The sequence below is a fragment of the Haematobia irritans genome, chromosome 3 (genome assembly GCF_050003625.1).
Source record: "Haematobia irritans isolate KBUSLIRL chromosome 3, ASM5000362v1, whole genome shotgun sequence".
Classification (NCBI taxonomy): Eukaryota; Metazoa; Arthropoda; class Insecta; order Diptera; family Muscidae; genus Haematobia; species Haematobia irritans.
The window spans coordinates 13,339,457-13,400,732 of NC_134399.1; the positions used below are offsets into that span (position 1 = coordinate 13,339,457).

General features: G+C 32.8%; 5 protein-coding genes across 8 annotated transcripts; 2 read left to right on the top strand and 3 right to left on the bottom strand.

Annotated features, from left to right (window-relative positions):
- Positions 1-5,241: 5,241 nt before the first annotated feature.
- On the top strand, positions 5,242-9,963 carry LOC142229812 (uncharacterized). Of its 2 annotated transcripts, XM_075300393.1 has the most exons (3): positions 5,242-6,194; positions 6,261-6,696; positions 9,564-9,963. In XM_075300393.1, exons 1-3 carry the CDS (start codon positions 5,484-5,486, stop codon positions 9,758-9,760), a joined length of 1,344 nt encoding a protein of 447 aa, XP_075156508.1. In that variant the 5' UTR covers positions 5,242-5,483; the 3' UTR covers positions 9,761-9,963. The 2 variants fall into 2 exon arrangements, with proteins under 2 accessions (XP_075156508.1, XP_075156507.1); XM_075300392.1 differs by having other exon boundaries at positions 5,243-6,696.
- Positions 9,964-13,957: 3,994 nt separating this feature from the next.
- On the bottom strand, positions 13,958-21,228 carry FucT6 (alpha-(1,6)-fucosyltransferase 8). Of its 2 annotated transcripts, none has more exons than XM_075299600.1 (4): positions 20,458-21,228; positions 17,668-18,062; positions 16,722-17,606; positions 13,958-15,110 (listed from the first exon to the last, which is right to left on the bottom strand). In XM_075299600.1, exons 2-4 carry the CDS (start codon positions 17,898-17,900, stop codon positions 14,471-14,473), a joined length of 1,758 nt encoding a protein of 585 aa, XP_075155715.1. In that variant the 5' UTR covers positions 17,901-18,062; positions 20,458-21,228; the 3' UTR covers positions 13,958-14,470. The 2 variants fall into 2 exon arrangements, with proteins under 2 accessions (XP_075155715.1, XP_075155716.1); XM_075299601.1 differs by having other exon boundaries at positions 17,668-18,077.
- A 1,038-nt stretch (positions 21,229-22,266) lies between these two features.
- Amun (protein amun) lies at positions 22,267-25,493 on the bottom strand. The gene is made up of 3 exons (XM_075298791.1): positions 25,322-25,493; positions 23,819-25,238; positions 22,267-23,102 (listed from the first exon to the last, which is right to left on the bottom strand). Exons 2-3 carry the CDS (start codon positions 24,600-24,602, stop codon positions 22,504-22,506), a joined length of 1,383 nt encoding a protein of 460 aa, XP_075154906.1. The 5' UTR covers positions 24,603-25,238; positions 25,322-25,493; the 3' UTR covers positions 22,267-22,503.
- A 1,949-nt stretch (positions 25,494-27,442) lies between these two features.
- Naa20A (N-alpha-acetyltransferase 20 A) lies at positions 27,443-29,823 on the bottom strand. 2 transcript variants are annotated; one of them, XM_075300191.1, is made up of 7 exons: positions 29,754-29,823; positions 29,638-29,702; positions 29,462-29,577; positions 29,215-29,344; positions 28,159-28,295; positions 28,014-28,075; positions 27,443-27,599 (listed from the first exon to the last, which is right to left on the bottom strand). In XM_075300191.1, the coding sequence occupies exons 2-7, from the start codon at positions 29,688-29,690 to the stop codon at positions 27,549-27,551; spliced, it is 549 nt and encodes a 182-aa protein (XP_075156306.1). In that variant the 5' UTR covers positions 29,691-29,702; positions 29,754-29,823; the 3' UTR covers positions 27,443-27,548. The 2 variants fall into 2 exon arrangements, 1 of the variants encoding a protein (XP_075156306.1); XR_012720444.1 differs by having other exon boundaries at positions 27,684-28,075; positions 29,638-29,802.
- A 2,172-nt stretch (positions 29,824-31,995) lies between these two features.
- Positions 31,996-50,660, top strand: e(y)3 (PHD finger protein enhancer of yellow 3). Its single transcript, XM_075302482.1, has 11 exons — positions 31,996-32,587; positions 38,144-42,284; positions 42,352-42,563; positions 45,629-45,720; positions 45,785-45,931; positions 46,001-46,447; positions 46,510-46,782; positions 46,852-47,140; positions 47,197-47,350; positions 47,421-47,609; positions 47,950-50,660. The coding sequence occupies exons 2-11, from the start codon at positions 38,288-38,290 to the stop codon at positions 48,510-48,512; spliced, it is 6,363 nt and encodes a 2,120-aa protein (XP_075158597.1). The 5' UTR covers positions 31,996-32,587; positions 38,144-38,287; the 3' UTR covers positions 48,513-50,660.
- Positions 50,661-61,276: the final 10,616 nt, after the last annotated feature.

The following is a 61,276-nucleotide window of genomic DNA, read 5'->3' on the forward strand; positions in this document are numbered from 1 at the left end:
TTCAAATATGGCTAAAGTTGAGACTAGACTTTTTGAAATTCTGGAAAAAATCGAAAAGCCTTGCAAATTTCGAAAATTTGGGAAAACCGATCATTTGGTTCTGATTTTCTAAGATATGTATATCGCGCAGCGAATATTAAGAGCGTTTGGATGCTGTGTACAATGACTCGTCTTCTTCGAAAAATCGGTTTACCGAATTTTAAGGATGTCCTGGTGCCCGAAAACTGTACTGTACTAAATTATGGTCATAAGAAAGCTGATGGCGAGATAGGCAACGCGTTTCTGCACAGAAGTGTTTGAAGCAGAAAATGAGGCCTCCGAATTGCGCCGCTGACCTGTTTTTAACAGTCGACGCCGCCGACAATTACGTCGGCTTATCTCGACTCAAATTTAGCCGCCAATTAATAAAAAATATTTTTATGTATCTTTTAATAATTTTTTGAACTTTTACAATCACTCAATATCAAGTTGCTATAGTAATTTAGCAAAAATATCGCTCAGCAGATATAAATGACCAGAGAATGAGGGCGCCGAGTCGCGCCGCCGACCAGTTCTCTCCAGTCGACGCGGTCGCCGAATATGTCCTCTCGACTCAAATTTAGCCGCCAATTAAAAAAAAATTGATTTAAATCAGAAAAATGCATTTTTTTGTCAAAATTTTGATTTTTCCACCCACAATCGATCAGTATCAAATTGCTATGATAATTTTGCAAAACTTTAGCTCAGAAAATATTAAATAAATGTAAATTTGATTGTATGATTGGTTGTACAATTAATCTCATTGAAATTCGGATAACATCAAATTGATTTTATAATGGATAATTGTGCGCCGCCGAACTGAAAATTTTATATCGGCTTAGACTTCACGCCGCCGCCGGAGGAAAAAATTAGTGTCAGCCGCCGCCAACAAAAATGGGTCGGCTTCATTCTCTGCTCAGCATATATAAATAACATGCCATACCAAAAATTTTAGATTTTGTACTGTTTGGTAGATTGGTAGAATTCTTGATGTTTTGGTAGATTTTACAAAACATTAACACAACTAAGATGTATGTTACTTCAATTTTCTGTAGAAATAAAATTTTGACAAAATTTGTTATAGAAATAAAATGTGACAAAATTTTCTATTGAAATAAAATTTTGACAAAATTTTCTATAGATATAAAATGTTGACAAAATTTTCTATAGAAATACAATTTTGATGAAATTTTCTATAAAAATAAAATTTTGATAACATTTTCTATAAAAATAAAATTTTCAGAAAATTTTCTATATAAATAAAATTTTGACAAAATATTCCATAGAAATAAAATTTTGACATTTTCTATAGAAATAAAATTTTAACAAAATTTTCAACAGAAATAACATTTTGAAAAAAGTTTCTATAGAAATAAAATTTTGACAAAATTTTCTATAGAAATAAAATTTTTTTCATTCGTTTTGTTCTTTAAGCATTGTTGTTGTTTTTTTTTTTTTATTTCAGCTTAATGCGCTTTACAGACTATCAGTTATTCCGGACGACAGTGCTCGTGTCGAACATATCCCATATATTGTGCACATTATAAGATAAGTCCGAAGGCATAATCGATACTGCTGCATGCTTATGGGATCGATAACACATTTACCGATTATTTAGTCATCGCCGACAAGTCGTATCGATCCGACACACTGTAAGATTCTTAACAAACACCGACATTCCGTCCGGAATAACTGATAGTCTGTAAAGCGCATAAAACCATGCATTGACTAAACTACAAGTGTAGCTTAACCAACAGAGGAAAAGAATGTTTGTCAAATTTATTTGGGGAAAGCCCTATAGACTGCAAGATGATTGGATGGACGCACGTTTCGGAATTACCACATTCATCATCAGCATCCTCTACTTGCAGCAAAACTATCAACTAATTATCAGAATAAATTCAGACAGTTCAATAAACCCAAGGTGAACCACACTTGAACCTTCCGAAAAAAGGTTTAAATGATAGCCGGTTTATGCCGAAATAAATTCATACAAACAAAATTTTCTATAGAAATAAAATTTTGACAACATTTTCTATAAAATAGGGAGCCAACCGTGGTGCAATGGTTAGAATGCCCGCCTTGCATACACAAGGTCGTGGGTTCGATTCCAGCTTCGACCGAACACCAAAAAAGTTTTTCAGCGGTGGATTATCCCACCTCAGTAATGCTGGTGACATTTCTGAGGGTATCAAAGCTTCTCTAAGTGGTTTCACTGCAATGTGGAACGCCGTTCGGTCTCGGCTATAAAAAAGAGGTCCCTTGTCATTGAGCTTAACATGGAATCGGGCAGGACTCAGTGATAAGAGAGAAGTTCGCCAATGTGGTATCACAATGGACTGAATAGTCTAAGTGAGCCTGATACATGAGGCTGCCACTTAACCTAATCTAACCTACCCTTCTATAAAAATAAAATTTTAACAAAATTTTCTATATAAATAAAATTTTGATAAAATTTTCTATAGAAATTAAATTTTGACAAAATTTTCCATAGAAATAAAATTTGAGAAAAATTTCTATGGAAATAAAATGTTGACAAAATTTTCGATAGAAATAAAATGTTGACAAAATTTTCTATAGAAATAACATTTTGACAAAATTTTCTATAGATATAAAATTTGGACAAAATTTTCTATAGATATAAAATTTTGACAAAATTTTCTATAGATATAAAATTTTGATAAAATTTTCTATTAAAATAAAATTTTGATAAAATTTTCTATAAAAATAAAATTTTCAGAAAATTTTCTATATAAATAAAATTTTGACAAAATTTTCTATATAAATAAAAATGTTACAAAATATTCTATAGAAATAAAATTTTGACAAAATCTTCTATAGAAATAAAATTTTGACAAAATCTTCTATAGAAATAAAATTTTGACAAAATTTTCTACTGAATAAAATTTTGACAAAATTTTCTATTGAAATAAAATTTCGACAAAAATTTTCTATTGAATAAAATTTTGACAAAATTTTCTATTGAAATAAAATTTTGACAAAATTTTCTATAGAATAAAATTTTGACCAAATTGTCTATTGAATAAAAATTTGACAAAATTTTCTATAGAAATAAAAATTTGACAAAATTTTCTATACAAATAAAATGTTGACAAAATTTTCTATATAAATAAAATGTTGACAAAATTTTCTATATAAATAAAATTTTGACAAAATTTTCTATAGAAATAAAATTTTGACAAAATTTTCTATATAAATGAAATTTTGATAAAATTTTCTATATAAATGAAATTTTGATAAAATTTTCTATAAAAATAAAATTTTGATAAAATTTTCTATAAAAATAAAATTTTGAGAAAATTTTCTATAGAAATAAAATTTTGACAAAATTTTCTAAGGAAATAAAATTTTGACAAAATTTCTATAGAAATAAAATTTTGACAAAATTTTCTATAGAAATAAAATATAGAAAAAAAAACATTTTCTAAAAAATAAAATTTTTACAAAATTTTCTATAGAAAAAAAAAATGTTCACAAAATCTTCTATAAAAATAAAATTTTGACAAAATTTTCTTTAAATTCAATATTTTTCACAATTTTAATTTTCGTGTAAGGCCATTGTGAGTAAGTTCTCCCTTTTTGTAACATAGAAGCAGTAACTTTCCATTGTTGGTACAAGCTAAAATCGTTAAAACATTTAAAATTGGACACATTTACAATTCAAGAACCAATTATACACCTAACAAATTGTCGATAATAGGAGGGATCATTCATTCTTCCGAAGAAAAAACATGTTTTTCATACTAACCACAAACACTTCAAAATATTATTTTTGTTTTTAAATTTTGGTAGATTGTGGTAAAATTTTCTTAAAATTGTTGGTAGATTATTTTTGCAGAAGTGGCAACCGTGGTCCTAGCCCATATCGCCCCTTCATTTGCACCTCTAAAGGAAATTTCGTTTGCGTGCCAATAACACAGTTTTGCCATGTATTGCCAATAACACAGTTTGCCATGTTTGATGTATATATTTTTTTTTAATGAAGAATTGTTTCTTTTTTTCCTCTCCACGTTGTACAGGAAAATTGACTATGTGATGGCATTAATTGATACTCTTCCTACGCCAAAGTTCCAAGAAAATCAAGATAGTGATACTTACGGTGTTTTCCTACTACATGCTCTGTTTCGTGCCAACTGTGATTTGGCCATAATAATTGGCACAGCTAAAAAACTAGAAGACACAGGGAAGAATACAAGAGCCTTACACATAGCTGCCGAAATAGCTTTACGACGTGCACCGCATATGGCCTTGCCAATTTTCGAGGAATTGGTTAATAGAGGCCAAATTTCTTATGGGAGCTAAAGGTAAACAATCGATCACGACTCCTCACGGAATTTGCGAATTTGCATTTCTTATGGGTAGCGGAAATTTTGTTAGAGGTGCATACCGGCCTTTACTCACAACCAATTTCCCATATTCGAAAAGATCATTGAAAAGTCCAAAACAGCTGTTTGGGATACACATTCTAGTCCAACGGAAGCATTTGATTCGTATGTGAGAAATTGGTCATTATTCCGGAGTGTCTACGCACCTTTATGATCAGAAAAAAACGGCGATTTTAGCTGCCGCTATCACATACGGTCCGTGGTGGCACCCTAACGTTTACTATTGCTTCCATTTCCCTCCGTCTATATGTGAAGATATTGACGTTCTCTGATTTCGTTTTATTTCTGAGCCATTCCACATATTCCGCCTGCATGGCTTTGCTGGGGTCCTGTAATCGTTATATGATCTCGGTGCCTGGGTCTAACACGTCCGCCTCCAGCCCTGTCCTCTCACTGCTCTTCTATCCATCGGTATAACAATTATTTCTTCTTGAGGTGCCATTCTGCCAGGACCGTCATTCTGGTGTCAGGATACGACAGTCGTTGTATCCTGTTATGGCATACAACCATGGATTATTAAAAGATACTCAGACAAACATCACATGATAGACTCATAACTTTGATATACCCCATGCTGTCCCCCCATCAAACCCTTTTTATGTGTTACAAACAAAATGACAAAATTAGTATACCCCTCAAATCGTATGCTAGCGGGTATAGAAAAATAAGACCGAATTATAAAGTTCGTTGCTTAAAATTTTTAAAAATTTGAATAAAACAGAAATGCACAAGAGCTGCAGGTTTCAAGCCATAAGCTTAATATGCGTGGGAGATCCATAAGTTGCAAAATACCGCATATTGATTGTGAACAAAACAGAGTCCAATAGACGCATGGGCAAGTGTTGTAGTGACGCTTGTCCGATTGAAGAGGCATGACTTTTGGGGACACTTGTTTTTTGTTTTTGTTGGCATTTGAAAGACATCCGCTTATAAATACATGATAGAGTAAGGAAGTCTATTTCATTAAGTAAAAAACAATTGGCCAATCGACATTGGACTTGAGAGGAACTTTGAGGAGCTGACGGTATTACCCACAGATAGCCAAAGGATTAAGTGAAAATGAAAGTGTTTGCTTTAGTTTTGGTGACGGCATTAACTTTAGGTGCATGTAATGCAGTGAAATTGAGAAAAATCGAAAAGAATGCCTCGCTACAAGAGGAACAATCTTCGAATACCAACGAAGATGAGCCAATAAATAAATCCGAAAGGAATGGCGACAAAGAAGTGCATAAACGAGGAGTTTTCCATTATGGAACTTTGGCGGGCCAGTCAGTATGGCCCAAAGCATATGCAGCCCATTATGGTTATGGTGGTCTACATGTGCCTGCCTTATCCACATTTGCTCCAGCCTCTGGTTTATCTGCAGCACACTTAGCTGTACCTGGACCTTTAAGATATAATACCGGATTTCATTATAAGACTTTGGCGAGTCCACTTGCATCATTTGGTGCCACAAGTTCAGCTGCTACTCCATATATTATTAGACCAGGCGGAGCAATTGTCCAATCCTACAATATCAACTATCCTCATCATAGATCACCTGTGACATTTAAAACCTATGCTGCTGCACCTCCAGCGCCAGTGCATGTCTATCAAAATGTATTGCCTGCAGTACAATCTTTTGAAACTGTCCAACCAGCAGCTCCTGTACAACCAGTTCCAGTACAACCAACAGTCCCTGTCCACGTCCCAGCACCGGTTCAACCTGTTCCAGTTCAGCCAGTTCCAGTTCAACCAGTTCCAGTCCAACATGTTCCCTCTGTTGTGCAAGTACAACATGTAAAACCATTTATCAACTATGAGCCCACAGCTCAACAATTGCCATCTTATTTCCAGACAACATTTGTACAACAATCCCCTCCCCAAGTTATCCCTCAGGTGCCCGCTCCAGCTCCACCTGTATTCCCAATCTCCGCTTTCAATCCCCCCAGTGTACCGGCTGTCACTCCGACAATTCCAAACAATTTCTTCCCTGTTAATATTCAACCTCCTGTTGTTCAGAATCCTACAACTTTTGTAACACAACAAGTTCCCACATTCGTTCAAGTTCCCAATACACCCAATCAAGGTCGTCCTGAATTTGGAAGCGCTGATGCCGCCCCCCAAATTCCTCAACCAACACCGGAACCTCATTTTGAACCCGAATTACCTCAACAACAGCCTACACAACAACCATGGAAGCCTGTTTTGTATCTACCTCCCAATGTAGAAAATGAAGCTAATCGGCCATCAAATACTCTCTTGCCTCCTTATGGAAATTCACCAAACGAGGGTAAATATGCTCCAAATATTTTTAATTTGTCGAAATTTTATTTGACAAAATTGTATTTCTATAGAAAATTTTCTCAAAATTTTATTTCTATAGAAAATTTTGTCAAATTTTTTTTTCTATAAAAAATTTTTGCAAAATTTTATTTCTAAAGAAAATTTTTGCAAAATTTTATTTCTATAGAATACTTTTGCAAAATTTTATTTCTATAGAAAATTTTCTCAAAAATTTCGTCAAATATTTATTTCTATAGAGAATTTTGTCAAAATTTTATTTCTATAGAACATTTTTGCTAATTTCATTTCTATAAAAAATTTTATTTCTAAAGTAAATTTTTGCAAAATTTTATTTCTATAGAATATTTTCTCAAAAATTTCGTCAAATATTTATTTCTATAGAAAATTTTGTCAAATTTTTATTTCTATAGATAATTTTGTCAAAATTTTATTTCTATAGAACATTTTTGCTAAATTTTATATCTATAAAAAATTTTTGCAAAATTTTATTTCTAAAGAAATTTTTTGCAAAATTTTATTTCTATAAAAAATTTTTACAAAATTTTATTTTTATAGAAAATTTTGTCAAATATTAATTTCTATAGGAAATGTTGTCAAAATTTTATTTCTATAGAAAATTTTCTCAAAAATTTCGTCAAGTATTTATTTCTATAGAAAATTTTGTCAAATTTTTATTTCTATAGATAATTTTGTCAAAATTTTGTTTCTATAGAACATTTTTGCTAAATTTTATTTCTATAAAAAATTTTTGCATAATTTTATTTCTAAAGAAAATTTTTGCAAAATTTTATTTCTATAGAAAATTTTTGCAAAATTTTATTTCTATAGAAAATTTTTGCAAAATTTTATTTCTATAGAAAATTTTGTCAAATATTAATTTCTATAGAAAATGTTGTTAAAATTTTATTTCTATAGAAAATTTTCTCAAAAATTTCCTCAAATAATTACTTCTGTAGAAAATTTTGTCAAATTTTTATTTCTATAGATAATTTTGTCAAAATTTTATTTCCATAGAAAATTTTGTCAAAATTTTATTTCTGTAGAAAAATGTTTGTCAAAATTTTCTTTCTTTAGAAAATTTTTTAAAATTTTTATTTCTATAGAAAATTTTGTCAAAATGTTATTTCTATAGAAAATTTTGTCAAAATTTTATTTCTACAGAAAATTTTATTTATAGAAAATTTTGTCAAAATTTTATTTCTATAGAAAATTTTCTCAAAATTTTATTTCTGTAGAAAAATGTTTGTCAAAATTTTATTTCTATACTAAATTCAAATCAAATTTTTATTTCTATAGAAACTTTTGTCTACATTTTATTTCTACAGAACATTTTATTTCTATGGAAAATTTTGTGAAAATTTTATTTCTATAGAAAATTTTGTCAAAATTTAACTTCTATAGAAAATTTTGTCAAAATTTTATTTCTGTAGAAAAATGTTTGTCAAAATTTTATTACTATACTAAATTTTGTCAAAATTTTATTTATTTAGAAAATTTCTTCAAAATTTTATTTCTATAGAAACTTTTGTCAACATTTTATTTCTACAGAACATTTTATTTCTAGGGAAAATTTTGTCAAAATTTTATTTCTTTAGAAAATTTTGTCAAAATTTAACTTCTATAGAAAATTTTTTAAAATTTTTAATTCTATAGAACATTTTTGCAAAATTTTAATTCTATAGAACATTTTTTTTATTGCTATAGAAAATTTTGTCAAAATTTTATTTCTATAGAAAATTTTTTCAAAATTTTATTTCTATAGAAAATTTTGTCAAATTTTTTGTAATTTCTATAGAACATTTTGCAAAATTTTATTTCAATAGAAAATTTTGTCAAAATATTATTTCTATAGAAAACTTTTGTCAAAATTGTATTTCTATAGAAAATTTTGTCAAAATTTTATTTCTAGAGAAAACTTTGTAAAAATTGTATTTCTACCGTTGTGCAACGGTTAGCACGCCTGCCTTGCATACACAAGGTCGTGGGTTCGATTCCTGCTTCGACCGAACACCAAACAATTTTTCAGCGGTGGATTATCCCACCTCAATAATGCTGGTGACATTTCTGAGCGTTTCAAAGCTTCTCTAAGTGGTTTCACTGCAATGTGGAACGCCGTTCGGACTCAACTATAAAAAGGAGGTCCTTGTAATTGAGCTTAACGTGTAATCGGGCAGCACTCAGTGATAAGAGAGAAGTTCACCAATGTGGTATCACTATCGACGGAATAGTCTAAGTGAGCCTGATACTTCTGGCTGCCACCTAACCTAACCTATAGAAAATTTTGCCAAAAATTTATTTTTATAGAAAATTTTGTCAAAATTTTACTTCTATAGAAAATTTTGTCAACATTTGATTTCTATAGAAAATTTCGCCAAAATTTTATTTCTATAGAAAATTTCGTCAAAATTTTATTTCTATAGAAAATTAATGTACCTCTTATGTTAGTTGGAGAGAGATTGGAATCGATTAGAAATGGTGTTATGAATTATTCGGACAGGCATGATTTGTCTTACAACTTTAGGGGGATTAATTTTTTATTTTTTAATTATTGAAGTCATTAGGATTCAAAATGTATTAGAGATTCCCTCGTTTGAAAATACAGTGAAATCTCTCAAACTTGGACATTCTGAAAACTGGGCACCTCTCAAAAATGGACAATTCCATTGAGACGTTAAAAGTAGCCTATTATAAATGGACACCTCCCAAATGTGAACAAAATGTTGGCAACTTTGAGTGTCCACTTTTGAGAAGTTTCACTGTTGTTGTAAAAACTTTTTTCCAACAAAAACTTGTAGACCAGTAAACGAAAACAAATAATTACATACTCACCAATAATTTAAATTTATTTTCCAGGTTATTTGCCCCCAGCACCATCTTCAAATCAAAAACAGATAAATGATGAATTCACCGCCAATCGTCACTACTACGATAATCTTTCCGATGCCGAAATCCAGCATATTTTCCATCAAGCCAATCTAGCGGCTCACAGCGAACGTAGCCACGCCCATGATCATGCCCATACCGTCCACACCTATCATTCACCTTATTAATTTGCTTTAGAGTACAGAGAGTTTCATTATATTGAAACTATCAATGGGATCCAAAGTATTTTTAAACTAAATGCAATGAGAAACGTCACGAGTAGTGAATCCTCAGGTAGAATTCTGGTCGCGTGATAGTGTATTCCAAACTTTTAGTATTAAGTTTTCTTCTTATGTAAATAATTTATAATAATATTTATTTTCATTACGCATAGAAATAAATAACCTAAATTACAAATTAAAAAAAAACGTTTTGAATGTCATTAATAAATTTTACTAGAACAGCAAAAAGTCTGTTGAAAAGGGGAACAGAACCATGTGAATGTTGCAGTCCGTATTACAGATACAATGGTTTCATTAACAAACGCATTGTGAATCACGGTTGGCACCATTGGTAGAATTCTACAAAAATTGTAAATTTTTTTACTGTTTGGTAGAATTTTCTATAGAAATAAAATTTTGACAAATTTTTCTATAGAAATAAAATTTTGACAAAATTTCCTATAGAAATAAAATTTGACAAAATTTTGTTGACAAAATTTTCTATAGAAATAAAATTTTGTCAAAATTTTCTATAGAAATAAAATTTTGTCAAAATTTTCTATAGAAATAAAATTTTGTCAAACTTTTCTATAGAAATAAAATTTTGTCAAACTTTTCTGTAGAAATAAAATTTTCACAAAATTTTCTATAGAAATAAAATTTTCACAAAATTTTCTATAACATAGAAATAAAACTTTCAAAAAATTTTCTATAGTAATAAAAGTTGACAAAATTTTCTATAGAAATAAAATCTTGTCAAAATTTTCTATAGAAATAAAATTTTCACAAAATTTTCTAAAGAAATAAAATGTTGACAAAATGTTCTATAGAAATAAAATTTTGACAAAATTTTCTACAGAAATAAATTTTTTACAAAGTTTTCTATAGAAATAAAATTTTGAAAAATTTTCTATAGTAATAAAATTTTGACAAAATTTTCTATAGAAATAAAATGTTGAAAAAATTTTCTATAGAAATAAAATTTTGACAAAATTTTCCATAGAAATAAAATTTTGACAAAATTTTCCATAGAAATAAATTTTTGACAAAATTTTCCATAGAAATAAAATTTTGACAAAATTTCCCATAGAAATAAAATTTTGACAAAATTTTCTATAGAAATAAAATTTTTACAAAGTTTTCTATAGAAATGAAATTTTGACAAAATTTTCTATAGTAATAAAATTTTGACAAAATTTTCTACAGAAATAAAATTTTTACAAAGTTTTCTATAGAAATAATATTTTGACAAAATTTTCTATAGAAATAAAATTTTAACAAAATTTTCTATAAAAATTAAATTTTGAAAAAATTTTCTATACAAATAAAATTTTGACAAAATTTTCTATAGTAATAAATTTTTGATAAAATTTTCTATAAAAATAAAATTTTCAGAAAATGTTCTATAAAATAAGAGAGAAGTTCACCAATGTAGCATCACAATGGACTGAATAGTCTAAGTGAGCCTGATACATTGGGCTGCCACCTAACCTAACCTAACCTTCTATAAAAATAAAATTTTGACAAAATTGTCTATAGAAATAAAATTTTGACAAAATAAAAGAAATAAAATGTTGACAAAATTGTCTATAAAAATAAAATTTTGTCAAAATAAAATTTTCACAAAATTTAATTTTTTTGTTTATGGAAATAAAAAAATTTTATGGAAATAAAATTTTGACAAAATTTTCTATAGAAATAAAATTTTGCCAAAATTTTTTTGACAACATTTTCTATAGAAATAACATTTTGACAAAATAAATATAGAAATAAAATTTTGAGAAAATTACGCAATGAAAAAATATTTATGTTGATGAAAAATATTATAAAATAGTTAAATAGTTTTAACCTTTACATTATATTTCGAATAAAAAGCTATACGTTTTAAATATGCAATTGTTTATTTGTGGCTACTTACATATAAATAAATAATATTAAAATACTGTACTTAAAGCTAAATACATGTACAAACTTATGAAATTTTCATATTGCTGCTTAAAATTCGAAGGTATTAATTGCTATCATTTGAGATTTTATATTTTGTCTCTTAACAAATAAATCTGTCCACTAAAAAATGTTTATCAAATATTTCGTGCTACCAAATGGTTGTTCAACTAAAATACTATTGTTTTTTGTTTTATTTTTTGTTTGTAAAGAATTCGAAAAATAAAGATCCATTAAATAAGGTTTGAAATATGACATAGTAAAAGCTAAATTTAGATGCTTATACACTGACATTGTCCTTGATATATACATAAAAATCAGCTATACATTGAAAGAGGTATTTTTTTGGCAATATTTAAAATAGAGTAAGCCAATAATGGAATCAAATTTCCCATTACAATCACAAACAATTCCGATATTCAAATAAATACTAATGAGATTTAAAATTATTTTTTCTTTATGTTTGCCTTTTTGTGATGGCGAAGAGCTTATATGATTTTATATTAATTAGAAAGAGATTCAATTTACTGAATGGTACATAATTCTGAAAATCATCAATCGACCAGCTAGTTCGGACTAGTGAATATTATTTGATCTTTAAACTGATGTACGATCCAACTGTTTTAAACTTCAACTTCGAATTAGTGAAATTATTGAGTTAAACTACTTCTGGACACTGGTGTAACTAAAGAAATAAAACTTTGACAAAATTCTCTATAGAAATAAAATTTTGACAAAATTTTCTATAGAAATAAAATTTTGACAAAATATTCTATAGAAATAAAATTTTGACAAAATTTTCTATAGAAATAAAATTTTGACAAAATTTTCTATAGAAATAAAATTTTGACAAAATTTTCTATAGAAATAAAATTTTGACAAAATTTTCTATAGAAATAAAATTTTGACAAAATTTTCTATAGAAATAAAATTTTGACAAAATTTTCTATAGAAATAAAATTTTGACAAAATTTTCTATAGAAATAAAATTTTGACAAAATTTTCTATAGAAATAAAATTTTGACAACATTTTCTATAGAAATAATATTTAGACAAAATTTTCTATAGAAATAAAATTTCGACAAAATTTTCTATAGAAATAAAATTTTGACAAAATTTTGACAAAATTTTCTAAAAAAATCAAATTTTGACAAAATTTTCTATAGAAATAAAATTTTGACAAAGTTTTCTATAGAAATAAAATTTTGACAAAATTTTCTATAGAAATATAATTTTGACAAAATTTTCCATAGAAATAAAATTTTGACAAAATTTTCCATAGAAATAAAATTTTGCCAAAATTTTCTATAGAAATAAAATTTTGAGAAAATTTTCTATAGAAATAAAATTTTGACAAAATTTTCTATAGAAATAAAATTTTGACAAAATTTTCTATAGAAATAAAATTTTTAAGAGCAGTGCTTTCTATGAGTGTAAGGGTTCTTCAAATCAAACTTTTGATATTTGACATTAATTAATTGACTATTGATACGTAGACTAGTCGGCTTTAGAGTCAAATTACTTCTGGACACTGGTGTAACTATAAAAATAAAATTTTGACCAAATTTTATACAGAAATAAAATTTTGACAACATTTTCTATAGAAATAAAATGTTGACAAAATTTTGCATAGAAATAAAATTTTGACAAAATTTTCTATAGAAATAAAATTTTGACAAAATTTTCTATAGAAATAAAATTTTGACAAAATTTTCTGTAGAAATAAAATTTTGACAAAATTTTGTATAGAAATAATATTTTGACAAAATTTTCTATAGAAATAAAATTTTGACAACATTTTCTATGGAAATAAAATTTTGACAAAATTTTCTATAGAAATAAAATTTTGACAACATTTTCTATAGAAATAAAATTGAGTGTAAGAGTTCTTCAAATAAAACTTTTCATATTAATTAATTGACTATTGATACGTAAATAGAGTAGTCGTTAGTTAGACCTACAAGATCGTAAGGATAAACTCATCAAAAATCGATTAAAATTTAAAAAAAATACGTAGACTTTACAAAGAATGCAATAGAAAAATTAATTCGGATTTTTTTAAAGCTTTCAAAAAACCTGACACTGTTTGATTCCTTTCACAATCCCTAGAAGGATTAACCATAGCAAAAACCGTTTGCAATATAAAATCCTCAACAAATAATCGATCACAAATTATTTTTTATGATTTAGATGAATAATCAGTTTCGTCATACCATTCACTAACTTAGTATAGGAATCAGGCTAGAATTTCTAGCATTAATAAAAGTTTTATTAATAAATTATTTCACATCGTATAGGAAAAGTTTGAAGAACAACACAATTTAACTGCATTAGTTCATGACATTACATGAATGAAGGGTATAGGTAAATAGGTATGACACATAAATTACATTAAATCTATTGGTAATACTATCCATATTCATAAAAAAAGCATACCAAAAAAATGCACAAATCTTATAAGATGGCCTGCAGTTAAAAACAAAAATTGTGCTATTATTGCATCTAGATTTATCCCTACTATTTTCATAAATTCATTTTGTGCTAAATTTTAGCATACACCTGGATATTTTCGTAATATTATGTGGTAATCCCGAAAACAGTTATATGAATTTTTTGGAAGAATTATTCAAATGCGCATCCACATAAAATAAGAACACATAATTTACAAAATGAAAAAAAACCGAACAAACAATAAACGAAACCCTGATTTTCATATTTTGTAATTCTTTATATTTACACGTTGGGATACGTTGGCAATTTGGCAGTTTCCACTTTATCAACAACTTTAAACGAAGGAAACAGCCCCACTTGATTGGTTCGGGTATTTTTACCTTTGGAAAATCCATCCCAATGATTACCAGCAACACCCACCAAATCTCCCGGTTTGAGATGCAATTCATCGTGTCCTCTAGCTTTGTGTGGTATAATAACTTGTCGATTATGCTGATTTTGTCCGCCGTAGTAGTAAATATCGTCCAGCGATTTAAAACGATGCCCAGCATCTGGATGTAATGTTTGCATTATCTCATAAGCCACACGGCAAACTTGTGAGCTAAATGTGCATACTAAATAATCCGAAATGGATAGTAAATGTATATCCAAAATAATACCATTAAGACCAGTATCTGTATATCTTGTTGATACGGCCGCCATACGTGCTACCTCAGCATCTCCTATGATTTCATATTGGGGATATTTTTTTCTTGCTTCATCGATAACTCGCGCATCATCAGAAGCTAAGAAAATGCGTCGGGCCATCGTTGTGCCATTGATTTCTTGTGTTAAATAATAGTCCTCAACATAGGTCATATACTCATCTATGCTGTGAAAAGCTGCCTCTGTTCCAACCTTATCTGTACGGCGTACATGAACACTTAAATTAGAAAGTACAGGAAAAATATTAAATATGAAATATTCAAATAGAAATATAATAGAAAACAACTAATCAGAATACCTGCAGTGAGGCTGCATATAAGTTAAGTCTAAAGGCTATAAATATTAGATGAAAACTAAAAACAAATCTGTGCCAATTCGGAAAAAGCGCTTAGACCCGTAACAAATGGCTTCTATTGTTCGTAAATTATCAGTGTACTAAAAGAAGCTATTTTCCCCCAATCGATGGCGTTATTTATTTGTGTCCCTAGTTGTATAAATCTCATGGTGATGGAAAAATGACATTTCGTTCTAAAAGCGTCAGTTTTGATTATTTGAAATCAAAATATAGAAATAATTGAGCATGCATCAAAGGCTACCAAAGAGAAAATACGCTGTATGATATTTTACAGTTTTCTTCGATAAAGGTGGGTACTAAAATCGAGTTTAGCCGCTAAAATCATAAATAAATCTGCAAAAACAAGATAAAATTATATCTGTTTGTTGCAAATTTTATTATAAATTGATGGGGGAATGATCCAAAGCAACAATTGAAAATGCTTATTTTCCATAAAACGAATTATTAAACAAAACTAACCGCAAAAAAATATTATTTAGCGCGATAATGCCAACTTAATAACGGCCTTAAGGGCGAAAAAGCAGCTAAAATGAGAATAGCTTTTATGGTAGTGATACAGTTACAGCGAATAATGCGCAATTTTGGTTTCGTCGATTCCTTTCAGGTAATTTCGATATTAAAGATGCACTGGAATATTAAAGAATGCACTGGTAATTTTCAGTGTTTCAATTGCCCAAAAACCCCGTTTGGAACTATTCGAACAAGGCTGAATACGAAAAGAAGGTCGATGAATGGGAGCCAAATGTATGAACGCAAAACCGATCCGAATTTTCACCTGCAAATCGCTACTAATCGTGACTGAACATGAAAATTGGATAGCTAAATCGAGACTTGATATCAATGCTATAACGAACAATTTTGCTTCAAGAGAAGTTTCTGAAAATCGAATACTTTTATGAGGGAGGTACAATGAAATTATAATGGCAACAATGAAAAGCCAAAAATGTCGATATATTTTTACCATACCAGCATATTTGAAAATACCGCCGACAAGTAAAATTTTTTTGACGACTTTATTGTTGGAATAATTTTTAAATTCTTTCCGATACCGGATGTGATATACTTCCCTCATATCATTTCAACATATCATTGCAAGCCAAAAATGTCGATTTATTTTTACCACAACAACATATTCGAATATACCGCCAACAAGTAAAATGTTTACGGCTTTTTATATTAAGGGAATAATTTTTAATTTCTTTCCGATACCGGATGTGATATACTTCCCTCATATCATTTCAACATAATGATGTCTAACATATTTGATTTTTTTTTGGCATTTTAAATTGACATTGTAATAGGTTTGTAGGCTTTGAAATAAATGAATGTGAAATGAAATTAAAAATAAAGAAAAAACTAGTTTTTGAGAACTAGTTTTTCTTTGTGCGGAAAGACCCATATGTTTTACATAAAAAGAAATAGTTGATAAATTCTCTAAAATAATATAATATATAAATAATATTAAAAACTTACCCCACTATAGGTTTTTTCCATCCCAATTTCTCCATGCTCGTCTCTAAAAATGCTTTTGTACCTTTTTGTGGTCTCAGTAGATATTTCAAAAATTGTCCCACCCACCATACAATGGGCTCACTGTGTAGACGCTTCAACCTTGGTGCCAAATCTTCTGGTATGGCTAGAGGTAGATATGGAGGTCGTGACATTAACGAATCTATTATTGGTAAAACCACAACTTGAGAATCTGGTCTGCCAGGCCAATTATTAGCACGTGCTCCTCCAATATCAAGACAAGAATCCGATACAGGTTGAAAAACTTCTTCCCATCCACCTTTATGATAACGCCAACCTTTCGACTTTAATATCAGGGTTCTTTCTGTAGCATATGCTACAATAAAGCAATAAACAGCATGATGCAATTGACATCCATAGCCACATCCTTTATTTAGTTTACACACTAACTTTTTCGCTTGGGAACATTCTGGAGGGTTTTGTAAATGATGTATACGTCTTTGAACCAAATCACTTAATTCTGTAGACTCTTTTTGGCGCCAAGCTTCATAGCCGTCCAACTGGCGTAAGCGTTCCATATCACTCAAAAGAGATCTTTTATGTTCAGCACCTAATATTAAAACGCTATTTATGTTATCCGTCATGGAAGTTGTTCCACGATCAATATTTTTCTTAATTTTTCCCAATTCATTGCTGAAAAAATTCCACAGTTCAGCAATATTGGTTTGTATACGTCTTCTTAGTAACTCATATTCTAGTATAGGTTCATTCGATGGATTGCCATAGGGCATAGGAGATTGTGGTTTAAGATCCAATCCCATTTGATTGTGAAAACTATTCTCCAACTTTTTTATCAGTTTTTGGGCAGCTTGATTGTCTACATTGTCCCTGAAAAATAACATTTTTTTTCAATATATTTATTTAAAAAATCATACTATGGTTTTCTTACTTTAATATTGTATCAATAATATCTTGCAACTCTTGATTACGCTGTCGTGACTCTTCCAAAAGTTGTAGGGCTTGATTAATACGTTTGGATGTACTGTCAGGTTCTTCTGTGTTGGGAGTATTTAACTTTGTCACAAAAATATAAACGAGAATGGCCCATGCCAAGCAAAATATGATAAGTGCTCGAACCCATGTATTCGAGGAAGAACCAACAAATTGACGTAAAAATGACATTTGTGATTTCTTTGCATAAAAGTCTCTTCGTATATTTAGGTGGCGGGTGAACTATGGAACGTCTCTTCTAAATGTTGTTATCCAAACAAGAATGTATTTGTTTTTTTTTTTTTTTTGGTTACTTCAAATTTTTTGCATTAGTTAAGCTCCAGTATAATGTGTCTGAAATCAAAATATCTAGATAAAAATTATTTTTTTAGATGTTTATACCCTACACTATTATGTGGTCGGGATACAATGATTTTGGTCTGGAAAAAATTTTGTAGCCCGACAGAGTCCCCAAGTAAGTCAAAAACCTTTCCTAAACAAAAACGAATTAATGGCAAAAATATTATCTGATCAATTTAAACATATTTTTTCTACCAAATAGTCTGCCAACATTTTAAGAAAATTTTACTAAAAAACTAGCAAATAAAAATTTTATTTTGCAACTCTTGATTTCCATAGAAAACTTTGTCAAAATTTTATTTCTATATGAAATTTTGTCAAAATTTTATTTCTATATGAAATTTTGTCAAAATTTTATTTCTATAGAAAATTTTGTCAAAATTTTATTTCAATAGAAAATTTTATTTTTATAGAAAATTTTGTTAAAATTTTATTTCTATAGATAATTTTGTCAAAATTTTATTTCAATAGAAAATTTTATTTCCATAGAAAATTTTGTCAAAATTTTATTTCTAGAGAAAAGTTTATGTCTATGAAAAATTTTGTCAAAATTTTATTTCTATAGAAAATTTTGTCAAATTTTTATTTCTATAGAAAATTTTGTCAAAATTTTATTTCTATAGAAAATTTTGTCAAAATTTTATTTCTATAGAAAATTTTGTCAAAATTTTATTTCAATAGAAAATTTTGTCAAAATTTTATTTCTATAGAAAATTTTATGTCTATGAAAAATTTTGTCAAAATTTTATTTCTATAGAAAATTTTGTCAACATTTTATTTCTATAGAAAAGAAAAATTTTACTCCTATAGAAAATTTTTGTCAAAATTTTACTCCTATAGAAAATTTTGTCAAAATTATATTTCTATTTCTGATTGATTATCGTTGACCTTTTTATTTTATTTTCAAGCAATACTTATCATAGTTTCATGTTAGCCTGATACCGAAACAGGCAATTAACGTCCAAATGAATTATATCTAATTTTACAATTATGATTCGAGCTTTAGGAACAGATTTAGATTAAGGAACATGATTAATAGAGTCATTGAAAAGAAAACGCCAGGTACAAATCTATACACGCCTGGACTGTACATGTTTCGATTCGGGCGAGTGAATCTTTCCACAGCCTTTAGTATAGATCTGGCTGGGAGAGATAACTCAATTTTGGGCTCTTTATGCTAACTCCTTATGGAGAAAACATATTTTTATTTCGTTTTGTTACACAGTAAAGCAACAACACGAAATTTGTTTTTAGAAAGCTAATTTGTTTGAATTCACTTAAGTGGTGAACAGTCGAACAATGCTTTTTTTGTTTCTACAGTCAACAACAACAACATGTGACAACTTACAGAAACTGGTTTCAAGGAGACAACAACAATTCTAACGCGTACATTAGTACTGTTTTCCTAGTTTTACGACGGGCTCTTAGTTGCTTATTATATTTCATGTTAGCCTGGTACCGAAACAGGCGATTAGTACTCATGCCAACAAAGTTTTGTTTATAAACGCTTAGCTTTTTTGTTTTTACAGCAGGGATAGTGTAGAGTATCATATAGTCGCGACTGCTTTAACTTTTGCTATTTGGGGCCAACAAATCTGGGGGAGAAAAAAATTGTAACATTAATAGTTTTCCTCTTTTGAATAGTCTAACATTCCATGTTGATGTGAGCAATGTTTTAAGATGGTTTAACTGATAACAATTAAAAATTCAACTTTTCATTGGAACGTAACGGACTGTTAGAATTCCACCCTCTCACTACTACCTCTTGCATGGCTCGGTTGTTCGTTCATTAGTGAGTATAATTGTATACTAAATATTTTACACATTACAATTATGAAGAGCACATACATATGAAGAAGAGTCCATATATATTTTTAAGAATTCGTTTAAATTATTTAACATTAATGTATATAATTAGTTCTCTAACTACTGGAAATACGCCCACACATATTTGAAATATGATGAAATTGGGAGAAGTAAACCGTTGAAGATTGGAAACCTCATCTGCTTGTAGAAACACAAGGAAACGGATGGAGATAAAAATACTTGTCGAAAGACCCATCCTCTGCCATGTTTATATATACGAGAGGATAATTAATATTTACAAAACTTAATTAACATTTATAAAGCTCTAACCCGGCAACAAAATCAATTTGCTAGCTTATACACTAATAACATCATCACTATTGGCCCACTTAATGAACGACATTCACAATCATCAGCTGTTCCAGCAAATATCACCAACTCACACGTCAATTTTAAGTTAGAAGAAGCAATAGGTTAATAGGTTTATGAAAATCCAAAATCTTATATCCCCTATGTTTAATATATACAAAATTATTTTGATTCGATCGTAACATACAAGATTCAAAGAAGAAAAAATGCTCACCTCATTTATTTCCACACGTAGAAAATGTAGGCATGTCCAAAATTGAAGCTTAACTTGCAAAGAGAAAGCTAAATTATTTCTTTAAGTTTTACACCACATATTATGTTAATATTATCCTTTTCTTTGCAAAATGATTATTCTTTATTTATACGTCTACGTCAAACAAATAAACACATTGTTCTATAAATTCTTGACCTTTTTAGTTTCCCCTCCTCCTGTCACACAATGGCATAAAATCAGAACAACTTATTTTTTATTAGTTTCTTCTAATTGTTTTTATTAAACAAACATTTTCACCAATAACATTTCTCCATATTCACTGTTTATGCTTCTACTTATTTTTTCATGTCAAATTTAGATCAAAAGCCGGACTACAAAACTCTTAACGCCTTCACAAAAAAATGCAGTTCATCAAAAGCCGGACTACAAAACTCTTAACGCCTTCACAAAAAAATGCAGTTCATCAAAAGCCGGACTACAAAACTCTTAACGCCTTCACAAAAAAATGCAGTTCATCAAAAGCCGGACTACAAAACTCTTAACGCCTTCACAAAAAAATGTAGTTCATCAAAAGCCTGCCATCTATGTGTCCGATTGAGAACTTTTTAATGTCCTTCGTGTCCTAAGGTTCTTGGAGTATTTTTATTGTCCTGAATGAAACATTGGGCTTGTTTTTGGTGTCACACTGCCTAAATACGAATGTGGAAGTGCACATCTGCTTTGTTGGGTATTGCAAATGGCTTCCATATATTTCCATTTGATAGACTTCTGCGTTAGTGTTGGAAAATACCCGATGCTTTACTACAACAAAATTAAATGTAAAAACAAATGTAGAGCTGTACCTAAATGAGATCGTCGGAACGCTATTTCTACGACATAACTACGTAAAGTAAACGCAAAATTAAGAGTATCTTCGCTACGAAAATATAACAAAGTACGTGTCATTTGTAAATTATTGTAAACGTGAGTTGTATGCGTTTATACCAAAATTATTCGAAGCCTACCTTTTTGGGATTTCGTAGATGACTATGAATAGAACTTACATTTCTCTAATTTTTTCCATGGCAGTTTCTCCCAGGAAAAATGTATAAAGGTAATAATCTCAGATAAGTTTTTTCCCTACATAATGTCTGTGTTTGCAAAGAATCTTACAGTGTGAGCAATCCCTTGGAATAGCCGGCAATGATTAAATAATCGATAAATGTGTTATCAATCACATTAAGAAGCTTCAGTATCGATTTTGTCTTCGAACATTACTTATACTGTGGCCAATATCTCAAAATGTAGGATACGGGCATTATCGTCCGGAAAAATGTATAGTCTGACGACGCATCACACACTTTAAAATTTCTGCCGATCTTTTGCATTTTCTTTGTTTTTGATTGTATTTGGCTGTGTTGAAAAGTCTACCCTCGGAATAAGAGAAAAAAATCGGTATCTTGTTAAAATGTTAGCTTTGCTAACATTGTTTCGATATAACATCACTAGATGGCGCCAGTTGTAACGCAACTTTGAATTTTTCAATAGTTACTGCAAAATTCACGCAGAGACTGGCAGCAAATACATATATTCATTTCGAAACAATTTTTTCGATTTTTTTTATTATTACACAATTTGAAAGCCGGTTTTTAAAAGCGACGTCGATAATTGATTGTCATTTGATTACTGATCATTTTTGATTTATTAATTTTTAAATTTGAAAAATGTTGGTAATATTTCTTCTGTGTTGATAAACCATTTTAACCCTACTCTTAAAGCCCTTTCATCGATTACAAAGTCTGTATTTTTTTATTTTCAATGGTAGCTGTATTTGCGTTTGTTTTCGTTAATTAAATATAAATTTACCTTAATGTTAATTGGGTTTCCTGTTTGTTTTCAACTGCCTTTCGATTTAAAACAACAAGCGCTTTTATTAGTTACCTTCCTAATCTAAAGATGCTGTGTCTTTCTAGCGCTCATAGGTCGATACTTTTTTTTGCTTTGTTCTCTAACTTTATTATTATTTTTCTTTATGCTTATCTTCGATTTCCCTCAAACGTGGATTGTTTAGTCGCTACGAATCTTTTTTATATCTGGTTGTGCGGAATCCTCTAACGATGCTGCATCCGCGCAGTTGAGTGTCCTTTTCTGGCCAACGATTGTAGCAGCGGCTGCTGTGGCACAAACGCCGCCCAGAGATGAGATGTTATCAATCGCATTATGATCCATTATTGAAGGAGTTTGTGTATCTTCTAGAGCACGACTGTTACTGCTCTCGTCATCCTCATATTCCGATTCACGTAAGCAATTACTGCTACTATTTTCGCCTTCCAAACCTGCTGCAGAAGCTGGCATCATAAGAGCACCATTACCATTTGGTGCTATGGTTGTAATGTTTGCCTCCTTAAGTGGTAATGAACTGTTTTTGTTAGCTTTGACTACTGGAGGTTCCATATTACTTTCCGAGTCTGAAGCTAAAGGAGTACCCACGGCAACATCTTCGCCATCATCAGTGGTGGTAGTAGCTGTAGTCTGTGTTGTGTTCTCATCAAGTATTGGCTCTTGTGATGTTGAATCATTTGACACGAAATTAGAATCTCCATCTTGAGGTGTGGGGTTGGTGTTTTCATTTTCAGATTCTGTTGCAATATTTTCTTCAGCTCGACCTAAAAATGAGATGCAAGAAAACAAAATATAGCAAATGAAATATATTACATTATTATCATTAGTCTAGGTCTGATGTAATGCCTTCTGAACAATTACGTGGGTGGTCCGATAGTGCTTGGTGGATCGTACTTAGCTCTCGGAAAAAATACGCTTCGCGATCACTCTTGCTTCCAAACTGTTTAAAAACAAAAGTACACGTCCGATATGGGTGAAGTTCTACACTATCCATCAGCATATAGGAATACGATGAAATAAGGGAAATCGTAAAGGCAAATGAATTCTTTTACGAGATAGGACTCAATGTGAAAGACTCTAATTTTCGGAAAATGTAACCCAAACCTTTTCAATTGTAAGATAATCGGTTTGGATGGCTTAGCTTACCCTTGAAAATTACTGGAGAAAAGCGTGTAGCATTTTTATCATTTAGCTACAACTTACTTTGATATAACGTTCCAACCCTGCCTCAATATTTATTTAATTGCGTGAGTGAAAACTCGACCAAAATTTGTGGTTTTGTAAAAACTGTTTCATCTCTGTTAATTCAGACTATTACTTGAGGACAAAAAGGCTATATAAATTCAATGAATTTGCTGTTTTCTATTTTGGCAATAGTCAATTTTTTTGTGTAATGTAAACCAAGTGTTCCTAAATATCTTTCTTTAAATTGTCTAGTCTAAGATAAATATTCTAATATCTCTGTCTAATCTACACTCACCTGCACTGTCATCGTCATCATCATTTGTGTCATCACCGGCTACATTTCGGACATTTTCATTGTCAGATGCTCCATTAGCCTTACTTGCAACTGATACGCCGCCTCCTTTTCCACTTGGCATTTGATCCAAAAGTTCTGGACTTAAATCATTGGCAACATAGTGTGCCCACAATGCCAGTTCTACTCTATGTGGTGACCAAACTGGTTTATCTCCACCAGCTTGGGTATTTAGCCGAGTAACGGTCGACTGAATATGCTGAACGAAGTTTAGATACTCCTTTGTAGTGTAATCAATGCCTTCGATTTCTGGAATGGCCATAAGACACTCGTCCGCCATAAATGGTGCAGAGTCTGGGCAAGCTGCTGCCAACAACGCTGAGGCCATTGTTGTTCCAACACCTTTTAGATTGGACAGTGCTGTAATAGCCTGTTCTAAATTAGGCAGCTTACGAAAAGCCTTTTTTGTCTCTTGAACCACAGCCCGTGGAGTATTAACCTTAACTAAATAATTCAGTTGGGGATAGAATTTACCACGAGCTTGTTTCCATTTCATAGTCTGAACCAACTCATCGTATACCATATGTGCATCTTTCCCTCGTTCTTTTATCAGCTTTGGCAGAACATTTTGATACCATTCGTCCAATCGTATAAGTTCTTGTGGCTTTTTGTTACGCTTCTCCGCTTTCAGCTTCAAAACCTCTGGATACAATTTATAACAAAAGTCGAATTGTTCCGTAGTTCCATTTTCAAAGAAGGAAGCCGTATCTTTACCGGTGTTGGCCATGTTTGCAATTGTTTCCACCTCTCCCGCTTCTTCTTTTGCAAATTATGACGATAGTTGACTTGCTAAATACAACCGAACCGAATACACAAACTTTAACCAAAAATAAAACTACGAATAGAACAAGCGACGACCACGAAGAGAAATTCACAAAATCGGAGAAATGACAGATGGTTTTCCAAAAAAGAAAACTACATTCGTTATGTTGTTGCCTCTATCCTCTATTTAATGGCGGCTCTGAGTAGAGAAGACACAAGCACAAGAAAAAAACAAGCGTAGCAGCTTAAAATGTTGAGCTCTCTTTCGATGTGAATGTTTGTTGTTGCTGGGACCGATGATAAATGCTTCTGTTTCTGCCTTCTGCTTTTAATGCGATTTGTTGTTGTTGTTGTTTTTGATGGTGGTGGTTGTTTGTGTTTGTATATCACAGATTCAAACACACAAACATTTCGTCTTGTATTTTAATGGCAGCTGCAGATTCTTGATGGTAGTGGTGACCGAAATGGTTGGTAATGGTGGTGTAGCTGATAATGACGAAGAAGGCCTAAAGCAAAAAAATCCTGTCGAGGAGTCACTCCGCTTTACATATTTTATCCACAGAATATGACGTCTGGGTCAATACTTCGCATTAGTTTTGATCTGAAACGAAAGAATATGCGAAACCATAAATGTATTTGCAAGCCACAAGAAGAAACTTTAGAATTATTCATATTTTTACTAACCTTGATGTGTATACATATATATGTCCTTAATTATCCTTCTCAATTATTGTAAATGATTCTCCGAATATATAAACTCTGTAAAAATTTGCTATTTTCACGAATATCTGCCACAGTAATTCTTTTTCAAATTTCTTCTTGCCTTCTTTTCTCTTTTTGACGAGCACAACGATGTCGCACGACGCTAGTCGAAGAAAACGAAATATGACGGCCCAACCTAAAGTTGACCGCAAGCGTTGGGCGTAGTTCAATCCAAACCAGGTATTTTAGCGAACATGATAGAATAAACAAGTAGTAAAAGTAAAGCATGAGTTATCCAAAAAGATAAACATAGACAAAGATATATAATTATTATCAATTAATTAATTTAGTTTTTTATTCGACCTTTTTAATTGTTCAATGTAGATCAGTGAATAATCATGCTCGAGGTCATTTTTGTTGTTTTAATATTATTATTATTATTTTATTTTGTTTCTGATATTTCGCAATTACTTGAATTGCATCTTAATTGGGATGTACTATAAAAAGAAGTTTACAACACAATTAACTTATTCTAACAGTAGTTGCATCACTCTTGTCAAAAGCCTATATTGCAATATGGACTCAATAATATTCATATTATATTATACAAGTAAATTATATTTTTTTTTCAGCCAAATCGAAGTAAAATTGTTACTTCTCTTTACCCAGGAAATAAAAATGGGATTTTTCCATATGTACAAGAAGAAAAGTAAAATTGGTTTAACTAAATATGAGATCCGATTTCCGATAAATAGGAAAATGTCTCTTTTTAGGACATCAAGAAGACAATCATATTATCCATGCCAAATATCATTCATCATCGAATTTACAGTAATACGGACATAGTCATAGAATTACCCCCATAGGGGTATGGAAAATTTTGTTGAGATCGGTAAAACTATATCCCTGCCAACATTTTTTGAATTTGGGGGCGCTTCTGAGAATCCCCACTACGTCGAAAACAGTCGTATACGATATCCAAAGTCACTACAAAAAAGTATCGCATTAGTGCAATTATTAGGTGTCCTTCTGCATATTTTTAGAAGGACGCCAATAAGAGCCCCTTCAAACAATCAGAGAAAGTACATTTTAAGATAGTTGTAAAAGAATCATTGTGGTCAAGTAAAACACGATTGTTTAGATGTGTATTAATTTTATTAAACATTTATAAATTCTCATAAATATAACATTTATACGACTATCACATCACATTTAACATATTTTTATGCATTAATAAAAGATTGATGTTGAGTTACAAGTTGCAAGTTACATGTTGTAGCGTCTATCAACCAGTGCTTTTATTCCCAATGGAGGCAGCGTGTCTGGAAAAATATTTGAAAAACTATCACTTTATTCCATTTGGAAAGTCAAAAATTGTTCACCAATATACCTTTCACAATTTTAAGCGAAATAACTATGTTTTCAGCACTTCATTATCATTTTTATTTAAATAAATTATAAGAAGCTAGTTGTGCTTGGTGTTTCACAAAATATAAAATGGCTCTTGTAACAATAGTGATGGCAAAATACTATCACAGTTGGCGATTGTTGCAGTGTCACTTACGAGTCTGCGGTAGCGATGAGGATGAAATGGAACTTTGAAATGCTGGCAGGGATATAGCAAAAGGCAAGAATCGTACCAACCAAGTGGAAGCGGCCAACAAAAACTTAATTTTACTAAAGCAACTAATATTTTTTACCATGACAAACATTTTTCAAAATAAACGCTATTTCTCGTAATATATCTAAATTTAAAGCGATTTTTCAATCAAACGGCTCCATTTTCTTTGAGTGCAGAAAGTAATTAGTGTAAAATGTAGTTACGGTTGAAGCGTTGAGATTGATCCTATTCTAATGTTGGCCGAACGCTAAAACGTTTTTCAACAAAGCATTATCTCCTTTCTCTCCTGTTTCAAAGTTTCTTGTTGAGATCCCATTGCAATCAGCTAAACATAGACTCGCCACTCATTAATAAATGTATGTTCCATAATTTGCACAAAGTTATAGTAAATTGAACATATTTTTTTTTTGAAACTTCAGTAAATTTGTGCGATATTTTCGGAATTCTAGTTCTCATATAATTTTTCGGCATAAGAAAAGAAATTCAGATATTAAAATTGTATTTTTATTAACCAACATAATGTTGCTGGATCCCTTGATGCCTTATTGTATAAATCAAGTAATTTGTCCTCATAAAAATACGACTTCATCAGCTATAGTTGCTGTGCTCCATATAGTAACGTAATTCCCTTTTCGTAACCTGCAAATATTTGAAAGCCAATATCGTTAGAATGTGTTTGTATTTCAATTTAAGAAGACAAATTTAGTGCTGTATCATTATTACCTTTTCGAATGATATGGGTTATCAAAATTATTTACTTGTATGCAATTAGAACTTTGAATAATAAAAAAAACTAATCTTCATTATGCATTAAAGAATAATCGATTTGTAAGATTTTGAGTGTGAATTACAAAGGACTTGAGGTTAGTTACAATACTTTTGGTTTTTTTTTTGTTATGTGATGAATTGTGTTAAAACAGTTATGCAAAACTTGTTTCTATAGAAAGCAGGCAGCACAACCATTAGAATACAATAAAAACAACAATCGATCATTAATTCAACTCAAGCAGAACACATTTAATATCAATGCATTTCTAAATCTTCCAGCCGTACTGGTTGTGTATATGGTATAATAGATTTTTTCTCTGTATCCCTAGAGAGCGCTTTTCGCATATCTGAAAATATAACAAAAGAAATTGTTTATGTACACACTTTTTTCTTAAATATCCTCTTTATATTTTTTTATATATTGACTTACCATAAGCATCCTCATCTTGATCACCTGAATAGTAATCCAATATAGTTCGGTACACTATATAGCCCAAGTTAGTGTACATGTTTATAGCAATCTTGTTGCTTTTACGAACAAATAAATCCACAAAATATGCACGCTTTCTGGTAAATAAGAATATAATTTTTATTGGTGTATTTTTATTTAAAAATTAAGGTTTCGACCATATACACCCATCTAATTTTCAACTGTTGCTACACTACATAAGGAAGTATTTTTCGAAATTGTATCTATTTAGACGTCTCCAAAAGGTAACTTTGGAGCGTTCGCAAATCTAGTTATTTAATTTCAAAATTGATTATTCGTATTTTTTTCTCGTTAAAGGTCATATTTCACTTTCGGAGTGAACATTAATATACAATTTTTTTTTAACGAACGGTCCCATCGCCCACTTTCCCGCCCCTTCCGGCCTTGTTCCCATGACGTAGGGACAGCGTACACACCATGATCCGGACCATGGCGGGGTGGAGGCAGAGGGATTTGACCAGCTACAGAGAAGGACTCATCAGCCTGATATATTAAAAAACAAGATCAAATATTAGGTTATTCAATAAAACTAACGTATTAGTTATTCAAATATGCTACAATTCTAGACTTCATCATATCAATACTAAGGTTAATTAAGGGATCAAATATATAATTTTATCGGAACCAAGTGTTACTAAAATCCATTTTTCTGCGATGGTTAACCCCTAGTTTTTGAGATGAATTGTATTTAGAATTCTTTAAATTTACAACTCTCAAGATAAACTTAAATTGATTTCAAACGTATCCTCTATCTGTTTGGTATTAGCAAAATCAAATGAATTAAACTCACCCAGTTATTCTACATATCTGGTGCAAGTTTAAAAATCTAGGGTTTGTACCAAAATTTAAAGCGACTTTTTGAAAAGTTGACTGATGTTTTTCAGAAAGCCGGTCCTTTTACTTTTTACATAAATAGCAGTAAACCGAAATCTAACTTAAGTCAAAAATTGTAGATGTATATAGTATGAAACCTCCTAAATTGAACTGTCAACTTACTTTTCGGATATATCTTCCAAGAAATTCATTAAGAGAGCAGCTAAACCCAAACGTCTATAGTCTGGGGATACAGTTAAAGCTGTTACGTGTCCATGCCAATTTTCCATGTGACCCTCCACTTTGCCCATAACTATGAATGAGAAAAATGTAAATGTTAAATTAAGCCAATCTTCGATCATGTGTTTGTAAGAATACTATGGGCACCAATATATTTAAAATGATCGAAAATACCAAGTTCTAAACTTACTATAACCCATGATTTGTCCACTCGGCGATTCGGCTAATTGGAAAAATTCAGGCCAGCGAGCTAGATACTGAGTATAAAATGATAGGCCATAGGTTTCCGTTAGAGGATCGAAATTCCTAAAGAATATGATTTTCATCTTCATGTCATGAATATTGCCGGTCAATATTGATACTTACACATTATTAAATTTGAACAGATCGTCACAAGTGAATGGTCTTAAACTTGTCATTTTGGCAAATAACCTAAAGAAAAAAAATTAGAAATCCACACGGTTATTTTAGGACACAAAATCCAGGCCGTTCAATGGCAGCGAAGAAAACACTCACACACTTCCGAGGAGGGTTATGTGATCAGCTGATTCGCAACAAGCCTCAAAATAAGGTTGGTTCACATAGCAGCAAATAGAAAAAAATGACCGTTTATTAATATAGGCGTGTTCGCTTACAGTATGAATTTTTAGTAGCAACCACTAACACTTAAAGGCATATTAAACTCCTCCTCCGTAATGTCTCATGTCTTTTTATGAGTGGTTGGTGTTGTGACATTGGGATTTATTTATCGTGCAACCTGTAACTCAACATCAATCTTTTATTAATGCATAAAAATGTTTTTAGCGGCTAAACGTTTTTAGCGGCTAAACTCGTCATTTTTTCGCGATTACTTTTCTTTAATAATCCATTTTCAGGAATACAAACTTTGTGAAAATTTGCTTTGGGCTTTTCCCCATCAAGTTATAATAAAATTTACAACAAATATGTATAATTTCATGCATTTTTCTTACTGATTTAGTTTTCACTTTAGCGATTTTAGCGGCTAAACTCGAACTTAATACTCACCTTAAAGTAAAGAAACACATTTTTGATTTAAAGAAATTGCCCTTAAATGAGCTGAAATATTGAAACTTTAGATGTAAGATAAAAACGCTTCCAAGACTTATTTTGAGGATTTAGCGTCTTTGGTTTAAAGTGTTTATGGAATTAAGAAAACATTTTTTACTTTGAAGTATCCGTTATAATTTGGATTTTTAAACTGGAATTTCTTTTTACGTGCCCTGCCAGCATTTCAAAGTTCCATTTCATCCTCATCGCTACCACAGACTCGTAAATGTCACCACAACCATCGCGAACTGTGATGGGGGAAGCATATCAAAAAGTACAAAATGTACATGAAAGTATTTTGCCATCACTACTGTTAGAAGAGCCATTTTATTTTTTGTGAAACGCCAAGCGCAACCAGCTTGTTGTATTTTATTTAAATAAAAGCGAAAATAAAGTTCTGAAAACATAGATATTACGCTTAAAATTGTGAAAGGTATATGGTGAACAATTTTCGACTTTCCAAATATAATAAAGTGATCGTTTTTCAAATATTTTTCCATGCACGCTGTCTCCATCGAAAGTAAACAAACTGGCTGATAGACGCTGCAATATGTAACTTGCTACTTAAAACTCAACATCATTATTTTATTAATGCAAAAAATTATGTTAAATGCGATGAGATAAGCCGAAAAATGTTATATTTATAAGAAATTATAAATGTTTAATCAAATCAATAAACATCTGCACAATCGTGTTTTACTTGACCACAATGATTCTTCTACAATTACCTTAAAATGCACTTTTTCTGATAGTTTGCAGGGTTTCTTATTGGCGTCCTTCGAAATTGATCTAAATAGGCACCTAAGAATTGCACTGATGAGAAACTTTTTCGTAGTAACTTGGCGTGGTTCAACTTCTCAATAGTGACGGCGCTTTTCCGACGAGTTTTTGATGTCGTATATGATTGTTTTTCGACGTAGTGGGGATTCTCAGAAGCGCCCCCAAATTCAAAAAATGTTGGCAGGGGTGAGTACCTTTATTAATAAAGCCCGAAAAGAGAATGGAAATTTGATAAATTAGATCTGTATCCTAAATTTAATTTTATTGGTCCGAGATTTAAAGACAGATAGGTTGTTAAAAATTTCTTTAGAGAAGGTCAAAATCTTGGGATCCAAGTAAACTTTTTTTTCGATAAATTTAGGACACAAATTTTGGAAATTTCCGTCCTCCGTAATGTCTCATGTCTTTTTATGAGCGGTTGGTGGGTGTTGTGACAATGGAAATGTTGTCAGAGATCATAAAAAATCCACCTAGTTTCCTATTTGCTGCTTCACTTCAATATTAATGTAAACGAGTCAAGGACTTGCGACAATTTATTTGAAATTTAATGCATCCACCAAAAGTGACAAATGGTAGAGGCGACTGTGCTTACATAGAAAGATATCAACATCATGCTACACGGTCACCCACGTATTTGTGTTTATTTTTTTATTTTTCCCATTTGTTGCTTTTTTTCCACGCCGTTAGTTTGTCTAACCCGGCTTTTTTCTGTACGCTTTTTTTTTGACGCCGTCAGTTTTTCTAATCCGGCTTTTTTCTGTACGACCTTTTTTCGACTAATTTTTTCTTGAGTAACTGGTAATCGCATTGCTTTCTGATTGTATTCGATTACCGTAAAACACTAACGTTGATTGTTGTTGTTACCCATCCATTAGCAGAGTTCGTCGTTCGTGTTGCGAGTCGTCGCCTTTGAAAAAAATTAAGAATAGTGCCAGCTTATTGATAAATAAATGTATAAAACAATAAAAAATATGTTCAAACGTATATTTGGACATAGCGCTTTCACCATATGTAAAAATTATGGATGAATTTTCAAGATATCTATCGAAAATTGGTGCTTGAAAAATTAGGACAAAACAACCACTACTACTACTACAAGTGTAGACTGTAGCAACATTGTTACAACTAAAAGCCAAGAAATTATTAGAATGATCAAATAATGTGAAATAGTGCAAGTGTATTAACATTTTATGGATAAATACTTCAAAATATACTTGTAATTTTAATTGAAAGTGTTAGTTGATCCTGAGAAACGAAGAAATCGTTCGCGGCTAGCTTGGTTGTTTGTGCACTCGTCGTTAGCAGCATACGTCGTGCATCATTCGTCGTTTTCCCCATTATTGATTGTCGTAATAACTGGATAGAAGTGACAAAAACATATAATTAAATTTTATTGCTAAGTTTTACACAAAGACGAAAATATTTTCCGATATGATCCTTAAACTTTGGAAAGCTGTTTCCGTGCAATGTGAGTACTTTTCAATGTTAAACGCCAAGCGAACGCCACATTTCTCCGCCTTTTATGATGTTAGTGTTGCCAGATTGAACATCTGTTTGGTGGTGTCAAATGTTTTCTTTGCTCATTGTGGGTGCTTTTTAATAAATGATTCATTATATTAATATTCCATTTTTAACAGTAATTCTTATATTCGAAATATAATTATATAATATTAATTACTACAATATTTTAAGTTTATATACGAATCTTGTTTATTTGTTTACAAGGTCTGCATGGGGTGAAAATCCTATAGGAAAACAAGACATTGTAAAGCGTTGCCACATTAGTAAGCGGAAATTATCGAGTTATCCACTATAGGTTGGGGAAATATGTTTTTGATGTTGTTTGTACCACGTCGGATTATACTTTCGAAACATTTTCTTGAACAGGTTTAGATTCTATGATGACTGAGAACTGTCCTCTATTATTTTTTATTCATGCTACACATATGAAATATGTATCAAATCTCTGCCAAAATGTTCTTGTCCAGCTCTAAGAAGACCTGTTACTGATTATTTATATTCAAAGATTTTGTCCCAAAGAAAATCAGGACATATCATTATTTCATTAGGAAGGGGTAAGATTTTTGTAAATATTGTCAGTACAGATGGCTGCTTTCATATGAAAACCAGGGTCTGTGGAATCCAAATTGTTTCGGTGTTCAATAGTAAATCGTACATAATGAATTCAGGACAAAATTCAGGATTTTCTAGAAAATATATCTAAAGTTATTTTAGTTTCAATCTAGACGAACGATTCGTCTCGAGTCGATTTGTGTTTCATGAACATTTATCGCGCCAAAATATCTATTTTTTGGTTAATTTTCTTTGATAATAAATTTTCAAGGAAATAATGTTCAATTGTTGGATTGGATCATTACCCATCAAGTTACAATGAAACTTACCAAAAAAGTTGTAGTTTTTTCTGGGTTTACAGTATTAAACCCAGAAACCCACCGTGGTGCAATGGTTAGCATGCCCGCCTTGCATACACAAGGTCGTGGGTTCGATTCCTGCTTCGACCGAACACCAAAAAGTTTTTCAGCGGTGGATTATCCTACCTCAGTAATGCTGGTGACATTTCTGAGGGTTCAAAGCTTCTCTAAGTGGTTTCACTGCAATGTGGAACGCCGTTCGGACTCGGATATAAAAAGGAGGTCCCTTGTCATTGAGCTTAACATGGAATCGGGCAGCACTCTGTGATAAGAGAGAAGTTCACCAATGTGGTATCACAAAGGACTGAACAGTCTAAGTGAGCCTGATACATCGGGCTGCCACCTAACCTAACCTAACCTACAGTATTATTTTCTATTTAGCGGCTAAATTATAACTTAATACCCACCTTTAAGATCAAAAGAACTGATCATTACCATAACTTTTTCTTGGCTCTATATAGATCTATATAGTACATGAAGCTTTAATATAGTCATTAGAAGAATGCCGGTGTAATATTATCATATGAATAATTTCTAGTAATGAAACTGCTATTATTGACAACACAAATACAATAAATACATTTCATTTGAGGTAATTTATGGGAACAGATGTATCCTATTAATGACACAAATTTTTCTACTTATTAGATTAATATTGTTGATTTTTTCGATAGGCGATAATTTAATTTTGATTACAATCCGCAATATTTTCATGTATTACTTTTTATCAAATTAGATTAAGATCAAATATTACTAAAATGAAATAAGTGAAAATTAAGTTAAAAAATTTATGCATGCGTTTTATCTAAATTTGAACCGATTTTTTTCCAAACCATTCGGAGCATGTACTTCTAAGCCTTTTTGGTCAAATAAAGTATTTTTCAAGTCCATCAATCTTATACCATGATCCCAAATTGTGTTAGGGTGACATATAATTGTAAAAATTTGCAGATACCGTAGATAAATTATTCACCCCAAAATATGTCTATACATTTTAGGAATTTCCTAAAAATATTAGTATTCCAGTGTTCTCTATTTGTTATTTAGTTATTAGTATAAGTTTTGTATGTATTATAATTCTATTCTATGTATATGTAGGGCACTTTATAGTCAATGTTGCCCAACATTAACATTTTCTTCTTTTTTGTTTTTGTTAAGTGGGCCTGATAAATGTTTTATGTTTTTTGATGGTTTGTTTTTGCAACTTGCTCTTCCGAATATTGAGTTCGAGATTTACATATATAAACTTAAAATTCAATACAAGATTACTTCAAATCAATGAATAAATCCACAAAATACTAAGTAAAAATACCAAATATTACGTCAATGAATTCTCTTGACTTAATACAATTCGAGAACGAAGTGAATTTTTCTACTATTGCTTTATCGAATTCATTTAAAATTTTGTTATAATATTTGTTAAGTATTTAAAATTGAATTGTAAATTATTGTAAACTGTTTTGGTTTTATTATCATTTCTTTCTGGTTCTCTTGCTTCTAACCTTAATAAATTACATTATTGTAGACATCACTGGTTCGATTGCTGCTTATGGCTGCGGCATTAATTGTGTGTGTGAGTTTGTATGTTTTTGTTACTCTCAATTTGCTTTGTATCTTTTGTTCTCGTATTCGTTCGGTTGGTTCGTTGGCATATACATTTAGCGTGTCGAATGTAATACTTCTTTGTGTGTAAAAAGGGGTTTAAAACACTGAATTTTTCTGGCCTTTTGCGATATTTCGGTTGTTGATTGCTCTGTTGTTGATAATTTGTTGCTTATAGTATCTGCATACGGTTTTATCAAATACATTCACTAAAGTAAATACATAAGATCTCCCGGAATCCGGAATAAAGAAAGTCTGAATGCATGCGTGTGTCTAGCGGCTGAATCTATCTGTGTGTCTGCCACAGTTTTGTTGTGTGTCCGAGTGTTTAGCGCAATAAATGAACAATTCGTGCGAGTAGAGTAGAGTTGAGGTTGTCTAAACATTTTTTTTTAATAACAATATAGTAGTAGTAAGTGACATTTGTTTTTGCAATAAGCAACATTTACTACATACAAAAGAATAGAATATTTGTGTGAATTGATGTGTTGGTTTCATATTCATCAATATAGTAGATTGTCTGTCGGTCGCTTTGCGTCGTAACATGTCGTTTGCTTTTTCGTTATTGTTCGGTGCTCTCTACATTCCCTTACCTTTTAGACCGTATTTTTGTCCCACACTTGGGCACTAAATAATATTTTTCTTTTCGCATTATTGCATGGATATATTGTATGTGTGGTGAAGTAAATCATATTGTGGTTCTCATGTGTATCTTATAAATCTGTGTGCAAATTCATGTTATAGCTCTCTTTGAACTTAAATTGTTGGCCCAAAATGAAATATATAAAAAAATCATGTGCATTTTTCGTTGAAAATACCTCATTTTGGAGTGTTTCTTTTCACTGTTGTGATTTAGCACGACAGACTTGAATTATCGTTTTTAGTATGAAAAATTGTGTTTGCTATGTATTTAATTATTTAGCAGTTAATTTTTGTTCTAACTTCAGCTACATAATAGTTCATTGCCTACCATATATTCTACTTACTTGTGTGGTAACCAAACAAGGTCATCTTTTTTATATGCCTTTTGGTAAACCGCCAATTGTTGTGCATACCACGAGATATACGTTTTTCCTCATGCTTTTGGGACTCCAGCGTTTCATCTATAACTTTGCATACTTAATTATTTGTTTATTTATTATTGAAATTATATTCAGAATGCAGTAGGTTTGTAATTAATGTATAAATTTCGTACGGTCATTCCATGTGACAAAAGGGGATCTTCTATCAATGAATGTAGAGCAATTTGGTTTGCATTGCAAAGATTTAGAAGCTTCCCCCTTTTGCGATTGATAATATTAGAAAAACTATGTCCGCAACTGCCTCACACCCAATAGAGAAGTTGAAATAATCATAAATATCGTCATCGGATGTGGGGGCCCCTAGGTAATATTGAACACGAAGATTCTACTTGCACCTCCTCTATGTATGGAATCGACTTCTGTGAGGATCGAGTAAAGATGTTAACCATAGTTGGAGTATTCATTAGCGAGAGTCTTTGTTTTAGAAGCCTTGTTTCTATCAGTCTTCAGTTCTAGTGGATTTTAAGAAAGTTAGCCATCGTTTGGGTTTGTCAGATATCCCTTGGCGATTACCTTCTACTACAAGTTTTTTTTCGATAAAATTAAATGCTAGAATTTCTTAATACATCCTTTCAAATAAAATATACAAACTTATTACCCAAATATTTTTTCCTGTTTCAAATATACTTTTTTATAAGATAGATGTCTTTACTTTTATACAAAGTTCTTGCAGTTTGGTATATAATAGATTGTTTTGCATAAGAAGCAAAGTAGCAGAATGTGGAGTAATTATGTCTAATGTACGAAGTAGCTCCATATACTAACAACACTATTTGCTCAAGTATTCCCATATTCCAAACTCACCACAAAAAATATTTTCACCACACAGAAAAAAAACTATTTCTTCAATCACGAAATCAAAAAAAGCATTTGCTCAAATATTTCCATATTCCAATCTCACACAAAAAAAATATGTTTCGTCTTCAATCACGAAATCAATTGATCCAATTAAATTTTAATTGAAATGTCTTCAATCACAGAAAATTATAGTATCAATTAAAAAATTAATTGAAAGTCAATTAAAAATTGATCCAATTAAAAAATTAATTGATACTATTAATTTTTTTGATTTTTGTTTTTTTTTTAATCCAATTAAGAAACATTTTCGTGAATTTTTTTTCTGTGAAAATGTTTTGATAATACCCCTATGCATATGCCAAGTAAATTCATGTTTGGCTTCCGTATGTACGCATCACCCATATTAAAATCGAACCCATAATCTTATTTCCCGCTTTGTTTCGATTTATTTCTCAAGTTGCAGGATTTTACTTATTCTATAAATATTTTCCATATAGGTGGGGCGGTAAGATATTTTATTACACATTTTTTACAATTAATAGTGGATAACATTTTGATACTGTGGTATTGAACGAAAATATACTCGGTATAATTTGTTGCATTCCAAAAGATGTTATAGGCCAAATCGAATTTGTTCTTGACCTTATTAAAAAAAGTTCGTTTGTTTGCAGTTCAATAATCAAATTTTTAGGAGAAACTTATGTAGCTTTTTAACTAGTTGAGGTAGGCTCTCAATCAATTTTTTTACTATATGTTGTAGTATAAGCAAAATAAATGGGAAAAATAAAATATTTTGTAGGGAAATGTCTGATTTCTAATTTTTTCAATAATCCCAATAAACTTGGGAACAAAAATTTTTAGCCGGATAATTAGGAGTCAGTACCAGTCATATGTATCAACCAACTTTTGGCCAAAATTAAACATTTTTTACTTAGATTAACTGTGGATTAAGTCAAGCCGATTTATTAGATTTTGTTAATATATGGATTTGATTTAATATTTTTTAAATATTATTCTTAGGAGTTTGTTCCTTTCTTAGCAAACTATTTGTATTTTATTTAAGTATTAAATAATAAAAAATAATAAATGCTCATATATAATTTGTTTCAGGATCTACCTTGCAGTTTCCTCAGCAAAATAAATCTATGCCCATAATCATGTTTGTCAACAAGTAAAGCATATATTTAACAACTTGAAAAGATACATATTAATAACAATAAATCAAAATAGTGATATTTTCAATACACATAAGCAATGAATGTAACAAATCGCCGAAAATCAACGGACACAGAAACACCCCCTTCAACACAGACACAACAACACCATCAACAATTAATAGCTTATATAACTTGTCGGCAAGCTGCCACTGTTTCCGGTAGGGGAAACCAATCTCATCAAGAGGGTGATCAGGAACAGTTGGTAACTTCAACTTCCACTGATAGTTTGTTACCCCTGCAGGCGGAGGGTGAAGGGGAGGAAGTATCCATCGTATTAGATGCCGTCGATAATTCGTCGACAGAGCACATTACAAGTAGTACACAGAATTATGATTTTGTAAATGAGTCTCTAGATGAAATGGTTATGCCGTCTACGTCTGAAAACGCGAGTTTAGAAGGGCCGGGTACATCATCATCCGCAAATGTAATACATACAAATAGTAGTAGTAACAATAATCGCTCCATAAGATCGTTCTCCAGCGAAATGGTAGCTAGAGATATTAATAAAACCCTAAACGATGTATCTGGCCGCGGAAACAACAGGGCTTCAGTGGATATTGGCTCCAGACTGCGGGATTTGGAAGATCAGTCTACGTCTTCTGGTAATAGTAGTATAGTGGAACCGATATCATCGCACATCGATAAAAATAAAATTATTTTAAAACTGCCGAAAATAAGCGGATGTGAATCTCACATAATTTCCACGACGGAAGATGATACGCGCAAAGTGGAACCTTTGAAGATAAATCTCCACAATACCCAACATCACCAACACTCTTCTTCTGGCGTACACCATACACCCAAAATAACTATAAAGCCTATTTTAAAAGAAAATATTACAGAGACTTTGGTATCTTCAGAAGAATGCTCCTCTTCGGCTGAGGATGAAATGGTTTCCAAATTGAGCAATACCGAACTTCATATTTTACCAAAGTTAACAATTAGGGCTAAAAATGAAGATTATGGATCAGCTCAAACAAGTGTTGTTCCGAAACTTACTATAAAAATCAATGACTCGAATCCAGCAGAATCATTAAGCACGGCGTCGGCAGCTGCTAATACACCACCATTACCAAAGTTAACCATAAAGACGGGACAAGATGGACAACCAGAGTCCATAATTACAAATGTGTCACCAGCTTCTTCCACCACGTCATCGTCATCCTCGATGGCCTCATCAAATTCATCATCGAGTGTGAACTTTTTGATGGCAACGTCGTCAATGTCAATACCCAAATTAACCATAAAACCGCTCCAGAAATTGGATCCTGGTCAAGCCAACGAACAACATCCTGGTATACCAAAGTTGTGTATCAAGACGAACAAGCTGTGTACAGACACAGAAGAAGAACCAGTACATACAAAAATACCAAAACTTACAATAAAAACGGGACAAGAACATGCTGTCATAATTACCCAGCATAGTGACAATGTGAAATCAACAGGGATACCCAAAATGACAATAAAAACAAAGTCTTTGGATACACTTGATGAAATGGAAATCACGGGATCGCCTATGGTCGAAAAAATACCTAAACTTACAATTAAAACTTCTGCCACAAATGAGTTATCCACCAAGATTTGTATAAACAAAGTTTCTTCGGGGGATGGTGAAACCATGTCCCCAAAGCATACAGCGTCAAAAATTGGCGTCAGTCGACATACTAACCAGAAAGAGAATGTATTGGCCATGGAAAGAATTGAAACAGAAAGCTCAGGCAAAACTCTATCCACGGAACAATTTAAAAAAGTTGCAAAGGCATCTGCATCAAATCGATTACCATCGACGGAAGACAGTTGCATTAGCGATGATCTAGAAGATGAATTTGAAGAACAAATAGTCAGCAGTAATAAAACGGTGCCCAAGCTTACTATAAAGAATGTAGGATCGCCTCAGCAGAAAATTAAATTTGTCGTTGACTCGGATCCGAAATCTGATAAAATGACAGTGCCAATGGCCGTTACAGAAGATGTCGATGATTTTAACGATTTATTGACTGTGGACAATGTTGGCGGAGAATCAAGTAATTCTCAAGAGTTTTGTGGCTTTAACGACAATATCAATGATTGCTCGCAGAATAAGGAAATTGTCTTAGTTGAATCTGAATCAGTTTGTGAAAACGAAGTGCCTCGACGCCAATCCGATGACATGGATATCGATGAAACATTGAGAGATCAACATGAGCCAAAAATGTTTCAAAATGTTACTCATATAGATACACACTCTCTTTCAGACTTGGCCACTACCGATGGAACAGGATTAAATGGTAAAGTTCCTTCGAGTGTTAGTGCTAGGCTTGGAGATATTATAGATACAGTCGATTTGACGTCCTCAGCTGGTAGCTCACCGTCTCAACGTTTTGATTACAATGATGTTGCCGAAGAAGACACTCCCAATACTGCGGAATCAGTGTCAGAGGTAAATACGAATGTTGCGCCTTCGACAAACATTTTATTGGAATGCCTGCAGAGAGATACTTCGGTGATACAAAATACACAGCAATTGCTTACGCAAAATGAAAGTAATCAAATACTGCCACCTTTGCAGCCTAAACCACCTAACGCCTTAAATAAGTCTCCAGCTTCCCTTAAGTATCCACAACTTGCGGAAAGATTATTGGCGGCGAACGGTCCAACAGTTGAAACCACCGATATCAGGACCAGCATTGCAAATACTGACATGACAGAGAATATTATAGACTCTATAGAAATCCTTGATACACCAGAGGGTAGTCGTCGAAATTCTTTAGATAACAACTCCCTTGTAAATGAAGAACCTTTTAATGATAAGCTTCAAGCGGTGAATGGTCTACATCTCTCTGAAGAGCACCAGCAAGTTGGTATTAACAACAATAGTCTAAATTTGAAGCGACACATCTCTGAAGAGTGTAAGGAAACAAATGATCTACATATGGATACATCTGATGGCATTGCTGACATACCTTCTAAGTTGCGTAAACTACAAGATGACAGTTGCCAGGATTCCTCAAGTGTTAAACTTAACTCCTTACATATGTATTTGCAGCCTAATATAGCTTCTAATCATCAGCGAATACGTAAACAAAAACATGAGCATTTATTACAAATTCCCTTGAATGAAGTTGATGATGTTATTCACACCAATTCGAATGAGAGCCTAGATCTTCAAATTGATAATAGCCTTAACCCAAAACAGGACACTTCTGGGGTTGTAAAGAAAAGAGGTAGACCTAGAAAGTCGGACATTACTGTAACCTCACAAAATGCCAAAGATGATTCTGATTCACGAGATGATAACAAATCTCGTAAAGTTCAATTGTTGCGAAAAAGATTAGCCATTGATATGGTAAATGTAGAGCAACCCATAACGGAAATTACTGACAATACGGGCACAGAAGAGAGTATAGTGGGTAGTAATAGTGAACAGATGTCAGAAGGACAAAAACGGGAACGCAGCTTACGAACACCCTTAAGGACCTCAAGAAGGAGTAATACCCCGATTAGTTTTAAAAATGAGCTAAAAATTACCAAGAATAAATCATCATCCGCCTTGACCCTGCCAAATAGAAAAACATCGAAAGAAGCTGGTTCTGAAAACGAGTTTAATCACTTCCTCGAATCCAATTCGTCGGTGTCATCCGTTAGTTCCAATTGTTTGTCCGCATCAAATACAAATATTACCAACATCTCAAATAGTGTGACCAACTCTATGAATTCACAAATTGATTTGACTATATCGTCGTCATCAAGTAATAGCAATGGAAGTACAACGAATACCGTTACCACAGTGGAGGCTACAACAATACACGGCTGCACATTCACAGTCAATACTGATTCGAATGTGAATGGTGGAAGCAATATTGGATGTAATAGCAACAATTCAATGCTTCCTCCCACAACGATTTTGTCATCGTCTGATCCTTTGCCAGATGTAATATTCAAACAAAATGATTTCTCATCTATAATTGTAACGCAGCAATTGCGAGGAACTAATTTTGCTCCAAATCAAGAAGAGGAACGTCGAGAAAATAATAGAAGCGCCGAAAACTCGGAAGGTAAATAAATCGAATGTTTAAGTAATGTACTTTAAAGAAACTAATTTCAAATTATTTATTTGTATAGATGACTCAGCGAGTTCCTCTTCGCTGCCCGCGACACCAGGACGAAGTCGTGGCCGTATGCGGGGATCTCGAGGTCGTGGCTCCGGTCGTGGTAATCGATTTCATAATATGGCTAATGATGGTTTAAACACAAAATCTTTGAATCGACCTCGCTGTCCCGGAGCTCTAAAACAACCATCCGAAGCTGAGGGAGTTAAAGAGTTATACAATTCGGTAAGTGTTTTTCATTTAAATCAAAATATCTTCTTGTACGTATTGTTTTAAAAAACTTGAGTTTGGGATTTTATACCAGTAAAATTCCTGGTCCAGAGTTACCAATATAATGGTCTAGTTTACAATACAAAAGGCTATATAAATTTAGTCGTCATATTTTGTATGGTGTCTATCTTGACGCCAAGGCTAAAAAAATAATCTACCAAAAATAATCTACCAATCTCTGGAAAAAAAATTTACACAAATAACTACCAAACAAAAAATCTTAATTGGTAACTGGTATTTTGTTCATACCTTTCATGCTCGTTCAAAACAGAACGTTCTTATTCTTTTACTCTGTAATTACGTCATAATCCCCATATAAACCGATCTGATATTCGAGGCAAATTTCATAACTTCTTGACATAGGCATTTTGAAAATCAAAATTTCACATTTGGCCTTTTCAAGAAAGTTATATGGAGTCGAATTTAAACAAGTGATGGACATACGAATTCTCATACTATTGCATAAAATTATCTATACCGAAACACCTACATAGCTTTATGAGAATTTACGATTCGGAAGGACTAACCGGAGAATCCTCCTAATACCTCAACAACACCAACTTCTAATTTCAGAATGACATTTTTTTCTCACAGCATGCCATCTTTGCAACTCTTTGCCTTCATCAATACAATTTATTCTAAACGCTAATATGTTTAAAAAATCACTTTACAGATTTTACTCTCAATAGTCTGTCTTCTTCATTAATTTTTTTTGCATTCTTTGCACTTTCATTGTTAATGTTTTTATGAATATGGTCGTTAATCTATTGAAACGTCTTAATGTATTATATATCATATACTTTATGGTATAAATTGTTTAAAACTGTAACTCTACCACATCAAATCACACACTGCAATCAAAAGATTATAATATCTTATTGTGTGTGAAACAAATAAAATTGAAAAAAAATATTTTTTCTATAGATTTTTTTCTATAAACATTTTTTATCAAAATTCTCTTTTCTATAGAAAATTTTGCCAAAATTCTTTTCTCTATAAAAAATTTTATTTTTAGAGAAAATTTTGTAAACAGTGCATTTCTATACAAAAATTTGTCAAAATCTAATTTTTTTGTTTCTATAGAAAATTTTGTCAATTTCTTTTTTTTTATACAAAATTTTGTCATTTTTTTTTTCTAAAGAAAATTTTATCAAAATTCTCTTTTCTATATAAAATTTTGTCAAATAAACCCAGTCAACTGCACTCAAATCTATGATTTGACTGTGGCATAGGATGAAAGGTATGTTTGTACGAATTTATTTCGGCATAAGCCGGCTATCATGCAAAACCCTTTTTCGGAAGGTTCAAGTGTGGTTCATTGTTGGGTTTAATGAACTGCCTGAATTTATTCTAATAATTGGTTGATAGTTTTGCTGCAAGTAGAGGATGCTGATGAGGAATGTGGTAATTCCGAAACGTGCGTCCATCCAACCATCTTGCAGTCTATAGGACTTTGCCCAAATAAATTTGACAAACATTCTTTTCCTCTTTTGGTTAAGCTACACTTGTTGTTTAGTCAATGCATGGTTTTAAGCTGAAATCAAAAAACAACAACAAAATTTTATTTCTATAGAAAATATTGTCAAAATTTTATTTCTATAGAAAATTTTGTCAAAATTTTATTTCTATAGAAAATTTTATCAACATTTTCTTCTATAGAAAATTGTTTCAAAATTTTATTTCTATAGAAAATTTTGTCAAAATTTTATTTCTATAGAAAATTTTGTCAAAATTTTAGTTCTATAGAAAATTTTGTCAAAATTTTATTTCTATAGAAAATTTTGTCAATTTTTTTTTGAAAATTTTGTCAAAATTTTATTTCTATAGAAATTTTGTCATTTTGTTTGTTTTTGAAAATTTTGTCAAAATTTTATTTCTATAGAAAATTTTGTAAAAACTTTATTTCTATAGAAATTTTGTCAAAATTTTATTTCTATTGAATTATTTGTTAACATTTTATTTCTATAGAAAATTGTGTCAAATTTTCTATAGAAAATTTTGTCAAATTTTCTATAGAAAATTTTGTCAAAATTTTATTTCTATAGAAAATTTTGTCAAAATTTTATTTCTATAGAAAATTTTGTCAAAATTTTATTTCTTTAGAAAATTTTGTCAAAATTTTATTTCTATAGAAGATTTTGTCACAATTTTATTTCTATAGAAAATTTTGTCAAAATTTTATTTCTACAGAAAATTTTGTCAAAATTTTGTTTCTAGAAAATTTTGTAAAAATTTTATTTCTATAGAAAATTTTGTCAAAATTTTATTTCTATAGAAATTTTGTCAAAATTTTATTTCTATAGAAAATTTAGTCAAAATTTTATTTCTATAGAAAATGTTGTCAAAATTTTATTTCTATAGAAAATTTAGTCAAAATTTTATTTCTATAGAAAATTTTTTAAAAACTTTATTTCTATAGAAAATTTTGTCAAAATTTTATTTCTATTGAAAATTTTGTCAAAATGTTATTTCTATAGAAAATTGTGTCAAAATTTTATTTCTATAGAAAATTTTGTCAAAATTTTATTTCTATAGAAAATTTTGTCAAAATTTTATTTCTTTAGAAAATTTTGTCAAAATTTTATTTCTATAGAAGATTTTGTCACAATTTTATTTCTATAGAAAATTTTGTCAAAATTTTATTTCTATAGAAAATTTTGTCAAAATTTTGTTTCTAGAAAATTTTGTAAAAATTTTATTTCTATAGAAAATTTTGTCAAAATTTTATTTCTATAGAAATTTTGTCAAAATTTTATTTCTATAGAAAATTTTGTCAAAATTTTATTTCTATAGAAAATGTTGTCAAAATTTTATTTCTATAGAAAATTTAGTCAAAATTTTATTTCTAAAGGAAATTTTATCAAAATTTTATTTCTATAGAAAATTTGTGAAGTACCTCTTAGTTGCCGAGGCATAATTTGAAATGATACTATGTAAATATATTAGTTAAAAATTGTATCCATATCATTGCATACATTCATTGCATAATACCACTATTTTAAAAATTTGCATGATTCTAGTCTCCCCAGGTATTTGAAGAAGACACCCGTATGAGTGCCGATTTGAGTCAAACGACAATGCCGCAACAACAGCAATCACCTTCGTATACAAGGTAATTGTTTTTTAAATTGCTTTTTGTGCTTGTTAAATCTAAAATATCCGATTTCTTCTTTTAGTCAACCTGAGTTTTTCACCAATGAAGAATCCCAGTCATCTATTATTAGTAATACCAGCATTTTAGATCCAAGCAGTACAGCTCAAGTTGGTGCCTCGGCAAAGAAACCTATCAAAAAGAAGAAGATGGAAGTTTGTGTTTCTGAAGAGTATGTATAATCTGAGTTATCGAGAAAGCAAAGTATAACTAATTCCCTATCTTCTACTCTTATATTTAGCGCCGACTTTACAGTAGCTTCTATTGCCGAATATGATTGGCCCCCTTCAAAAGGTTCTTGTCCCTCGAAAAATCGTGATACATTTATGATACAGGAACAAGTAGCTATGTATTTGGGTATCAAAAGTTTCAAACGAAAATATCCTGATTTACCACGACGTCAAGTTGACATGGAGGAACGTAACTGGTTGCAAGAAAAAGGTTTAGTGTCTGAAAAAATGTGTGATTTGGGTATAACGGCCGTATGGGCTTCGGATATATTGGACATAATGTATACGGATTTCTATGACAAGTATGAGGAATACAAAGATTTCGTTAGACAAAAACATTTACGTGAAATAGAGGCTAAACAAAAATCACTTGGACTAAATGTAGCTGGCAGAGGCTTGCAGGCAAGGGAAAGAGCTTTGCTCTCTACCAGCAAATGGAACTCGTACTTTAATAGAACGTAAGTTTAAAACAAATTCCAAAATAAATATATTCTTAATTCCATTTTGTTTTTAATATTAGGCGAAAAGAAGAACGACTTTCGTTTCTGGATCTTCAAACATTGGTCGTTAATAAACCCTCTCCATCATCAGCTCCTTTGTCAACCATACCTAACCGTCCAGTAGCTGAAGCTGTGGCATTAGCTGCAAAGAAAGAACACATTGACCAACCGCCTACATTATTAAAACCTCGTGTTTATGAGCCCATGGGTTCAAGAGATATTTATTATCCGCTGTCATTGGTGCCAGGTCAATTCTGCGAAAAATACCACATCTACACACCTAGTGAATTGCGGTTAGTAAAAAATGCAAATATATTAACCATTCATACAAGATTAACAACGTAAACATTTTTCATATTTAGATGCATGCCACTTAACACAGTCCTGGATCCAATTTTCCAGCCATGGCATGGCAAAGAAACTGGAATTAACAGTTCGGACACAGATTCTGCTATAGAAAGTATTGACAAGACTGATATAAACGACTCATCATTAAAGAGACGGCACAATAAACGCCTATTGAGACGAAAGCGACAACTTGATAATCATCATAACGATGAATTTAAAGTTCCACCGATTCCTGGAGCTCCTGCGGAAGCAACAAGTTCTTCAGAGTCTTCGTCCTCATCGGATAGTTCTTCATCTGAAACTGTAAGTAATAGACAAAGAAAACGTAATGACATGGTTAATAAATGTTTACTTTTTAGGATACCGATTCTTCATGTTCTTCATCATCATCAGATGAATCTTCTGGCGAGGAAGATACTCCCGCAACCTGTGAAGTTTGTTTACGTCCCCATAATCGTAATCTCAACAATCTGCCTGAATTGTTTGTACAATGTTACACTTGCAGACGTAAAGGTATGTAGGAATTTTCTCACTCAATTAAGATTTTGCCTAACATATGTTTACGCCCTTCTGTTTTTTTTAGTTCATCCCAGCTGTATCGAAATGCCACATCGTATGAGTTTACGGGTTCGGAATTATAACTGGCAATGTGCTGAATGTAAATGTTGTGTTAAATGCAAAAGTAGGCAGGATCAGAATAAAATGTTGTTTTGTGAACAATGTGACAGAGGTTATCACATATATTGTCTTGAAATTAAGGCCGTGCCTGATGGTAAGTGTGCACTATAAAAATCACACCAAATATAAATGTAAAAATTGTCGAAAAAAATCGATTTGTTTCTTGAGCACCTGTAGTCCCATTTTTTTAGCTAAATTGCCTTAAATTTGATATTAGGGATGATGTAAGATAGGATAAACAATAAAATAAAATATTTAAATCGGGCTTTTTTCTTAAGATTATGAGGGGTACAATTTTTTTGTACGGCGGAAATAGTTACAAACGTGTTCGTCTTTAAAATTTTCAAATATAATATACTAGCAATCATATTTAAGTCACTCCCATCTCAATATATGTATAAACTTTTGTTTTTTTATATTCGTTTCTATTTTAGGTCGTTGGAGCTGCAATCGTTGTAGTATATGTATGCGTTGTGGTGTAACTAAACCCGAAGGTTATATACCGCAAACAAAACAGAAAAAAGTCAAATGGGTCAATGAATATAGAGTGGATCATATAACTAAAATTAAAGAACATTATTCTATGTTATGCATCCCTTGTGGAAGGATGAAAAGCAGCAAGCGTGTGCAAATAGCTTGTCAAAATAATACAACAACATTTTTGACGTCGCCATGTAGCATTAGCGATTCCAGTTCTAATTCTCTAATAAATTCCACAGTTACTTCAGCATCCTCACCTCAACCATCACAAGCAACAGCTACATCTTGTGGAGATTCAATAAATAGCCTTAACACAAAAGAAACCAATGGTAACTGTGCAGTCCAAGAAATAACTACATCTGCTGAGGATTCCTGTTCTCCAGAGAATAAAGACCCTGCCACATATTCATTGGGTTCAAGCAATTTTACCTCATCTGTAATAGCTACAACAACCAACACAACAACAGTGACATCTACGCACAACACAACTGGAGGCCCTCCCCCCGTGGTTGCCTGAGTAGGCGTAATACGTTATTGTCCCAAACAGCAGCCACCGCCACAATCGCCTTTTATAAATATACCGAATTTATAGCAGTTGTAAAAAAAAAAGAATTCTTTCAAATACGTCTTCAGAAATATATGCGAAGAAGAGGATGGATTATATTTCGATCTTGTTCATATATATATTTTCGTAAAATTTTAACAATAATGCATTTATTCATATATATATATATTGTGAGTGATGTATTCCGCTCAAAGAAGACGTTATTTTGAGAAGTGTAAGTAGTTAGTTACGGGGGTGTTTTCATATATAATGGTTTATCCCTACTTTCACAATCTTCGATAAAAAAAAAAACAAAAACAAACCGAATATTAAATAATTAAGATTGAATATATTTTTATAACTATAAATGCAAGCTAGGGCTAAGTTGAAAAATATTGTAGATTGTGAGTAGTAGTAGGTTTGTAATGAGTCAACCTTTGTTTAAACCTAAAAAATAATTGACAACATTTTCCCATTATTGCTGCAGGTATGTTTTTGTTTATTTAAAAAATAAAATCAGCCCATAATTTTGCATACTTAGCTTAGAATATTTTTTTATATACATATACTTTCAATTATTGAAAGACTTTCATTAGATAATGTCATATTAGGGATAATTATAAATATGTATTAGAATCTTCTTGTATTGGGAGAAATTTTATGTTGTTTACTCCAAACACTATAATTAAAATCAATTGTCGTAGGGCTAACTTTCGAATTTTCTTGGTATGTATAATGGTTATATTTTAAGGCCTTTTAGTAGTCTCAATAAAATATGATTTTGTGTTTTGACAATTTCCTTTATAAATTGAAACATACTATGCATATGGAAAAGAACAAATCCCAAAAGATTTGGTTTTAGCATAAATCGAATGGTAACATCAAAAATAATGTATCCCAAAATCGTATGTTTTAAAAATGACAAAATGAAATTTATTTATTTGTATTACAATTTTTGTGTTTTTATGTTTTGGATTCGATTTAATAGAAAATCGAAGAAAAACTTCTCACAGTGCTGCAGGTGCTGTCTTCTTCAACGATGTCTATTAGTCTCCCAATTTTCGAATTCAAACCATATCATGGGGCTTGCAACTAATTCTTTTTCTGACTTCATGCTTTGACCATTTGTTTACACTTGTTGTATTTTTAAATATATAAACATATAATTTTTTTGTCAATACACCAAAAGTGAGATCCTTTAGAAAAACCAAACTTATGCAAATAAAAATATTAACATTTATATTATTGTATGTACTAGAACAACTGTAAAATATAAGTTCCATAGCATATATAACAACAATTATCGCAAGAGAAAAAAAACAAATAAATATCATGCATAATGACATGAAATAGTTTATATATAGCAATCTTTTTATGATTTGCTTTTGTTTTCTTTATTTTTTTTTTTTATAAAATTTTGTTCTTCATATTTTATGTGGACACGTTGTGGTTTCTTAGTCGTGTGCAACTGATCCTTTAATGATACTTCTTATTTTAAGCATCACTACTATCATTGTTAAACCTAAATTTTTAAAATGTAAGCGTTTTAATTTTAATTGTTTATCAATCGTTCTTCAATATGTATGATTTTTTTTTCTTTAAAAGAATGTAGTTCATATAACTTATTGTTATAGCATGGAGGAAAAGACCGATTACCGATGTCGTCGGATATTGATTTTTGATAATCACAATCACAGCAGGCATATTTTGTTGCTTTTCTTCTATTTTTGGTATTGGTTTTCATTGCATTTTCAAGGTTAACGCAGCTACATCTGTTTATATATATATAGTACATACCACTTTTGGGCCGAATCGTTTCGGGTCGTATTTATGTATATCTTTATCTGAAGAACTTACTATACATTTTACACATTAATTGGCCCTAACTTATCAACTTTGTAAATTGTCGGCCATTTCATAAACAAATACCAATTATATATACATCAAACTTATTCCTTTATAAATTTAGTAAAAGCCTTCCTCTCTTAAAATGGAATTGTATTATAAACTACAAGACCCGATTGCAAAACAAGCTCTTGTATATTTAGACACGTAAGACTTGATAATGTAATGCTAACAACAAATAAACTTAAGTTGTACGTACTAAAAATTTAAACGAAATGTTTTAATGTTGTGTCATGGAAATAATGTGGGAAGTAATAGAATGTGGCTTTAAACCTTGTTATCCAACACTATGGGTAATTTCGTTTGTATTCCGATAATACAGTATACATTGGGTGGGTTAGGTTAAAGTGGCAGACCGATTAATTTCCAGGCTCACTTAGACTATTCAGGCCATTGTGATACCTCATTAAGATCATTTAAAATAAAAAAAAAATCATTTATATATTTACACTTAACTTCACTTAAAAAAAATATAAAAACAAAAAGAAACGTTGCCTAATTTCATTTATAAAAGTTCTGCGAGATTAAATGTTGCCAATTTTCTGGACTCAAGCGACGAATGGGTTAACTAAAAGTACCTATTACATATAGGCACTTCTAGTTTTTGCCGTTGAACCCACACGTTTATTTTCTTCTCTTGAACCAACCTGATTGTTCCAAAAGTTCCTAGCCTTGCTAACTCATCCGCTTCCCTGTTCCCTGGTATGTTCCTGTGGCCATGCACCATATCAGGACGATGTTATCGATTTTTACATTTTCTACCGTAAAACCCGGTATTTCGTTGGCATGCCAATAACAAAGTGCAATGGCGTCATATATGTTCGGCCGTTACCGATATATGTCCTAGGGGTTTATGACCGTCTAAGGGGGTAGGATATACGGGGGCCGATTTTATGCAAATTAAATTAGCTTAGACAAGATCAAAATTATCTCATGAAATTAATTCCTAAAGATGCCGCACTTGAAATGAACAATAGAGGACTCTAGTGAATCACATTGTGTGAGATAAATAAATGTCTTCCCTCTGTTGCAAAATAATGGAATCACATTATGCTATAATAACTTATCTATGGGGAACTTATAAAAGCTTCGAAAATAAAGATATTTTTATAGACTATTAGATAGAATTCTTAAACAACGAAATTAATGCAGAAAGAATAAAAACACAAGAGAACGAAACTGTGAAGCGAAACTGCGTCAGTAGGTGGCAGCTAAGAGGAAAATTTCTCTAATACCAGTTTTGCCGGCGCTTTTCTCAAATATCATACAGTTTGCGTCACCCAGTTCAGTTCTCTGCCAGCTTTACGAAACGTAAAGAAAATAGGATTTAAAACTTTGTAGTAACAAATTTTCTTTGTTATCCCTTTCCGACCGTGTACGCACAATTGTGCGGGTAAGTTTAAGTCTCTATAATTTCTTTAATATATGACATACTGCGATAAGAGCGGCAAAAAAATAATGGTGTATGCTCTCTCTTTGTCTAAGAATGTGAAGAACCGTTATAAATATTTGCTTTTCATATTAATTTTGTAGTTTCAGCAGTGTACTTTGCGCATTTGTAAAAATGAGTGGAAGATGTAAGTTTGCAAATATATTAAAATTATTTAAATTGTGGAATATTTAATCAAACAAGTGTTTTCAATAACAAACTATTTTAAATATTGTATGCAAACAGTAACTTCGTGATTATTTTGTGTTTTTTGATATTTTTACGTCCGGACTTTTACCGGAATTTACCGGTCTGCAACAATTGTACGTATCCTGAAAAAACAGGATACAGGATCAAACTGAACAAACTTAATAATTTAAAATGTTCTATGAACACATAAATAACAGAATTGAAAAATTTAGGAAAATCTATCACGTGGATCGGCTATAGGTCGGAAAGGGTTATAAATGTTTTCATTCCATAAATTTTTTTGGCAGACAAATTGAAATTATAACTGCCGATGCCTTTGTAAACAATTTATCAAAACAACGCCAATACCAAACATTTGTTGTTTTTGTACAAGAAAATTTTCGTCCTCTTGTGTTTTTATTCTCTCTGATGAATGTAATAGCATATTCCCAATAAAGACAGGATGAGCGTTTTTCAAATGCAACAACTTTTCAGTTTGAGGGTAAATATAATTTTCAACATAAATTCAACTTGACTTGAAATAGCTCATCTTCAATACATCTTCAAATTGTTTGCGAATTAATTCCAATTTGCCAAAATGTTGACGAAATCTTTGAAAAGGTGTTGAAGATAATATGAGAAAACTTTGACAAAACACTACCCTAAAATGCAACGAAAAAACCATGTGGTTTTCAATACTTATTTGTGCAACGAAGTTCGTGGTCAATTGCAAGAAATAAAAAAAATGGAAAATTTTAGCCAAATAACCAAATAGTTTATAAAAATAGGTAAGTGAAAATAATGTTACGTTTTTATATTTAGGCGTTTTTAATTACCCGACAATTAAAACACAGTTCTTTTAAATAACGACAATCTACAATTTATTTACTATGACTTCACACTTTACAATTCGTTCACACTGGAGTTATTCGTTACACGCTTTAATTAAGACTGACTCGTTAGCAGCATGCGAGCGCTTTTATATATGACGGTGTGGCAATTCGAGAACATTCTGGTAGCACTACAATATTCTGGCAACGCCAGAACATTCTTAGACAATGATAGAAGGATCTACGACCATTAAGTCATTCATCTGGTGGCTGCCAAACACATACACACTCACATAGATATGCGCTCGCATTACTACAAGAACAAAAACAATGACAATATACAATGAGATGAAATGAGAATGCAAAATAACAAAACAAAGGGGTTGTTATCAAAGAGAGTGAGAACTTACATGAAAATAAGCAAACAAAAGAACATAAAAGAAATTCAGGAAAGTGCTAGAAAATGAATAGATGATTCCAACAAGTTATAACGAAATTTTATCGTTACAATTTGAAATTTAAATTAACGGAAACTAATTTAAATAAACTTAAACTATAATTATCAAATTCGTAACACTGCCTCCCGCTTAAGCCTGTTCGTCCCGAACAGGCACAGAACCTGTTCCGTAAGGAGCCAATCGTTCCAGATGTACAACTTTCATCTTTGATCTAGGGCTGTCGTCCTTCTGAATCCGGTATACAACATCATTGATCTTCTTGATGACTTTGTATGGGCCTTCCCACTGTGTTTGCAGTTTGGGACACAGTCCTTTCTTTCGTTGCGGGTTAAATAGCAGAACCAATTCTTCTTCTTGGAAGCCCTCAGTATTTACAGCACGATCGTATCTCGCCTTCATTCTGTTGCTGACCATTTTTATTTTGTTGCGCACTGATTCGTGAACTTCTCCGAAAGTGTTTGGGATGTCGTTTCTGTTTTCTTCCATGGCGAGCTCATAAGGTTTAGCGCCGAATATCAGATCTCCAGGCAACTTTAACTCAGTTCCGAATAGAACATTGGCCGGTGTTCGAGAGGTGGAATCATGAATGGCAGATCTATAGGACAGCAAAAACTTTGGTATATGCTCGTCCCAGTCCCTCTGGCCGTTGTCCACCACTTTTCGAAGATGTTCCTCCAGGGTGCGATTAAACCTTTCTACCATGCCATCGGATTGTGGATGTAATGGCGTAGTCCTCGTTTTCTTGATACCAAGGGATTCACACATCTCTTTGAATATGGCCGATTCAAAATTTCTTCCCTGGTCTGAGTGAATCTCGGACGGCACACCGTAGCGACATATCCAGTTTTTGTTGACCACATCCACAATCGTTTTTGCCTCTTGGTTTGGAATTGCATACACCTCCGGCCATTTGCTGAAGTAATCCATGACCACAAGGACATAACGGTTTCCAGAATCACTTACTGGGAAAGGGCCTGCCACGTCCATTGCTATTCTTTCAAACGGGGCTCCTGGTCTATATTCTTGCATAGGACCTCGACTTTTCCTTGTTGGACCTTTCGCCTTCATGCACTTCTCGCAATTGGCTACCCATTCAGCAATTGATTTCTGGCATCCAACCCAGTAGAATCGTTGCTTCACTTTATCGGCGGTTTTGGTTATTCCCAGATGACCTCCACTGGGACCATTATGGAACTCCGCCAAAACGTCTCTTATTTTGGAATCTGGAACGATGATCAAATTTCGGCTGCTCTTGCCATCTTCGCTTTCCCATTTACGTTGCAGGGATCCATTGGCTAGAACTAAACTATCCCATTGAGCCCAGTATGATTTCATAAGTGGACTTTCGGCTGCGATGTCTTTCTTACTGGGCTTCTTGTTCTCTTCCTTTGCCGAAATAATTTTGTTCAAAATGGGATCTTTACGCTGTTCTGTTGGCCAGTCCACTCCAGATTCGATGTGTAACAGCCGAATATCAACAATCTCCTCCTTATGTTCAGCCTTCGAGCAGTGCTTGCATTCTATACTGCAAGGTCGACGTGACAAAGCGTCAGCGTTACCGTGTTTTCCACCTTTTCTATGCTCGATACTGAAATCATAGCTCTGGAGCCTCTCGATCCAACGTGCCAGTTGAGCTTCCGGATTCTTGAATTGAAGCAACCATCGTAGAGCTGAGTGATCAGTCCTTAGCAAGAAATGTTGTCCATACAAATATTTATGATAATGTTTTACACTCTCTATGACGGCTAGCAGCTCTCGTCGCGTTACACAGTAGTTCTTTTCGGGCTTGGACAACGTTCGGCTGAAATATCCGATGACCTTCTCCTTGCCGTCTATCTGTTGGGATAGCACACCTCCAATACCATGCGCGCTAGCATCTGTATCCAAAACAAATTTTTCGCCCGGAATAGGATACGCTAGAACAGGAGCTGAACATAAAAGTTCTTTTAAATGTTGGAATGAATCCTCCTGTTCGTCGCTCCACTGGAACTTCTGAGCTTTTTGCGTCAATTTATGGAGACTAGCGGCGATGCTGGCGAAGTTTGGGACGAATCGTCGGTAATATGTACATAACCCAAGGAAACTTCTTAATTCGTGGAGATTTCCGGGTCGTGGCCAATCTCTGACAGCTTGGATTTTGTCTTCATCGGTGGATATGCCCTCTGCAGTCACATGATGACCCAGGTATTTAACTTCTCGCTGGAAAAGGGAGCATTTCTTTGCGTTAAGGCGTAGACCAGCGGCTGACAATTGCTGGATAACGTCTTTCAAGTTCTTAAGGTGCTCGTCAAATGTTTTGCCCATCACTATGATGTCGTCCAAGTATATCAAGCACGACTTCCAGTGCAACCCCTTCAGTACCCGCTCCATCAATCTTTCGAAGGTAGCTGGAGCGTTGCAGAGCCCGAACGGCATTACATTGAATTGCCAGAGACCGCCATTAACGCCAAAAGCCGTCTTTTCCTTGTCTTTCTCGGCGATCTCTACTTGCCAATATCCACTCTGCAAATCAAGCGTAGAAAACCATGTTGTTCCGGCTAGTGTGTCCAACGTGTCATCAATGCGTGGAAGCGGATAACTGTCCTTTTTGGTGACATCATTTAGTTTTCTGTAGTCCACGCAGAATCGGGTACTTCCATCTTTCTTTTTGACCAGCACAACTGGGGAACACCAAGGACTTGATGATGGCTCGATCACTCCACTCTCCGCCATTTCCTTTATGAGCTTTTGAACTTCGTCTCTTTTTGCCAGGGGAACACTTCGTGGTGCCTGTTTTATGGGCCTTTCTTCTGCGGTTTTAATTTCATGTTTCACTACAGATGTTCTTCCTTGATTTCCCTTTTCAGAAGCAAAAGCAGAGGCGTTTTTCCACAACAATTGCTTGGCTTTATTTCTCTCTGACGGCGATAGATGACGTGTCCAAGCCTCGAAATACCCTTCTAGATGTTTTCTCACTGCTCCATGTGTCTTTGATGAGTTGCCTTCCAAATTGACTATTGCCTCGGCTGGTGTACATTTTCCAATATCAGAAAATTTTACAATTTGCTCATGATTGTCAGACAAGTTCAAGACACGGACTGGTATTAGTCTCTCTTCGTTCGTTGTTACCAGGGCATTTGCTATCAAGATGTTGTTGCTTTTGTTTTCTGCTGGTTCAACAACCCACAATTGGCCGACTTCACAATCTCCATCCATAGAAACCCATATAATTGCTTCGGCATTCGGTGGTATAGACTCTGACTGGCTCGTTGTCAAACGTCTGACAGGTGTATTCTCGTCGTATCCCACGTTTACCGTTATTTCGGTATCGCACCATGTCATTACACGACGCTTCATATCCAGATTGAGACCAAAAGCAATCATGAAATCCGCTCCAATTATAACTTCGTCTACTATATCGGCCACAATGAAATCATAAGTAACGGATTTGTTAGCAATAGTTAATTTTACGGTGACCTTTCCATATACGGTTGCGGGTTCCCCTGTAGCCGTGCGTAGCTTGACTCCAATCAGTGGTGTAACTTTTCCTTTTACTAAATCAGATCTAATGATAGACTTTGATGCACCAGTATCCAACGTCAAAGTACGCTTGTCGCCATTAATAACACCCGCAATAGTTAAATTGTTGTTTTTCTGTTGAACTATTGCTATGGAGATGGTGGGGCCATCGTCTGTGGGAGCCAGCTCTTGCCCCGCTGAACTAGCTCGATTTAGTTTAAAGGTGACTCACTTGACTGTGGGGTCACCTTCTTATGGCTATTGTTTAATGGAGATGGTGATGTGGACCTTGACCGTTTGCGTCGTGCTTTGCATTCTCGAGCTAGATGTCCCGGCTTATCACAGTTATAGCATTTGATCCGGGATTTATTTGCCTCTTGCTTCATTTCTTGCATTGCCTGCTTCATGGCCTCTTTCATCGACTCAATAACGGACTTTGATTCATCACACTCTGTCTCTACTTTACGTACCTTGTGAATTTGAGGCCGCGCTAGCAATCTCGCAGTCTCCTGTGCAAGTGCGAATGTTACTGTTTCAGCGAATGTAGCCTTTTGTGACGCATATGTTGCACATTTTATATCTGGGTCTCGAATTCCATTGACGAAGGTTTCAATCTTGATGCGGTCCACAAGAGGATGACTCTCACCTGGGTATGTCAAAAGCACTAGCCGCTCAACTTCTGTTGCGAAATCTTGTAGGGTTTCATTCGATTTCTGGATTCTTCCTCTCAATTCCATTCTGAAGATGTCCTGCTTGTGCTCTCCACCATACTTGCGTTGAAGTGCCGCTATTACTTCATTATAGTTATTTCTAGAAGCAGCGGGAATGCTTTGTATCACATCAGCAGCATTGCCCTTTAATGCCAATAGAAGTTCAATTGCTTTATCATCGTCATTCCACAAATTTCTACAAGCAACCATTTCGAATTGAAATTTGAAGACATCAAATGACGTTGAGCCATCGAAAACAGGAGTTTTGATTTTTGAGCCCTCGATGACGCGCACTGGACCACCTTTAATTTCCAGCTCTGACATTTTTTTCTCGATGTGCAGAAACTTCTCATCATGAACCATAATTTTCTCATCCACGGAAAGAACTTTCTTATCCAATTCCACAATTTGATTTTCTATATGGTCCACACGTTTCTCCATGCCTTCAGAAATTTGTTGTAATTTTTCGTTGAGAATTCTAGAATTTTCGTCGAATTTTTCTTCCAATTTTCTAGAATTTGTTTCCATTTGTAGGGCATTTTCTTTCAGCAATTTTCTAGAATTTTCTTCCATTTTTCTAGAATTCTCATCCATGATTTTTCTAGAGTTTTCTTCCATCATTTTGCTCAAAACATTGAGCATTGATGTGTAATCCACAACACTCGAAGCCACAGATGGAGTTTCTACACTGCTTGTATTGACGAGTATTGATTCATCAATGTCTTCCTTATAATCAAACTCATGCGTCGCAATGTCCATATTACGCCGTTCAAACTCTTCCAGTAGACGCTTTTGAAGCTGGGCCTTATTGCCTGTTGTCGGCAGCTCCAGTTTGCTCAATTCCTTTTTTAAGTCTTCCACACGAAGCTCATTAAACTTCATTGTAGATTTTTTTTTTCCGTTATTTCACTTCCGACACCAATTGTTACGTTTTTATATTTAGGCGTTTTTAATTACCCGACAATTAAAACACAGTTCTTTTAAATAACGACAATCTACAATTTATTTACTATGACTTCACACTTTACAATTCGTTCACACTGGAGTTATTCGTTTGACGCTTTAATTAAGACTGACTCGTTAGCAGCATGCGAGCGCTTTTATATATGACGGTGTGGCAATTCGAGAACATTCTGGTAGCACTACAATATTCTGGCAACGCCAGAACATTCTTAGACAATGATAGAAGGATCTACGACCATTAAGTCATTCATCTGGTGGCTGCCAAACACATACACACTCACATAGATATGCGCTCGCATTACTACAAGAACAAAAACAATGACAATATACAATGAGATGAAATGAGAATGCAAAATAACAAAACAAAGGGGTTGTTATCAAAGAGAGTGAGAACTTACATGAAAATAAGCAAACAAAAGAACATAAAAGAAATTCAGGAAAGTGCTAGAAAATGAATAGATGATTCCAACAAGTTATAACGAAATTTTATCGTTACAATTTGAAATTTAAATTAACGGAAACTAATTTAAATAAACTTAAACTATAATTATCAAATTCGTAACACTGCCTCCCGCTTAAGCCTGTTCGTCCCGAACAGGCACAGAACCTGTTCCGTAAGGAGCCAATCGTTCCAGATGTACAACTTTCATCTTTGATCTAGGGCTGTCGTCCTTCTGAATCCGGTATACAACATCATTGATCTTCTTGATGACTTTGTATGGGCCTTCCCACTGTGTTTGCAGTTTGGGACACAGTCCTTTCTTTCGTTGCGGGTTAAATAGCAGAACCAATTCTTCTTCTTGGAAGCCCTCAGTATTTACAGCACGATCGTATCTCGCCTTCATTCTGTTGCTGACCATTTTTATTTTGTTGCGCACTGATTCGTGAACTTCTCCGAAAGTGTTTGGGATGTCGTTTCTGTTTTCTTCCATGGCGAGCTCATAAGGTTTAGCGCCGAATATCAGATCTCCAGGCAACTTTAACTCAGTTCCGAATAGAACATTGGCCGGTGTTCGAGAGGTGGAATCATGAATGGCAGATCTATAGGACAGCAAAAACTTTGGTATATGCTCGTCCCAGTCCCTCTGGCCGTTGTCCACCACTTTTCGAAGATGTTCCTCCAGGGTGCGATTAAACCTTTCTACCATGCCATCGGATTGTGGATGTAATGGCGTAGTCCTCGTTTTCTTGATACCAAGGGATTCACACATCTCTTTGAATATGGCCGATTCAAAATTTCTTCCCTGGTCTGAGTGAATCTCGGACGGCACACCGTAGCGACATATCCAGTTTTTGTTGACCACATCCACAATCGTTTTTGCCTCTTGGTTTGGAATTGCATACACCTCCGGCCATTTGCTGAAGTAATCCATGACCACAAGGACATAACGGTTTCCAGAATCACTTACTGGGAAAGGGCCTGCCACGTCCATTGCTATTCTTTCAAACGGGGCTCCTGGTCTATATTCTTGCATAGGACCTCGACTTTTCCTTGTTGGACCTTTCGCCTTCATGCACTTCTCGCAATTGGCTACCCATTCAGCAATTGATTTCTGGCATCCAACCCAGTAGAATCGTTGCTTCACTTTATCGGCGGTTTTGGTTATTCCCAGATGACCTCCACTGGGACCATTATGGAACTCCGCCAAAACGTCTCTTATTTTGGAATCTGGAACGATGATCAAATTTCGGCTGCTCTTGCCATCTTCGCTTTCCCATTTACGTTGCAGGGATCCATTGGCTAGAACTAAACTATCCCATTGAGCCCAGTATGATTTCATAAGTGGACTTTCGGCTGCGATGTCTTTCTTACTGGGCTTCTTGTTCTCTTCCTTTGCCGAAATAATTTTGTTCAAAATGGGATCTTTACGCTGTTCTGTTGGCCAGTCCACTCCAGATTCGATGTGTAACAGCCGAATATCAACAATCTCCTCCTTATGTTCAGCCTTCGAGCAGTGCTTGCATTCTATACTGCAAGGTCGACGTGACAAAGCGTCAGCGTTACCGTGTTTTCCACCTTTTCTATGCTCGATACTGAAATCATAGCTCTGGAGCCTCTCGATCCAACGTGCCAGTTGAGCTTCCGGATTCTTGAATTGAAGCAACCATCGTAGAGCTGAGTGATCAGTCCTTAGCAAGAAATGTTGTCCATACAAATATTTATGATAATGTTTTACACTCTCTATGACGGCTAGCAGCTCTCGTCGCGTTACACAGTAGTTCTTTTCGGGCTTGGACAACGTTCGGCTGAAATATCCGATGACCTTCTCCTTGCCGTCTATCTGTTGGGATAGCACACCTCCAATACCATGCGCGCTAGCATCTGTATCCAAAACAAATTTTTCGCCCGGAATAGGATACGCTAGAACAGGAGCTGAACATAAAAGTTCTTTTAAATGTTGGAATGAATCCTCCTGTTCGTCGCTCCACTGGAACTTCTGAGCTTTTTGCGTCAATTTATGGAGACTAGCGGCGATGCTGGCGAAGTTTGGGACGAATCGTCGGTAATATGTACATAACCCAAGGAAACTTCTTAATTCGTGGAGATTTCCGGGTCGTGGCCAATCTCTGACAGCTTGGATTTTGTCTTCATCGGTGGATATGCCCTCTGCAGTCACATGATGACCCAGGTATTTAACTTCTCTCTGGAAAAGGGAGCATTTCTTTGCGTTAAGGCGTAGACCAGCGGCTGACAATTGCTGGATAACGTCTTTCAAGTTCTTAAGGTGCTCGTCAAATGTTTTGCCCATCACTA

Excerpts from the sequence above, each read along its gene's own strand:
- LOC142229812 (XM_075300392.1), top strand. The coding sequence starts at position 5,484 with ATGAAAGTGTTTGCTTTAGTTTTGGTGACGGCATTAACTTTAGGTGCA. Across the intron at positions 6,697-9,563 it reads TGGAAATTCACCAAACGAGG|GTTATTTGCCCCCAGCACCA; the intron begins GTAAATATGCTC and ends TTTATTTTCCAG.
- FucT6 (XM_075299600.1), bottom strand. The coding sequence starts at position 17,900 with ATGTCATTTTTACGTCAATTTGTTGGTTCTTCCTCGAATACATGGGTT. Across the intron at positions 17,607-17,667 it reads ATTATTGATACAATATTAAA|GGACAATGTAGACAATCAAG; the intron begins GTAAGAAAACCA and ends GTTATTTTTCAG. Across the intron at positions 15,111-16,721 it reads TGGAAAAAACCTATAGTGGG|TGTTCATGTACGCCGTACAG; the intron begins GTAAGTTTTTAA and ends TTCTAATTTAAG.
- Amun (XM_075298791.1), bottom strand. The coding sequence starts at position 24,602 with ATGGCCAACACCGGTAAAGATACGGCTTCCTTCTTTGAAAATGGAACT. Across the intron at positions 23,103-23,818 it reads TGATGACGATGACAGTGCAG|GTCGAGCTGAAGAAAATATT; the intron begins GTGAGTGTAGAT and ends TCTCATTTTTAG.
- Naa20A (XM_075300191.1), bottom strand. The coding sequence starts at position 29,690 with ATGACAAGTTTAAGACCATTCACTTGTGACGATCTGTTCAAATTTAAT. Across the intron at positions 29,345-29,461 it reads TGGACAAATCATGGGTTATA|TTATGGGCAAAGTGGAGGGT; the intron begins GTAAGTTTAGAA and ends TCTCATTCATAG. Across the intron at positions 27,600-28,013 it reads TTATACCATATACACAACCA|GTTACGAAAAGGGAATTACG; the intron begins GTACGGCTGGAA and ends AAATATTTGCAG.